This window comes from Vanacampus margaritifer, chromosome 2 (assembly GCF_051991255.1).
Source record: "Vanacampus margaritifer isolate UIUO_Vmar chromosome 2, RoL_Vmar_1.0, whole genome shotgun sequence".
NCBI classification, from domain to species: domain Eukaryota; kingdom Metazoa; phylum Chordata; class Actinopteri; order Syngnathiformes; family Syngnathidae; genus Vanacampus; species Vanacampus margaritifer.
In genome coordinates, this window is record NC_135433.1 from 15,868,846 (window position 1) to 15,940,934 (window position 72,089).

Sequence of the window (72,089 nt, forward strand, 5' to 3'; positions counted from 1 at the left end):
CTATTTTAATGCTGGTCACGATGGTGGTACGTGGAGAAACAAATATTTTTTAAGTGACACTTGGTATAAAAAGTTGACTAGGACATGCACACTCCATTCATTATTTGTAGATTAGGACAGCAGTATAGGAATGCACATTTCATTTCCAGTAATTAGTGTGTGCCTTTTAAGCATTAGCGTTAATGACGTCATGCGCATGTGTGGCGCGCTAATAAAGAAACAGCAGCCAGCAATTAAATTCGCCATCTGCAGTCAAGCTGGCGCTTTATTTTGCAACGTGAGCGACGAAGAGTAGCACAAAATAACATGAAACACAATAGTGTTGCAAACATAAGCAAAATGTGTCAATAGAAAGCACTTGTGGTAGCGACGCGTGTGCACGGCTCAGAAACAAACCACCCACTCGCCTCATGGCTCCAATCCTTGCAGTTTTTTTTTTTTTTAATTTTTTTTACAATCATCATCCTGCATGAACGTGCTCATCCGCTTCACTCGCCACACTTCCACTAGACCAGCGTCCTTGCGTGTGGTGCGTTCCTTAATTCTCAACACAAAATGACACCAAAAAATAAGCGCATTTCCACAGTGCAACTTGGTTTTTCATCTCCTGCAGTGCAACAAAAACAATAAATAGGCGTCCTCTGGTATATATTTCTATACACGTTCTGGTTTCTACATGAGCACGCAGCTCTTGGCCCGGTCCTTCCTCAAGACGGGCGCTTGGTCCGCGGGCTCAGTCCGACCCGGCAGCGGCGGGAGGGCCAGCTGCGACGCGCGCTTCAGCCCCCGGCGGGAGGCGCTACGCTTGAGCGGCGGCTTGTGCGGCCGGCGCACGGACGCCAGCGTGGTGACGTGGAACACGTCCCGCACGCTGTTCTCCGACACCTTGGACGTGCACTCGGCGTAGGCCACGGCGGCCATCTGCCGGGCGATGGTGCTGCCCTGCAAACACGTCAAAAGGCAGTTAGTTTGTTTTTCATGTCAGATATTCCGTGTATGATCGAACCACTAAGGTGCAACAAAGGAGCGTAAGGGCCGCACAGACAAAAATCTTACGAGTACGTATATAGTACATTCAACAAGTGAAATTACAAGTATTTTTCAAGAGAAGCTGCTGATCTAATATTAAGAGAAAAGGTAGTATTTTTTGAGAAGTCACAATGTAATGATAAAAACAAACATTTTGGAAAGAAGATGTATTATCTTAACTTGTAAGGAAAAAGTCACAATGTTATGAGAAAGAAGTTGTGTTGTATTTTATTTATTTTTAAAGTCCAAATGTTTTGAAGATTTAAAAAACATTTTTTTTTTAAATAAAGTTAGAAAGAAGTCAGAATTGGTGAGAAGTTGCATTTTTGAGGAAAAAAGTTGTAATATTTTAAGAAAAAATAAATAAATATTTTTTTTAAAGTAAAAGTGGTAAAAAATAGTGGTTATTTTGCAATGCTATGAGAATTTTTTTTTCCAAGGAGTTACAATGTTTTTTTTTAAATGTTGCACTTCAAATAATGTAGTATTTTTTTTTTTTTTAAATTTAGAAACTTGTTATAACGGTTATTTACTTATTTTAAAATTCTGGCTTTCTATTATTATCTTAAATTGAGCATAAACATGTCTAGGTTGTCTCAATTAGTCTGGATATCTTAAGATAAAGCAAATTACCCTTAAAATAAGTTACACTGGTTCTTTCAGCAAAGGTCTCATCAAAAATAATCTTATTTCAAGATTTAATACCAAACACAAGTAAAGCAAACTCTGTACTTGGAGATTTCAAAGTCACTAATGTCCGCAATGTACATTCAACATAGTATTAGACAATATATTATTATATTATTTTATAGCTAATGTATAATGCCTCTAGTTGAAATACAATTTGTCAAATTTGCATTTTTCAAATTACTATGGCTACTTTTTGGCCAGTGACTGTAATGATCCCAGAAACATCACATTCAGGGTTCGACTGTCACATTTCAAACTTTGACTCTTGCAATTTTGAAACAACTACAGTTAAATCATAGTACAGTACTTAACATACATGCTAAAAATATATTAAATAAGTTTAAATGTGTCCCATTCCTTTTTAGCTCCTGAAAAATAAAGAAATAAAATAAAACGTTTTTTAGCATGTAGCTTGAATAAAGTTTAACACATAAAAGAACAAAATTTTGCTTATGGTCCCATTTGTTTATTTACCTGACTCAAAGTGAGTCGAAATGCTGTGATATGTTTTTAACAGTTAATTAATTAATACATTTATTTTTAAAAAGAGTGTAGTACTAAAATACTGCTGTACTTCTCTCAATTTTAGCTGACAAGGATAGTCTTCATCCAGAAGCAAAGCTTGACGTGTCCAGTCTTCGTTTTCAATGGCAGCAAGTGTGTCATTGCTGTTGGTAATTTGCCAGGTACATTTGACAAAGAAAAGTTAAAGGTGCACTGTGGAACTTGTCACTTACTCGCCACTGTCATCTCTCGCCAAAAGCGTAATCACAGCCTCTGAGTCAAGTTAGTGTTGAGGCCAAATGTGACCGACGCCTCCCCCTGTGGCGTCAGCCTCGCCGTCGACATGTCACGTTGGAAAAATTATGGAAGTACAACCCGCAACAAACGGGCACCGACGCTAATTATTAAGTACCTTCTGCACATGTGTGAGAACTAATTCCCCTCCATACCATCAGCGGCAGTAGTCATTATTTTCCTCATTGTTTGAAAAAGGTAACTGGAAAGCTCTTCAGGCGGCGGGATATAAAACAAAAACAAAGATGATGTATTCCCACGCGAAGCACACTCTTTACAGTTGCATGATATATCATATAGTGCTGAATTCATCTTTTCTTGTTTATGTCCAACTACAAAGTGTGATAATGTGCAAAACGAGCGATATAGTAACACTGACTTGCATATGAAAGGCCGTGTATTGGAAAGGTTTACACTGATTATCTGCATTGGTCACGTCCCCATGCGCTGATTTGCTAGCTAACAGCCAATCAACGCGATCGAATGTCACAACGGGCTGAAACATCCTCCAAACGCTAACCAATGGGATCCGACGTCTTATACGTTAATCAGACGGCGCACACCGACGGTTACGCCTGGACGCTTTCCGACTCATGACGTCGGATTGGTGTGTCCTGGCCTTTTGGCGCCACTCCCCCCCCCCCCCACCCCATCCCCAAGAAACTGTAGTGTGGAGTGTTGGTCTCGAACACTCCACACTGAAGGTAAGTCAGAATGACATTCATTTATTGGAAAGCAGTTTGGGATTAGTGTCGTGCAATGGTTAGATTGTTGGTCAAGGTTGTAAAAGGGCCCTCATTGGCCTTTTGATAAAGGACACCCTTATAAAACCATACTGGGCTTTTTTTCATTCATTCATGTTTCAGTATGTCATGTATATTTACTTTCGTTTCCTCCGTACAAATTAAAGTTGAGTTGGAATAGCTTGAAGAAAGGACTGTGACATGTCAGAGCACGTTATAATTGTATTACGTGATCGTGTTCTAGTCAAGTTGTACATAAAGTACAAATAAAGATTGACACTTCATACTCCGTTTCAGTATTTTTTTTTCCATGAATAAAACAAAAAATATTTTAAGAATGTTTGCCTTGATTTGATGCTTAGAATAGGTATTTTCAGCTTATTCTAAGCAACAATAAAAGCCATTTAACCTTTTAAAATATGTGTTTAAGGCTTATTTTAAGATTTAATTCACTTTTTTTGTTGCTTAGAATTAGTGTTTAAAGCTTTTTTTTAACATTTTTTTTTTTAAATTCCTTGACTTGTTACTTAAAATAAGTCTTTTTCGCTTATTCTAAGCAACAAATAAGGGCATTTAACTTTTAAAATAAGTGTTCAAGGCTTATTTTGAGATTTAATTCACTTGTTTTGTTGCATATAATTAGTTTGTAAATCTTATTTTAAGATAAATATAGATCTATACATTTGTCTTATTTCAAGAAATCCAAATTAGTAAAATTATCTTGCTGCATGAACAGATAATTTCACTAGTTTCAAGTAATTTTCCTTTTAAATAAACGTTTACATCTAATATTTAGACCCTGCGTTTTTGCAGTGTGAATTTTCAAATTGAAATAAAAAAATTGGGGGGGGGGGGGGGGTAAAAGTAACAATGTTACAAGGAAAAGTCATAATATTTTCAAGAAATAAAGCTTTACTTAAAAAAAAAAAATCACAAAAAAGTCAATGTTTTACAGAAAGTTCGAGAAGTTTACTTTTTTGTGGAAATGTCGTAATTTTGTAAGAGAAAAATCACCTTGGTTTAAGAAAAGTCATAATAATTTGAGAAAAAAAACTTTAAAGGTGTATTCAAGGATCTTCTCAAAAAGTAGAAGCCAAAGTCATTTTGTTTTTTTAATGCACATGCTCAGCTGGGGGAAATACCTACACTAAAAATTTCGGAGTGATATTTACTTGAAAAAAACTAGTAAAGGTTGATGCACTCCGAAATTCTAAGTAAATTTTAACGATCCTTAAACGATCCTTCAATACACCTTTAACATTTTTTAGAACAAAGTCAGAATTGAAGATTAAGTTGCAATGTTATGAAGATTTTAAAAAAAAAAAAAAATTTTTTTAGAAGTCACTGTTTTGAAAACCGGCATAATATTTTAAACAATGTAATATGTAGCATGTAAACAAAAAGTTAATTTTGAAGAAAAAATCATCAAGAGGAAAGTCCAAGTAAGCAGCGCCAATTCCAAATGATCCCACAAGGCAGCCTGAGACCCGTGTGACAGTTTCCACTGGCATGTTTGATTTCTTAATGCACCTGTTTTTGTTCCTGTGCCGAATGTTATAATAGCACAATCCTGAAACGAGCTTTTAGCGGTTGTCATTAAAGGTCGGCGCATCAAGAGCGGAGGACGCAATGTTCTCCAAGACGACCACATGTTGACAACAAAGTGCAAACACGTCAGTGTGTTGAAGCCATTTATAGAGTCCACCAAGGTTACCTCACTCATTTGTTGTAATTCAATTGAAAACTGCTGTACAGAGTGACCTCTTCCTCCTCCTCCTCCTCTTCTTTTTCGTCCTTTGTTCCGCTTTCTGTGACCATCAAGAGCGTTTCCCATGATTCCTCCGTTCACACGCTCAAGCTTTTCATCTGCACACTTTGATTTTTCCATTCCGGCAGCACGCAACGGTCCGCATGTGAGACGCATCCGTGTCCTCGAAAAAAGGTGGTGTGAAACGGGCGCGATCAGAGGCAGATTATGGAAGAAACATGTCGGGTTCAGGCAGCGGCCAGTCCTACTGGCGACGCCTACGCTGTGCTCAGAACTCAATTTGAGATCAACAAAGGGTGAGAACGATTGGATTACGCTGCACGGCTTTTGCAATGTGACAGTCACGGGGGGACACTTTACTAGGTACACCTGAAGGACAGTGGTGGGAAGTCCATTTTCAGGTCATCTGTGCCTTCGGATACGAGTATCCTGACAGGAACCGTTGAGCAGACGATTTGTTGCTTTGACTTGAATGCAAAAATTTGAGATACAAGCGCCATTTGGACAGTGGACAAGCAGCAGTTTGGAAGAGAGTGAACAATTCTTTAAAAAAGAGGCTTTAAGCTGAGTTTGACAGAAAGTAAACAAAAACAATTACATGTTGCATGTTGCATATTTAACAAGCACACAAGCTCGCTAGGGTGTGCTCAACAAAGAACAAAATAAACTCGTATCTCAAGGCAACAATTTACTTTTGGATTCATTGTTTTCATGACTACTTACTTTGAACTTTTTTACTTCCCATGGGCACACTACCTGTGGGAGGGGCCAAAGGGGAGGGGTGCATAGAGAGCTGGGCGGCGACCAAATGCGGTTAACTTGGCGTACCGATCCCCGGTTACAGAAGCTAGCACTTGGGACATGGGATGTCACCTCTCTGGCGGGGAAGGAGCCTGAGCTGGTGTGTGAGGCAGACAACTTCCGATTAGACTTAGTCGGATTCGCCTCCACATACAGCTTGGGTTCTGATACCAATCCTCTTGAGAGGGGTTGGATTTTTTTCCACTCTGGAGTTGCCCACGGTGAGTGGCGCAGGGCAGGTGTGGGCATATTGTTTCTGTCGGTAACGGCTAGCCAAGAGGAATGCGGCTTGGGCGGTCGCTGAGGCATGAGTTCAGCATGGCCATGGAAAAAAACTTCCGGATGACTTCGAGGAAATTCTGGTCCACCATCCGGCATCTCAGGAAGGGGAAGCAGTGCACCATTAACACTGTGTATAGTGGAGATCGGGCACTGCTGACCTCGACGTGGGACGTCGTGAGTCAGTGGGGAGAATACTTCGAAGACCTCCTCAATTCCACCGACACACCTTCCTTTGATGAAGCAGAGTCTGGGAACTCTGAGGTGGGCTCTCCTATCTCTGGGGTCGAGGTCACTGAGGTGGTTTAAAAGCTTCCTGGTAGCAAAGCCCCGGGGGTGGATGAGAACCGCCCGGAGTTCCTAAAGGCTCTGGATGTTGTGGGGCTTGTGTGGTTGACATCTGGGACAGTGACTCTGGATTTTTAAGAAGGGGAATCGAAGGGTGTGTTCCACCTATCAAGGGATCACACTCTTCGAGGGTGCATGGGAGCTCACTCAATGTCAACGAGTGCTTTGTGGACTTGGAGAAGGCGTTCAACCGTGTCCCTCGGGGAGTCCTGTGGGGAGTCCTGTGGGGAGTGCTTCGGGAGTACGGAGTACCGAGCCCCCGGTACGGCCTGTTCGGTCCCTGTATGACCAATGTCAGAGTTTGGTCCATTTTGCCGCAAGTAAGTATTCGTTTCCAGCGAGGGTTAGACTCCGCCAAGGCTGCCTTTTGTCACCGATTTTGTTTATAACCTTTATGGACAGAATTTCTAGGCGGAGCCGAGGCGTTGAGGGGATCCGGTTTGGTGGCCTCAGCATTGTATCTCTGCTTTTTGCAAATGATGTGGTGACGTTTGCTTCTTCAAGCCACGCTCTCCAACTCTCACTGGAGCGGTTCGCAGCTGAGTGTGAAGCGGTTGGGATGAGGATCAGCACCTCCAAATCCCAGACCATGGTCCTCAGTCGGAAAGGGGTGGAGTGCCCTCTCCAGGTTGGGGATGAATTCCTGCCCCAGGTGGAGGAGTTCAAGTATTTTAGGGTCTTGTTTACAAGTGAGGGCAAGATAGAGCGGGGGATCGACAGGCGGATTGGTGCAGCATCTGCTGTAATGCGGACTCTGTATCGGTCCGTTGTGGTGAAGAAGGAGCTGAGCCGAAAGCCAAAGTTCTTGATCTACGTTCCTACCTTGACCTATGATCACGAGCTCTGGGTCATGACCGAAAGAACAAGATCCCGGATGCAAGCGGCCGAAATGAGTTTCCTGCGCAGGGTATCCAGGCCCTCCCTTAGAGATTGGGTGAGAAGCTCAGTCATCTGGGAGGGACTCAGAGTTGAGCCGCTGCTCCTCCGCGTTGAGAGGAACCAGTTGAGGTGGCTCGGGCATCTGGTTCGGATGCCTCATTGATGCCTCCCTGGAGAGGTGTTCTGGGCATGTCCCTCCGGCAGGAGGCCCCGGGGACGAGCCAGGACACGCTTGGAGAGACTGTCTCTCAGGCTGCCTGGGAACACCTTGTGATCCCGCCAGAGGAGCTGGTTGAAGTGGTTGGGGAGAGGGCTATTGTTTTACTGTATTTTTAAGAACAAGCTAAAAATTAAGTAATGACAATGTTTTTTTGTTTTTTTTTAGGAACAAATGTTATAATATCAGAAGTTATAATTTTGAGAACAAAGTTGGAATATCGTGACAAAAAAGTTCTAATATGATGAAAATCACAATGTGACAACATAAAAGTTATATTATGAGAAAGTCACAATATTTAGAGGATTTGGAGTCATTTTGTGAGGAAATATAAAAAAAAATTAAGAGATAATTTTCGGTTTAAAAAAAAAAGGTTTAATTTTAAGAAAAGCCTCAATTGTATACAAGTAATGACAAAAAAGTTATATTTGAATAAAAAACAAAAAGTTAGAGAACTTGGTCATAATTTTGTACGAAAAAGTCATAGTTAAGAAACAAAAAAGCTGACTTTTTCCAAGAACAAATTTGTGACTTGTGAAGGCAGAAGTTTTGATCCTGCTCTTGTAATGTTGTGCCACTGATGCCGCAGATGATTGTTGTTCTCCTCCGTCCTGTTAGACACTCCCAAGCATGTAACACCATCTTTTGTTTACGTGTCTTATTTACGCGAGTGCTCTGTTTCCCAGCTGCTGACGTTTTTTGTTGAAAAACGCATCAACTTGGACAGCGCGGCAGACAGCTTTTTGTTGTGTGACAGCTTTTGTGCGGCGCCCAACAAACGGAACAAGCTGATTAAAATTCACAGACTGGCCGAGCGGTTTATCAGGCCTGCCTCGGCCTGGCGCGGAGGTCGAAGAGGCCGGACTCGCTCGTTTGTCAACGTCTGTTTTCTAGCGTTGAAACATGCAAATATGCGTGCGTATCCACAGTCACGAGGTCAGCGAAAAATCCAACTAAAGTGCCGAGTCCAGCGATCTGTCAGACATTCTCACATTCTGCTGAGAACAAATAAAGAACAGCTGATTTTATTTTTCAGCTTTTAGAATGATTTTTCCAGGTTTCTTTTTTTTCCAGGTTTTGCCATATTCAATTTTCTTTAGAAGGCTTTTAGTTTGAGTCATCGTTTTTTTGCAAGACTTCTGACCTGCCACTGAAACTAAACTGGGTGACACCGGGAAGCACATTTCTCTTCATAGTCTTGAGATTTGATTGTACTCTTCAGAGATCCAAGACCTCCTGTGCCAGATGTAGTAAAGCAGACCCAGAACATGACAGAACCACCTCCATATGTTGCTTGTCAGTTTGGCGACACATTGTTTATTAAAATAATTCACAATTCAAAAGAAATGGCTAATTTTCATTGGTTGATGTTCATACAATGTTTACTTATTATTCCTTTTGTCAGATTCAAGTTACATCTGTGGCCACTTTCAGTTTTTCTTTCATTAATTGAGGCTGTACCAACAATTTTTGTGCATGTGCGTACATGCACTTTCACCATTGAGGTCCCCAAAACGAGGGCGACCTGGGAGGTCATGCGGCCTTGTTACCTGCTCGTGGGTGACAGGGATGAGGCGCTGCTTGGAGAGTTCCCTCAGCGTGTTGACGTCCGTCCTCATGTCCAGCTTGCAGCCCACCAGCACCACTTTGGCATTGGGACAAAACTCTTGCGTCTCCCCCTGCCACTGTGCACACAAACAACAACACAGACCTTTTACTATTGGACTCTTGGTTGTTTTTGTTTTGTTTTGTCCTCGATTCTGTCCAGCAATCAAAGGAGTAGGCTACAGTTAGTACCCAAATGGAGAGGGTGCCAAATAGTAGGGCTGAACTATTCTGAAAAATATCTAATTGCGATTTTTTGGGGGGCGGCCCTCAATATTGTGACTGACATTTAATAAGCAAAAAAAAAAAGTGCTATTCACTAAATTGTGATTTACAGTTTTTCGCCATAGGTTTGGCACATTTCTTGAAACTGAGATGGCATTTTCAAAACGGCAAGCTCATTCGGCCAAACAGACTTACGTTTGTGTTCAGTTCATTAGCAAAAGCACATATCCATCCTAAAACTGCACACATATGCTTCACTCCAAGTTCCTTTCTCAAACAAAGAGTCGGTACTTTCACAACTGCAAAGATTCTTCTCAATTGCTTTGGCTCATCTGCATTCACTTACTTCTTTTAACAAAAGTAACTTGGATGATTTTGCACAACACCATGGATCATCTGCAAAAACTCACATCTCTCCCAAAACAGCTTACCTATGTGTCAAATTTCTACGTCATACAAGTAGTCAGTGCCCCCAATATGCATCGTCCCTTTGGCATTGTGTGAGCACTGCAAGTCAAAATCCTTTCAAATTCCTTTCAATTCAAAGTTTGCGGTTTGACAAGGAAATTGCAACACTTTTTATTCACACAAAGTTACTTACACATTAGAGTGTAACAAAGAAAGTGTAAGCCGAAATCTGTATATTCATGAAAAATTAATAACTACAATTGTACCTAGCGCACAGCGTAAATGAAGAACCAACTTCTGCAACACTTTCACTCCACAGTAAATTGAGGAACGAACTTACGACCTTCAGCTTGGGAGACAGCCGATCGACTTCCTGAGCCACAGATCTCCTGCTGTGTGCTAGTATGTCTCTCGTGTCAGCTGGAATCTTCATAACTCCAAGACCAAAAACATCTTGGGGCTAAGCAAACAGTAGAAGTGGCGCAGCTCAGGTGGTCCTGCCGCCGTCTCCCAACCTGAAGGTTCCTCAACCCTTGAGTGACTTTTATTTTATTTTATTTATTTCAATTCCTTATTTTACTCTCTTCCAAGTGTAAATATTACTCTAAAACTGAGTCTATTTGGTCCAACTCAAAATACAGTCACATTTACTCTAAATCGTCAAATCTACTCTACAGAATTGACTGTGCAGTCATTATCGTCACCTTCCCCCTCTTGGCCATCCATACGCTGCTCTTTGTTTGGCCAAAGGTTTTCATCCACGTCGCAACCGATATTTTCCCTTGCAATGCTGCGAGGAAAAAAATGGTGTGAATGTCTCAACCATCCAATGATCCCCTGTGATATGCTGGACTAATTTTGACAATTGAACAGAGGATTTTGCATATTAGACTGAAAAACCACTCATCCAGTTTGATCATCAAGATCTATTGATTTGGAAAATGTGCTAAATGTGGGCACATTGTGCTAACTGTAGGCTAAATGTACACAACCATTTGCACAGATCCACTGAGGCAATTGAGACATGTACTAAGACATTGGCAATTTGATGAAAGCAATGAGAAATGCCATTCAGTTCGCACCAATTGTAAGGTGGTTTTGGGATTTGTCCATGGTAGTTTGAAAATGTCATCTCAGTTTCAAGAAATGTGCCAAACCTATGGAGAAAAACTGTAATGAATATAAGTATGACCGTATCTCATACGATCTCTATTGGTCAAAGCAAATAGGCATTAAAGTGGGCCAAAAAGAGCCAATGCCTGTTCCATTTGCTAGCACATCTGTCCTTGGCAGAGGTTTGTGCGTCATCCAAGCGCACAGCAAAATCAAATTAGCTTGAACAGAAATGCCATATGTCCGATAAATAATTGCCAATTCTACCACAAGTGCAGTAATCAATCAATATTTTCCTCATAAACAAATTCATTGAGGTGAGTGGCTAGCATGTCTGTCTTGCAGGTCAGAGTTTGGGGATTGGAACGCAAGGTCTGGCATTCCTGTGTAGCGTTGACATGTTCTCTCCTTGCTCGTGTGGGTTTCCTCTCAGATTCCAAACATATACGTTTGGTTCTTTGAATACAGTGGTGAGATTTTGAGATTTACCACATTCATATGTCAAATCATATTTTTACATTGAAATGAATGGAAATAATCTATTCCAGACTATCTCCCATAAAACAATAACAAATGTTGATTGGAATTTGTGTGTGAGTGTAGTCTTGTTTTTGTTACGTAGTGGGGCCAACGTTTCAGGATTTTACAGAGTTGTAGGGTCCACCCGTCCATGTGGGGCTATCTTGCTGGGCCCCACAAGTTAAGACCTCTTTTTGTGGGTAAAGACTTGGTTTTAGAGTTTAGGTTTGAATTGGGTTATGGTTGAGGTTAGGGTAAGGAATAGGGGTAGGCAATAATTTTTGATGGTTGGGGTTAGGGGGAGCGGCTAGGAAATGCATTATGTCAATGAGATGGCACCACAAAGATAGTAAAACAAACCTGTGTGTGCGTGTGTGTGCGTGTGTGTGTGTGTGTGTGTGTGTGTGTGTGTGTGTGCGTGTGTGTGCGTGTGTGCGTGCGTGCGTGTGTCAAATGGGGCTAGTGATGCTCAGCTGAAACAACAGTTTCCTGAGTGTGTGTCACAAAATGTTTTGCATGATGTGACCATCGTCAGACCTTCCGCTCAACCTTTCAAAAAAAAAAAAAAAAACTAACAAAAAAATACCTCTGACTTCTGGAGTCCCGCCCCTGGCCTGAAAACCAGCACCAATCAAATTCTTTGATTGTTTAACCCTTGTTCCTCAGCAGCGGCCTTGCTTGTCAATGCAAGTCAAAAGTCTAATTTGGGACGGCCGTTGTCGCAACAGGTTTTGAACGCGGCCCTGAGATGAGATTAACAGGGCGACGGCTAGGGGTTAGGGGTCACGGCAACCCCCTTACCTACCCCTCCCCTGTGTCGAGGGGATTCATGGGAAAACTAAAAGCTTGACCTTGGATCTGTTTGGCCTGTTGACAGGCTCCACTGAGGCTTGGCCAGATATCTGAGGGTGTCCCGGGTTCGATCTACAAAGTCTGCAGAGGGGCAGACAATCTGAAGCTCACCAATAGCCCATTAAACATCTGTGAGCCCATAGACACAAATAGATATTCATGTATACTGTACAACTATCTGATTATTTACTGTAATTCAAAGCACACTATTGATTTGGAATCGCTGCTTTTTGTCTGACTTTTCAGGCATTTTGTCAGTCTGATTTTTAATGACTAGCACAACCTTAGCCTGGGCAAGTTTCTCCAAAAGCAAGATGATTTACTATGTGTGTGACCAATCCTACCTTCCGGGCCGCCGCCTCCATGTCCACTCCTCAGTAGGAATTTTGCCCTTTTCTTAGACTTATTAAGCGTGACGCTTGTGTGCAGCCTCGCTTTGATACGCATTCTCAAAGCTGATTTGCGTATTGTCATACCTCCCCGACCTTCCATTCTGCAGGGGATTGAAGGTCAAGTGGATATTTTGATGAGATAAAAAGGAGCAGTGAGGCTGCCGTTGGTTACTACGCTACCAAGCCGCATGTGCGGGGATTGGATCACAACAAGCCACTGACCTTTTTAATGACGCTGTCCAGAGTCTCGGGGCGGCTGATGTCGAAGCAGATGAGGACGGCGTCGGAGTCGGGGTACGCCAGTGGCCTCACATTGTCATAATAGGAGGAGCCTGCGGACACACGCACACACATGGTGAGAAAAAGGTCGGGACAGGCAGCGAGAAATAAAGCGGTGCGTTCATCCTCTGACCATATGAAGAATTATGTCCAATAGGAGGTTATGTGAAAGTCAACATAACCCTTTCCAAGTTGTTTTCTTTTATCAATCTAGAACTGAATGAATCCATACCAAGCTTATCCTAAAAAAAAAAACTTATTTCAGGCCGTTTTTACGGCAGATTTTACAGGAAAAGTGAAGCCCTGAAATAAAACTAAAATAAATTAAACTACTCATACTACAGAGGGAACAAGAAGACGTCGTGGTGGATGACCTGCATTTACAATCAAACAATTGTCCCATAAATGTGTTACTTTTTATTTTTATTTTTTGGTCCAATCAGATTTCAGCCTTAAAGTGTTGCCATGTCAATCTTATCTACCCAGGGTAGAATCAGAATCAATAGTGCTGGTCGATGTAACTTCAACAATATTAGCAATGAGACTGCAATCAGATTTCAAATTCATCCGCATTTTTCCATCCTCTGACTAGTTGGTCAGATGAAAACTTGTTACAGACGACTTCCACTGTCAAAACATATAAGATAATAGATATTGCTGGTATAAATTGCTGATCTTACACTGAGCAGCCAGACCCTTTTGTATTTCCAGGTCCCACTTAAATAAGAAGCCAAAGAAAAAGCAAAATGCACAAATAGCAGTAATCCTTCAGATGAAGCTTTTAAAGCCACAATATCAAAGGTCACACTGGGTAGTAGGTAATGTCTGGTTGGTACTAGATTTCACTTTCCTTTCTTTTCTTTGATCCTTCCTCGGGTCTCCTGACAACGTCACGACTCTAGCTGGATTCTGAAGTATTCGGTTTAGGTGAAAGGTATGGGATTTTTAATAGGTTTTAGGTGAACTAATGAGTACAGACTCACACGCATGCACACACGCACACACAAACACACACACACATACTCACCCATATACAAAACAAAAAACAAGAGCAATGATGATGACATGTCAAATCGGTAAAATTACCGAATGAACAATACTGAGCTTTCTCTCGAAAAAAAACCACACACTTTCTCTACCTCACACTATGATCCCCTGCCCCAAATACACAAACAAATCATGTTTATTGTTTAGCATTTACAAAAGCTACGGCGATTACATGTATAGAGCAGTCGTTTCCAAACTATATGCCTTCTACACACCACCAATTAAAAAAAAAAAAGAAAAGATGTCGCCCTCCCACAAGTCGCACACCTCAAAACGGCAAGACAGACATTTGCACACTTACTCCCTGATTGTTGCAGCATGTACCCACAGTGCTTTGCGTTTCAGCATATTACAGGAGACTGAACAACACAATAAATAGTACATAACGGGGGGTCTTTGGGAATTTAAATAACACAGCTGTTCAGTTTTGGGGTGTAGGCATAGCTAGCTAGCTAACTGCACGCTTTATGGGTACAAATGGGCCAAGTAATTGTAACTAACTACGTAAGTTTGTTGCAGTTAAACTGGACAGTCACTGATATGAAGACGAGACCAAAATGCACTTCACTTAATAAATACTGGTCTAAAATCTACTGTATGGACATTTTCGTTCATGAACAAAAACGAGATGAAAATTATATGATTTTGTAAAATCTTGTCAAATGCAACACTGTCATGTGACACACAGTGCCCCCCCCCCCCCCCTTTTTTTTTTAAATCCGCAGCTACATGCACAAACCCCATGGAACAGACAGGAGAGATTCATGGTGAAAGGTCCAAAAAATGTATTAATTATAGTTATAACGTAACAATTCAATGGCTGTAACGTTCCAACTATAATGTTAATCCAACCACTAACTAATGCTAGCTAATTTACTAGCTCATAGCATGGAGGCATAATAGCCACATGTTGATATACTGTAATTGTGTATTAAGTTGTCAAAAAGATGAGATAAAATTTAATGTGAAATAGTTTTACATCCGAAATGTCCAACATTATCGGCTAAGGGGTAAAATGATTGTCCTCACTCAAATGTTAGATTTATAGTCGACTAAAAGTTGACCAAATAAAACTAGGATGAGGTTGACTGACTATGTTAAAAACTAACAAGCGTGATTGAAACTGGACTAAAACTAAGACTAAATTTCAAAATGGCGGATTAAAGGAACACCAGCGGAGACTCTTGCCTGAACCAAAATGTGTCACTAAGTACTGTTTTAGCCAACTAAAATGGTGAATAACATCTTTAACAAAGTCTATATCGCCATAATTGAGTACGGTTCTCAGTCTTTGCTCCTTTTCAGCAATTATCTTTAAACTAATCAGTCTCGTCAGAGTTACCAATTATTTGCCACATGGGATGAAATTTGAAGCATATTTCTACAGAACATTTGGCTTTAAGTCCTAATTGAACCACTGCATCTCGTTCTCAGGGTATGGACAGGCACGAGGGTGGTCTCCTATTATCAAAGGAATGTGGAGTGGTTTGACAAAGTGAGGCTGTAGTGGTGCGAAGGCCGCCCAGCCTTTGTTCCTCATCATCTCGAGAACAGCGGCACAAAGGTTGAAGCCTTGAGAGGCGTTGCTCAAACTGTCTCTGAATCTTGCCTACTTCTCAGAAATACTGACACTTGGCTCCCATTCACGCTCATTTTGGCACCTGGCTCTAGTCAGAAGAATCGGAGTTTCTCGAATTGGACGCAACAGAGAAGAAAAGCAAGATCTTTTTCATTTATGGCCTTATTTAAGAGAATTATTTGATGTTGACAGCTATACGAATGCGTCGTAAAACCCACAACCTTCAGGCCTAGTGAAGTTTTTTAATTGTATTTATTTTTTTATCAGTTCATATAATTAGCTAATCATTTCACAACATTTGCAAAGCAATGGGAAGCTTGGTTTCAAAATCATATGTAACGTGATTCTTTTTGTTAGTATGAGCACTAAGTAAGGAAACTATTTTGTTTGATGGCAGTGAACAGTTGGATTCTTGTTGACAAATATACTGTAAACGTTCACATTCTGCTTTTACCCCAAAATCTTTTAACTCATTTGAATTCATTTGAACTATTTCTATTAGTTAAAAAATGTTTCCGACTTTTGTTAACAAGAGTATGAAAACCTAGATTTTTTAAATTGTACATTAAGAATAGATGTAAAATTTCTGATAAATAGTGAGTTAACTAGAGAAGTCATGCAATTAATTACAAAAAAATAAAAATAATCGCCTGACTCCCCTAATTTTTTAATAATCTTTTCTTTTTTTTCTAATTGCATCAGGGGATTAACATTTTTAATTGTAATTAATCACATGACTTTAATAGTTCTAGGTTTTCATACTCTTGTTAACAAAAGTGGAAAAAATGTTAAACTAATAGAAATGGTTCAAATGAGTTTCTGACGTCTACAGCCGTCAACGGCAGTGAATGAGTTAATACTTCTACCATCTCTACTTAAGTACAGAGTTTACTTCCACCTCCTCTGTTCTCTTCCTCTCCCTCCCGGAAGCCAGTGGCCAACCGGCCTCCTTCTTTTTGGAGCGCAACAGCATCAATATTGTGAGCGAACGCCGCATGCGTCACTGCTCACTAGTCGACTCGTTAAAGCATACTTCAGTCGGAAATGCACAAAGGCAAGCGCAGCCTGTTTTTAGCCTCCCTCTGTTCTCTTTTTGCGAGTGACAGAATAAGACGACAACAATGGCGAGCATGCGGCAACGTCACTCAGAGCGCCGTATGCCCCCCGAGGGTGACCTGCTATCGCGCCCCGCTGAGAACAATGCAGCAAACAGCCTGGAACGTGCTCACAGGCTGCACGTTACACATGGATGCCTTTCAGCCTCGGGGCTGAGTGGAGGTGGTGAGTTTGTAAAGCAAAGTAACGTCGGAAAATGTTGCTTTTCAGCAGCAATTAAAAACGGAACTCAATATTTGGTTCAAAACAACACCAATAGGAGATTTTGCATCAGAAGCATACAGTATATCTACGTGTGATTTTAGGTTGTATATATTGATTGGCCTTTGGATGTTGACATTGTAGCTATAGACTTGCTTTGAATGAAGTGATTACGTTTAAGACAGCTTGATTCCGGTGTTTGTTGCCATTGAGGAGGACCAGTCAAGGACACGGTGGACATCAGTCTGCATGCGAAGGAGGCCGGGCAGCGAGTGATGACAGAAGCAAGTAGGGAATTAGGCAAAATCATGCAAATGAAGCAGGGGGACACTTTAAAAAGCTGTTTATATGTTTAAATTTAGAGGCTGTTAACGAGGCCGTCGGGACGGATGCATCAGCCCCAGATATCAAAATGATTGGCAGGTCACGGTCACAACGGGCCTTCGTCTCAGCAAGAAAACCACGCATGCTATTTCCCCTACGGGTGACCCGGGAGCCGCCTCAGCACTTCTGGCAAAGTCAGACACAAAGTCCTCGGAGAGGGGAAAAAGTGCATGGCGGCTTTGACCAAATAAAAGCCAATCATCAGAAGCGTGGGGGGAAAAGAAAGAAAGAAAATTCTTTAAAAAGACTTAAACATTTTTTTATTTATTAATTAAATATGTATTTATATTTGTTTCTTAATATTCCGTATACTCTCAAGTGGTGATAATCTTTTTTCTTGTCCCAAAAAAAAAAATCCTCTATATGAAGTTGTACACACATTAAATTAGGAAGTTCCTTCAAAAAAAGAAGAAATAAAATGTTTTGCCTGATCGGTCAGTTTAAGATGGAGCGTAATCTCGTATTCACCAACTCTGTCGACATTTTCCACAAAGTGTGTGAGTGTGTCGTCTTGTGTGTTTTCTTATCACCTCACAGAAGCCCGTTGACAGAAGATAAAAGAAAAAGACGGTTGTCGGGGTCGAGCTGAGATGACCGCTTTCGGCCGGGCAGATCAAATAAAGCACCACCAGCGCTCTGACCTTGTTGACGGACAAAAGGTTAAGTGAATCTGGTGTAACCGGGATAAAAAAATAAAATGAAATAAAACATCAGGCCAAACGAGAACAAGACAAGGACAGACATAAAGCACAATGAGGGGTCCGTGTTGGGTCTTACAAACTATGAAGGTCATAGTTAGTCAAACTATCCATCCATCCATAGTAAGGGTCCCCAACCACCGGTTCGTGGCCCAATTTGGTACCAGGGCAACACACAGACAGATTTTTTTTCTTTCTGAACAGACCATACATTACTGCATTTGTCAGCACCAACAAACATTAACCCCGTCCACATCTACAATAACTTTCTCAAAGTGAATATGCGGCTGTCCACTAAAAGTGTTGCTCTACTGTTTATGTTCCACTATTAAGCGTTTAAAAAAGAGCTAACTGTTAGCATGTCAATGGCACTTCCCATTGTTTGTTAGCATTAAGCTAAGATGACTTGTTCATAAGGGTATGTTGATTTAAATACACATGTAGTTGTTTCTGTTGGATGTTTAGTTGAACAGTAATTTTCACCTGGGAATGGTGTAAAACAGACTCTTTTTTTTTAATGAATTGTTTTGAATGAATTTGCCAAACTGCTTCTTCCTGTGAAGTAAGTTGAATTAAGTTCACTGACACCATAAAGTGATTGTTTCACAAGTTTGTGCTTGTGAGTCAAAGCAAGACAAAAAAAGAAGAAGAAAAAAAGCCAAATGACAGCTCGCATCACTGTATATAATCATATTTAAAATTTCATGTGTACCGGGGATTGAAAAAGCAAGGAGAGTGTCTGTCGTATAAATATACAAGCACAGTCAATTAAATGGTCAAAGATCGACACGCTAAAATTGACAAACGCACTATGTTGTTTGTGGTTAAAAACAAAACAAAAAAAACAGTATTTATACAGTTATTAGTTTTTCAGCAAGGTGGGCTACATGACGGCCAGAGTTGCTGTTTTTCTCATGATTGTCGCATTCTTCCGCGTCGCTCAGTGTGCGGGGGACCTTGGACACTACTGCTGTACACCTTTCAAAGTGAAATTAATTTCTGAATGAAAGTCCAATGGTAGCCTACGGTGGTGAAATTGTTAGCACATCTGCTTCATTGTTCTGATTTAAGGGGTTTGAATCCAGCCTCCAGCTTTCCTGTGTGGAGTTGTGCATGTTATAACCTAAATGCTATGCCAAAAGGGCAAAAACATATATCTTTTGACCCTGCATACTCAGCTGATTTTTTTCAAATCATGTCAACAGATGCATGTTTTGCCCTTTTTCGAGTCTGAATGGTAACCTGACACGAATTCATCAAGACTCAATAACTGTAGACAAAAAGCTGGGCTGGGCAATAAATCGAATTAATTCCATACATTGTCATTTTAAAAATCCAATCGTTAAAAATTTGCTAAATTGTGAAATCAAATTTTGTCTTCTGGATTATTAAAAGCTTTTGTTATGTTGTGTTACATTCAAATGTTTTTGTGAGATGTAATTTTGCACAAGTGGCGGAATGCTGGATGGGTGCTTTACAAGACATTTTTACAATAGCTACCAACTACTTCATTGTGGCATTTAAGCACAAATTATGAATGTTAAATTTATGTTAAAACTAATTTAGAATTAGTATACATTATTGTTGTCTGAACATTTTTGCACAGGAATTATTTTTGAATAAATGAAACCTTTTAAATAAATGTTTGTTGGGTTTATTAGATTAAAATCGATTAAAATTGTAATCGTCCTGTAATCGCGATTTTATTTTTGGGCCATATCGCCCAGCCCTATGTACAAGTAAAGTCAACATATTCAATAATGACCACAGAGTACAACAATAGCCACAAGGCACCCTACTGGGCATCCTTGAATTGTTTATGCTATGTTAAGATGTTCAGCAAAACAACCCACTTCCAATTAAACTGTTGAACTGAACCAAACTGTTAAACTCAATTTTAAAGCGATCCAATAAAACTCTGACCTGTGTTGAAAACATCTTGACTCCATAACAATAAAGCTTCTTTGGCTGAGGCTGAACAACTTTTAGATGCTTTTAGGCTTTCAATGTGTTCATCATCTGCGGAATATTCACCTTCTTGTTGTTTGCTCATTGCTAAAAAGCCAATGAAAAAAAAAAGCCTTTCGCCTGAAGGTTCTCTGATGTGTCGGCGCGCATATGGCAGAGAATCAACGGCAAGCAAACAGCCTCATTAGGCTGCCGAGACACCGGGTGCACACACAAACAAAAGCGGTTTTAATACGCTCTCAAATGTCGGCAAAGCGCAACCCGAGAAAACACAGCCGCTCCTCTCCTGCAGCTGTTTCTCCTCCCCGAGCTACCACCTTTGCTGCCGGGGCGGACGAGTATCGTAGCAACCCCAGTTGGGGGTGGGGGGGAGTGACGGGGGAACGTCTTCTTTGAGGGGGAAGTGAAGATTGTTAGAGGCTAATAACTCTGGCGCATAAATGATTAGTGGCCATTGAATGAAAGAGGAGAAGAAGAAGAAAAAGGGGATTGGCAAGGAGACTTTTTATTGCTGGAGGTACACCCAAACAATAATAAACAATGTGAAGCAGTCCTAAAATGACTCTAGTGGGACTGCAGCTATCAAACGTATTTATAATTGTGTACTCAGATGAATTGATTAATAATTGATTTGCATTACTAACACAATAACGTGCATGCGAAGTGTCTATCATTTTTGTCCACTGTAACATCTGTCACTTTGAGTGTATATGGCTATAAAAGGCATGGTCTGGTGAGTGACGTGGGTGTCAACGAATGAGTGTTTCGTTAGTCTGCCAGGTGTTAGTTGTGGCCATCAGTAGCTCATGTAAGAATTTTATTATGCGCTAGTTTTCTTATCATCTGTTAAAAAAATATATTGAGTGAACTAGCTGTGGTAGGCTATAACTACATTAGCTAACGTTACCTTCTGTTGGCGATCACGGTAGTGACTGTTGTGGTGAAAACTGCACTTTACCAACCAGGACCTTCTCTGTCTTTTACAGACTCTTTCCTCCCGCCTCTAATTATTTTTATATGGAGTTGGACTTGCGATTGCAGTAACATGAGTCCATGTGGGAAACTTTGCCGTGAGAAGCTTGAAGGCAGACATTTTGCTTTAGCTTTTTTTGCAATCATATTATTCGAGTAACCGTTACACTTCTACACTTTGCAGTCATACTCAGAAAATTTGAATACATACAGTACAGTATGTATTATTCTTTTTTTAGTATGACTGTGCACTATGCATTGCCTAACACTGATATTCATACACAAAAGTTTGAATATGTTCAACATTTTCAAGTATGACTGTTGGTATTATTTTATAACACAGCAAGATAATTATACGTTTGTGAAACAAAAGCCTCTGTGTTGTTAGTCGACCCAGCAATATTTCACCTTTGGAGGCATTATCAGAGGGCGACCAAAGGTGGTATTTGGAACAACAAGACTAACAACAGATGTTTTCTGTATTTCGTTAGCCTATTGGAACAAATTGTTTTTAAATGACTGTCACAAATATCAATAAAAGATACCAATGTGCTTGCTAATATTTGCCTTTCTCCTTTTTGTCTGTGTTGCTTCTCAGTCATCCATGAGGTAATTTGACACTTCATGTTTGTTGATTTTGTTATTCCCCCACCCCCCGTTGTTTTATGAAAAAAACACTCTGACAATTATGCTAATAAGCTAACAATTTAGTTTTCCACCTGTGGCTTGTGTGGTTTTATTTCTTGCCATGTACCCTCAAATGTTACATTGACTAATCTGCTTGACCAATGAGTGACCAGTAGTGAGCCACAGGTGGATGGTACAAGTCCTGTTGTGGATCAAAACTGTGGACAATTTAATGTAAATGTGTTGCCATAGCTAAGGCGTGAAATTTTTGCTGGAATTAATTATTGTTTGACCAGTGAACCATTTAACGCATTAAGGCCGGGAGCCTGAGAACGCATTTGTACTGTTAAAGCCGGGAGCACTCCAGGGCTCTTCTCCCTTTAAATTCGGGAGACCAATTTTTGGGTAAAACTTTCATTTTAATGGTGGCTATTCGTCCTATTAGAGAAATAGGAAGATTATTCCAGCATTGCAGGTCACTGTGAATGCTATCCAGAAGTGGAGTAAAGTTTAAATGAATTAAATCAGTTAATTTAGGTGAGATTTTTATGCCTAAGTATTTTAAATTACCTATAGGAAAAGAGAAATGTGGGTCCTGGCTTGCAGGGTTCCATGAATTTTCTGTAATAGGTAGTAGTGTTGATTTTGTCCAGTTAATAGAATAATCTGATAAATGTGAGAATTTAGTTATTAAGTTAGATACTCCCCCTAACGAGATAGCAGGTTTTTCTAAATAAAGTAAGATATCATCGGCATATAGATTCATTTTGTGTTCTGTTACCCCAGAGTGAATTCCTTGAATCCTTCTTTCCTGGCATATGGCTAATGCAAGTGGCTCAATAAATATTGCAAATGATAGGGGACAGTGGGCATCCCTGTCTTCTCTCTACGCCTCTCTGTAGAGTAAAGCTCTGAGATATAATCCCATTAGTAGTAACTGTAGTTTTAGGAGAATCATATAATACTGAGGAATGAATAAATGACTTCCCAAAGCCAAATTTATTTAGAACAGCAAAGAGGAAGGACCAGTTAACTTAGTCGTAGGCTTTTTCTACATCCAGCAATATAATAACTGCCTTTTTATCATGCCGCTGTGACAGGCTAATAAGGTTAAAGAGCCTCCTAATATTATTAGAAGAGTGACGACCTTTAATAAAGCCTGTTTGGTCGCTATGAATGATTGTCGAGATTACGGTTTCTAGTCTAGATGCGAAAGCCTTAGTGATAATTTTAATATCAGTGTTAATTAGTGAAATCGGACGGTAACTTGATGGAAGGGCGGGGTCTTTTTCTGGCTTAAATAAAAGTTTATTTGCTGCTGTAATCATGTGTGGACGTATGTAACCATTAGTTTTAATTTCTGTTTCTACGCTTAAGAATAATGGAGCAAGCATTAACCAAAAGTGCTTAAAAAAATATAGCCGGATAACCATCCGGGCCAGGTGCTCTGCCATTAGGCATACTATCTAGAGCACTGTACAACTCGTTTATAGTCAGTGGCGCATCTAAGATATCTTTATATTCAGTAGATTACAGAGGCGTATTTAAGCTACTGAGGAATGCCTCAATATGCTCAGGGTTAGGCTTGTTAGTTTCTGAGTATAGGTTGCGATAATAGTTATAAAAATTGTAATTAATTTTTTCTGGTGACTGTGTGCATTCACACTTGAAAAAGACCGGTGCACCGCAAAAAAGAAGGTAAATTCCTTCTTAGTCAGGTTTTTAAGTCTTTAAGCTGTCGACGAGGCCAAAATCATCCATATATTCCCTTATTACTTTAGCGGATTGTAATCGCCTTATACATGTCGTATGAGAACGATCATTTAATGGATTTACTACTGTGTTAAAGTCTCCTCCAATAATAATAGTGGAATTCGCTGCTAAATCACACAGCTGAGAGAAAAAATCGTGAAAAAGACCGGATCATCATTATTTGGGGCATATAAATTACCAAATGTATATACTTTATTAAATATAGTTACCTGAATAATAATGTATCAGACCTCTGGGTCTGTTACTGTATTATTTAAAGTAAAGAATAAATTCTTATGTATGAGTATGCAGACTCCTCTTTCAATATCAATTAGTTTTAATATTGTAAAATTTCCAAGAAAACTTTAGGTTTTGGGGCGGTGACTCAAAAGTCACCCATAAGTTTTAGAGATATGGTTTGCCAGGCGCTTTGGGCCTTAATGGGTTAATTTCCGAGTGTCTGAATACATAATTTGCCCTCAGGGGACTTGTAAAAGCTTGTTGTTCTTTATTTTTGTCTTTACCATCATTTTCAGTGCAAATGCAAACATTGAGGAAGCGATAACACTGCCACCAACAACCAAGAGTATTTTTGTTGGACCTGTTAAGAATTTTTTTGTTGTTGTTATTGTTGTTGTTGCAATCTCTGGCAATTAAGGCTTGGCATGGCAGTAAATGATTATGGAATATCACACACACTCGCTGAAATCCAATCATTGTTTCTGCAACAAGTGCACTCTTACGTGTCAAAGCAGCTCTCACAGCCGCAGGTAATCCAGAATTCCACCCGAGTCCGAATAGATGTCCACGTGTAATCACTTCAACTTTGGCTCAACTGTCTCAAGGGGGTGTGGTAGAACTCAAAATTATTGAATGATTGGCGCTTTCCAAACGTAACCATCAACAATTTTGGTTGACAATAGCGTATACAGCTGCAATACAGACTTGTGTAAAAAAGAGAGATTCTTCCTCATCAGAGGTGGCAAATCCAGGTCCAGAACGTAAAAACCCTGCCCCAGGTGCTAGCTTGCTAGCTCCCTAGCTAGCTCCCATGGTGCTCGTTTACCATTTAGGAATGCTAGCTAGCGAGCTAGCATCAATGACTAAAGCCAAATTGTGGCAGGGTTTTTACATTCTGGACCGGGATTTGCCACCTCTGTTCCTCATGACTTTTGTTCAGACAAGTTGCTGCCAAAATGTTCTGTGATAGAAACTAAAAATAAAAAGCATCCCAGAGAAGCATGACTGTTAACCTCCCGCCGGCATGCAGAGAGATGGAGATAGAGGTTAGTCTGCCCGCCTGCAGCCTCTCAAGCCCACTGAGCCCTGCTTGTGATCGTACTCAAGCCTCGCATCTCATCCTCAGCCTTCTGGCCGAGTTCTGCCTTCAATCCATCTGTCGCCTGGAAGCGTGCCCATACAGATCAAAAGTTGCAGTACAATTGGAAACAGTAGGGACCGTCTATTCAAAACAGGTTGATTTCAACAAGACTTGGAATTAGAGATGAGCACGAATGGGTGGCAACTCAAACGGAGAGGAGAGTTGGCCGTTGAAAACGAACACTGGATTAGAATATTCCCCATTCGAGTCAGAATGCGTCATAGCATATTGTTATCAGAAAGGAATGTTTGGATGAGATGTCCCGTTTCCCTTCTTTGTGGGGATTGCACGTGTGTAAGCTACGTACATGGGACATTTGAGAGGATGCCCAGAAATAGTTGTGTGTTTGGGAATATTGGGCAAGCTAACAACCAGGGTTGGGAGGGTTACTTTTAAAATGTAATCTGTTACAAGTTACCTGCTATAAAATTTAGTTAGTAACATAATCCAAGTACCATAATATTAAAGTAATGTAACTTGATTAATTTTGATTACTTTTGGATTACTCCAATATTGAGTTTACTTATGAAGGCAAAATAAAAATAAATATCACCACAATATATATTCTATACAATGTGCCCCTGCTATTTGCGGGTGATAGGGACCCGGGCAGCCTACAAATAGCAAAAATCCTAGTGTAATTAAAAAGCATGTAGGCTATTGATTGATTGATTGATTGATTGATTGAAGGCCATATGCTGTTTTCGAACTGTCACTGAAAGCAACCACACCTCACAGTTTGATAGATAGATAGATAGATAGATAGATAGATAGATAGATAGATAGATAGATAGATAGATAGATAGATAGATAGATAGATAGATAGATAGATAGATAGATAGATAGATCTAATGAAGATGACGATGCGTGACATCAACTGCAAAATGAACTTTTATCCCAGTCACAAGTTTAGCCGTGTATATGTTGTGTATGATAGTGAATTGGTGGGAGGAAGATTTGTTTGGAAGGTGTAATTCACATTATGGTTGTAGGCTAAAGGCTAGCTAGCAAGAAGCTACAGCGCGTAGCATGCTGCTGGACTCTCAGCTCAAACTTTCGCTCCGAGTAAGTTCCAGTGAATATCGGTCGCCATTTCCTCCTCCCGCTCGTGAAACTTTTTCAAACTGCCCGCGTGGAGGACACGACTAGTCAGTTCGTGTAGAAATTGTAATCCCTCGAAGTATTCCCCATTTTTAATAAATGTACATGTAATCGGATTGCATGTTTTTTCCTGTAACTGTAATGGAATACAGTTAAAAAAAAATTGTAATCTGATCACGTAACGGCGGTAAATGTATTCCGTTACTCCCCAAGCCTGCTAACAACATCGTAGCAACGGGAATATTTTGCTGCCTAAAAACCTCGCCAGTGTTGATACTTGGGCGGGCCACCCAAGTAAATTGGCCACCACCCAATAAGTTTTCCAGAAAATCTTTAAAAAATATATTTAACAAGAAAAAAAAAAATGTCGCGACAGGATATACCGCATGTAACGTTAATTCGCTGTCACTCACTAGTGGATCGTAAGGCTAGAGGAGACGTAGTAACAGGACTGAGATCCACCTCCCGTCCAACCCCCCTCCTCTCCCCCCCGCTGGAGTCCACCCACCCAAGTAGATTTAAAATCTGTGGGAAACGCTGCTCACTATTGGCCTCTCACGACTTCTTAGTAACAGACAAAAAATAATTTTGCAAATGTGGACACTGGCCAGGTCTGAGCGACAACTAGCTTAGTGCTAGCTAGGACTCAACAACAGGCTAGTACAAAACAACGGGGATGAATTTAAAAAGAGACCAAAGAGCAAACAAGATTCTGGTTCTTCCATTGACCAGGGTATGGTGCATCTAAAAAACCTGACATAAATGAATATCACTCGTCTATTACAATTTCATAATGTACGGATCATTCAAGCCATCTCATTTATTACTCAAATACACAAAATTCACACATTTTCTAAAGCTCCAAATTTCAAATATTGACATATTCACCTCCAGTTTCCACATGCATTGAGCAATTAAAACCATTTCAAGTTCAATATATTCAGCTCATGCAATGTCATTCAGTATAATTCCATGTCATTCCAAATCATTCCACATGCTTCAGTGTTTTTTAATTCAGCCTTTCAGCCTTCACAAACACAATTTCTCCAGAATATATTAAAAACATAAAAATATTAAAAACTTTACTGTTCTTCGAACATTTGGTTTAATTGCAGTAATTACATTCCATCCAAATGACGGCTGAGTGGATCGTAAGAGCAGTGGCGTTCTTCCTTCAATATTTTCTATTCAGCATGCTGCCACACATGAGAATCGCTACAACCCCCCGACCCCCAACCCCCCCTAAACGCCCCCACCCCACCCCTGGAGACGCTGCAGGACGTCGAGAAGACAAAACACACACACAACCACACTGCACTTATTTGCACTTATTGAGGCGTGCAGGGAGCATGTTTTCATCCACTTGTGCGTTTCCTTGAGCTCCGAGAAACAGCCGACTCTCATCAAATCAAAGCTCAGAGACAGCAGGCAGGAAAAAAAAAAACTAAGCAAAACCAAAAAAAACACACAAATATATTGAATGTTTTTTTTTTTGCACACTTCACATATTGTACCTCTTTTCCATTCAGATCTGGCCACTTAGTGCTAAAGCCATGATTCAATATGATCAATCTAGAACTTGAAGATGTTTCATTCAAGGGTACCACAGTGCATTTCAATTAATTACAAAAAATAAAAAATAGTTAAATGCATAGTATTAAATAATATAAAATAGCTTATTTTAATATTATATTATTTTATTTATAATTTCGAAATTGACAAATAAGAATAAATGAAAACAAAAGAATACAAAAAAACAGACTAAATTACTAATAAATAATACAGGGTTGCCTACCCATTTGCAGCACTAAACACAATCTCTTTACTGCCTATAAACCAAGCTTTATGTTTGATGGGTTTTTTTGTGTGTCGTGCTTCTATTGGCATGATGAACATGCTGCCATTAAAATGACGTTATAATAGGTGTGTACGGGGATGGGGGGGGGGGTGGGTTGCGCCAACGCTTAAAACGTCTGGGAAAAGCTGGCCGAAATGCATTGCCATTAATCTGTCTTTACCCTCGTGCGCTGTGAACCTCCCCCAGGGGGACCTGAAGCTACTTTCCCAGAGCAATTTCGCTTCCACAAAAGCAGCAAGCGAGCGAGGGGGAGGCGAGCGTCTATTGGATCTTGTTTATATATAACGTTATCCATAAATGATGGGAGCTGTGGTGCGTGTGAGTGAGGTCAGGCTGAAGGATGAAATGTGGAGGATGAAGGTGAAGGATGGTCTTGAAGAATGGCGTGATGCCTATGCTGAAGCCACAGGTGGGTATTTCTTCCTGTCTGCAGGATTTACCAATTCATTACTGCGGCTTTATTGCTTACGATATTGTATTAGCGGATGTTAGTCAGCATCTTAACAAGGTTGGCAATTTTCTATTGTCAAAAATATTTTTTTTTTGGATTGTGTTTGTTTAAAAATACAAGGGAAGAAAACCTTCAAAAAATAATCACATATTAATTTGCAATCGCCATATTGTGTGTGTGTGTGTGTGGGGGGGGGGGATTACAATTATATATATTTTTTATAAATTGTATTTTTTTTATACATTTTTCAGCCGTAATTTAATTAATTAAGTTATTTCTTACAAAACTAATTTGAAAACATTTATACACACCAGATAGCAGATTTGAGAGTGTTTGGGATTCCTGAACTGTGGTGGGGGGCACCCTTTGACATCAGGACTGGGGTCACACCCACCCAAAAAAAGTTAGAGTGGTGCCTTCATGTGCTGCTCCACTGTTTGTGTTCAAGTTATAGCTGTCAAACGATTACATTTTTAATCATATTAATCACATATTAGAATTGTGATTAATCACTTAAAAAGGCTTTTTATCAACATTTTTTGCCAGACAAATTTAAGGAGCACCTGTTGTGTGTTCATTCTTTTGACATTTAATATTGTGAGGACATCTTTAACCTTTTTGATCCACAACACACGCTCATCCTACTCTTTTTCTACTCCGTTAATCACTTGCAAAATTTAAAATGAAAAAACAAATGACCCCAATAGTTTGACATGAACAAATATTCCGAAAGTCATACGGAAACATTTATTAAATGTTTTACTTTAAAGCATGTATTTGTGTTCATTGCTCAAACATAACCTGTGCTACATTTAACGTAACCATCCGCTGTCAGCTAAAGGTTCATCTGCGGTCAAAATTAATAGTGTGAGTAATCTGCGTTAATACATGATTAATGTGATCATTTCTTTGTGACTAATCAATGAGTTAACGCTTTAACTTTGACAGCTCTAGTTCAAATATAGGTTGCTTCTAAAACCACAAATATCAATGCCACCTGTCGGTATATCAATGCCGTGTGGTATTGTTTGTTAGCATTAAACTATGCACAAAAAGCTATGTTGTTTTAAATACACATTCTTTTTGCTTTAGGTTAAATTTGACAGTATACTTGAACTGGGAGTGGCATTAAACAGTTTGAAGCCTCTTTTTTGATCAATTGTTCAATATTTGCCAAATTCAAGTTCACTGCTACGATACAGTGCGACTATCTTAAGTTTGCGCTTGTAAGTCAATGTAAAAAAAAAAAAATTGTCCGAATGACACCTTGCATCTTGAAAAACTCGGTCACCCATACTATATTTAATCATTTCACGTAATAATTAAAACAACAGCTACCACACTTTTTCTAGTCGATGTTATGGATTGCAGTCAATTTAAAGGCTTCATGTTAACAGAAAATGGAAAGACATCATTACAAAATATTTTCTGCCTTAACAACCCAATCATTTCATTTTCTGTTAACTCCGAGTGTTTCTGTAATCAGATTCCTTTTAAAAGCTTCCAGACAGTCCTGGAGGTTGTGTTATTACATGCATTTAAAACACTTAGACGCATGACACATATCCACAGGCAGGCCCAGATTGAGAAGGTGAGACAAGCGGGATTTTCCCGGTTGGCCTCTAGGGGGCGCTGTGTATATCGGCCCGCAATTTTGTTTCAAAAGCAGCAATTAAAGTGCTTTTGGTAGATACTTAGCCAGAACCAGCGTTACTAACTTGGAGTGGTCTTCATTTCCCCGCATGGTCGGCCTGAATTATGAACCTTTTAGCCACTATTTTGCGCAGAATGGATAATACGCATTTTTGAAGGCTTTCTCTCACTCTCTCTCGCTCTCTCTCGCTCTCTCTCGCTCTCTCTCGCTCTCTCTCCCCTCCCCCCACCCTAGCCAGGCTGCTGGCCGACACACAGCCAAACTAATCAAACAATACACTGAGTGTCCGGACTCTCAATAGTAAAGAAAGTCAGATAGCAGAAAAGTGTGGCGCAGAAAAGCGTCACTTTGTCTCTCTCTCTCTCCTCCTCTCATTACTTCCCCACCCTCGTCAGCGCCCGCTGACACTACAGCCAAACAAGACACTCGTAAACAAGTCAAGTCAAACAGGATAACGTGTAAATAATAGTCCAATAGCATGTTTGGCTGATCATTTTTCTACGAGTCATTTAATGTTGTGGTATTTGTACCTGTTGGGAACAGTAGGTTACATTGAGGGAGGAAAAAAATATTCTGCCCCACTAGAAGGAAGAGATAAATAGTATGGCTTAACCTGCTTTTTGGGATTTAAAAAATATATATAGTAATTAATTACATTGAAAACAAATGACTAGTTTTTAAATGTGACTGAAACTAACTTTTGCATTTTGTACCTCATTTTGTAAACTCTGCCCTTCTAATAGTAATTCTAGCAATATTCCAGCACAATAAAGTTAAAGTGTGATTGCAGTTTATTATTTTAGCTCTTAAAAATATCACATTTGTCTTGTATACCTAGCCTTATTGTCTCCTTATTTAGGCTTTATGTTTAGAGAATATGACAGGTGGTCAAATGAATTTCTTAAGCACACTTGACTTACGTTTTCATAATTGTTCAGATATACTGATTGCGGTCTAGTAAGTTATTTAAATTTTTGATCATATACAACATAACTATTGACGTTGGTTACTTATTCGAATGTTTAATCTATTTTAGATTGCTACTTTAATGCATATGAAATATACATCTTCATTAAAACACTGTAAACTTAAGTGGGCCGGTCTGAGCCTTGAAACTCCAGGGCTGAAAATGAGTCCCAGTCCGGCCCTGTTCACAGGATCTAAAAGGTTGGCAGACAAATTGGGCTTCCATTTGAACATCTTTAAGCGAAATGACGCAGTCAGGATCCCGGCACTGATTGACAACCGCTTTGATGGGTTGGAACGGATTAAATGCAAAAGTTTTACCTTAAATTAGCCGCTTCAAAAGCACTTGAACAGGCGGAAACAGGAGCGAGTGGGCAGTAAACCTGAGTGACGGCGGGAGCAGATAGCTCGGAATTCTCGTTACAGCGGCGAGAAAAGTCTGATAAGAAAAGGCCAGAGGCGAGGGGAAGTTTGAAAATGGAAGCTGTGCATGCGTATGACCATTACTCTACCCGAGTGCGGCCGTGAGGCAATTCCGTTTAGGATCACTGATGGATTCCTTCGCACGGCGCCACGGGGTGGCGTTATTCCAGGTCATTGACGGCTCTTCATCGGAAGCGTTGGCCGTCCCCAAGGCGGCAACAGTCAGTATGTGTGTGTGAAGAGAGCGCTGCTGGAGTAAATGTGTCTTTTATTTCCTACGGGACAAGAGAGGGTCATAGCCCGAAGGTGACCACAAGATAATGCCTCCAGAGCATCATTTCTAGTGATGCATCAAATATTCAGCCACCGAAAATGTTATTAAAAAATAAATAAAATTCAAGCCGAAAGAGGATGTAGTGACGCAAGCTTGGTAAACTATGTCAAAAAAGAGAGCGCTGCCCAGTACTGCATTACAGGTGAGCCACTCTTTCTCCTGCAACGCCTTCCCTTTTTTTCTTTGATGAGAGTCCCTCGAGTATGGAGGACCAAAAGTGCCAAAATTAAATAAATGAATACATCATTAAATAACAAAATAAATGTGTCATGACATAATTAAATGTGTCATTTATTAATTAAATATGGAATTACATAAACCAATAATTAAATAAATGTGTCATGAAATAATTAAATGAGTCATTTATTAATTAAATATGGAATTAAACAAACCAATAAATAAATAAATGTGTCATTAATTAAATTACCTACATATATAAATATATATATAATTATTTCTGTATTTATTTATTTCATGTTCCTGTGTTGCAGCGTTTCATGAATTTATTTTATCTGTCAAACTCGCCCGTCAAAGTTAGTGGGCGGGGCTGATTCACTCAAATCTTGTCAAATCGACTGCTTCGGCCTGAAGAGGTTAGAAACATGGCAGCTAAGGTGATGGATTTATTTTTTTTGTTGCTGAAATAGAGTGATCGAGGCTTGTTATTGTGCAAAGCCAACATAAAAATAAAAGCGAGATTTCCACTATTTCGCTACAGTACAGTTTGAGAGTGATTTGCTTCTGAGGCGTAGCTCTCGTAACGTCCCGCCTCGACTCTCGCGAGATCTCGCAGTTCTTGTAGGCGGTCACGTCACGCTATCGGCTCCTCATGAACGTTACGAGAAAAAATAGAATGTGTGTTAATAAGACTTGTGGTCCCCTTTTTTTTCTTCTTGCTTCTTCTCAAGAAAAAAAAAGAAAAAAGAAAAAGACTTGTTGTCCCCTCAGGAAGCAATTCCGACACAAAAGCGAGTGGCCCTGTACTTCTAACTTCCCTTTCTTCATTTCACTGGGCGTGGTCACATGACTACAGGAAATGCGAAAAAAGTGACTTCCATTTCAACACCTCTCAAAAAGCACATTATGAGAGCGTAAATCTGAGTCTAATGGTAACGCACCCATTGAGGTCAATAGCGCCACCTAGCCTATTGAATTGTGTTTACTAGCTACTCACTCTGCATCAATTCATTATTCTGACATGGATTTGCCTTGACTTGGTGAGCAGGGTGACCAATCAGGTGTTAGGACCTGCCCACCAAACTTTGATGGGTGAGTTTGACAGATAAAATAAATTCATGAAACACCGCAACGCAGTGACTATGAAATAATTAATTAAATAGACAAATAATTAATAATTAATTAAACAGACAAATAATTTTATATATATATATATATTTACAAATAATCATAAGTAATTTCATTAATGAACACATTGATTTGTTTAATTTCATATTTAATTTCATATTTAATTAATAAATGAAACATTTAATTAATTGATGACACCTTTATTATTTATTTAATGGTGTATTCATTTATTTAATTTAGGCACTTTTGGTCCTCCATACTCGAGCGCCGTGCAAAATACTTTAGCTAAAGTTAGCACTATTGCTATCAACAGTTTTAAACATATAAACACTTAGCACTATCTCCGGGTGACTACAGATCTGTACAGGACGCCGTGTGTGACTTTGCAATCTGTTCCCAGAGCCGATTGGCTGGTGCGAAGAAATGTATTTATTTTTGGACGTTGGTGAATGTGTCGATTTTAAGTGTGCCGCACCGTGTCCCGCTCTGTGCTAAATAGGCCTAAATATTTTATAATAATATTATAATTTTAAATAAATATAATAAATGCAATAATAATTTTAAAAAATTCAAAATTTGGCATAATTTTTTTTCAGCGTTTCGGTTTTCGGCCAAGCATTTCTCATTTTCCGTTTTCGGTTTCGGCCCAAAAATTTCATTTCAGCGCATCCCTATTCATTTCCTTTCTGTTCCAAAAAACTTACAAAGTAACCATAAATAAGATTTTCTTTATAATAAGGATTAATGTAAGAAATGGAAAAGTCATATTACAAGAGCCACTCCTTAAAAAAAGGCACATTGCAGCCCACCTGGAGGCGTGAATGCCAAGCGTCAAGTTTGGAAGAAACCAGACACCGCCTGACCAATAACATCCCTCCAGTGAAGCCTGTTTTTGTTTTTTTTACCAGAGTGGATAGTGCAAAGAAGTACACAGAGAGATAAACCACAAAAGTGTTGTGGACTAATGAAATGAAGATTAACCTCTACCAAAATGATGGGAAGGCCAAGTATGGCGAAAGGAAGGGTGCATTTTTTATTTTATTTTTTTAACACACAAGCTCATGTGTGAAGCGTGGTCATGGCTTGGGCTTGCATGGCTGCTTCTGCAACAGGCTCACGGGTCTTTCATGAATTAAAATGAACTAGTCGCAGGCTTGATGCAGTTACTGCAAGTAAACTCTTAGGCCACCAAATATTAAATATTATTCACTTGAAATTCATTTAATAATGTCCGTTCCAATACTTTTGCGCACTTGAGAAATGAGTGGGTTCAAACAAAAGATGCTCTTCCTGAAAGGAAGTGTTACGGTGCTGTCGCGGAGCGGCGTGGTGTCTGTCGGCGTGTGAGGTGGAGGACCCAAAATGCAGGGAGGCAGGAGAACCACGGCAGGAGTGCGGGTTGAACTGACGTACTTTATTTTACAAAAGCACTAACCAGGGTACTGGTTAATATTAAATAAACAAAGAACTGAAAGATACAAAATCAAAGTAACAGCCAGAACTCCGACCGTGACAAGCGACAATGATCACACGCTGACTGATCACCACCCGGGAATTAAATACACCCACACTAATTAGGTAACTAGTCACACCTGGGGCCAGGCACAAGTGGCTGAGGGCCCGGATTGGTCAACCCGCGGAAGGGCGGGAACCCACTCAGGGCCCTCAACCAAAGCCAGATCTTCCCAGACATGACAGGAAGTCAACCCACCCAAGAAATCCAAACCTTGGGAATCATTTTTCTTTTTCCTTTTCCATGGCAACAGTCCTCATTGAGCGAGTGCGTCCGTCTGCTACAATGGCCGTGTGGTGCACACGTGGCCAACATGGTTCTGGGCAACACAAATTTGGTTTTTAAAATATTTCTCAACCTTTTGAGGCACACATTTTGGTGTCGATCTATTTTTGTGGTTGACTTAATAGCTGGCTTATCCAAGATTTGTTTTCATTCCCAGCCCTTCTGTGAACGACTTCCATGAGTCAAATAAACGCAAATGCCAATCTTCGTAGTTTGTGTACCAATTTACAAATACAGGTTTGAATGATGTGATCCTTATGAAACATTTATAATATGCTCCAATGTGTGTGTGTGTATTAATGCAGTTATAACTATATAACTGGGTTGCACAGTGACCGACTGGTTAGCCTGTCTGTCACACAATGCCGAGGTCAAGGGTTCAAATCCGGGCTGCGGCCTTCCTGTGTGGAGTTTTTCACATGCCTGCGTGAGATTTCTTCGGGTACTCTGGCAACTAACGATTAGTTTAATAATCAATTCATCTGTTCCTTATATTCAATTGATGAATCCAATTTAAAGGTCCCATAGTATGAAAATGCACTTTAGTGGTGTTTTCTATCAAAAATATGCATCCCCGGCCTGTCTACAATCCAACCAGGCATGAAAAAAGTCCGTCCGCAACTTCTTTAGCGTTCTCCTCCTTTCTAAAATGTGTGCTTTTTAGAAAGGAGGAGATTAAACTTCCGTGACTTAGTGACGTCAAAAAGACACGGACGTGCACTCGACCCGGCCCCCTCGGGTTAGTGGCACCACCTCTGTTAAATGTTTGTCACGACCACTGAAATTCGAGAAACTGGCTGCTCCTTTCTTTTTCTCTCCCTGCTCACAAATGCTCCATGGAGAGGGGAAACAATGATCAGGGAAAAGTGATTGCTTCCTTTGTCCCAAGTCTTTGAGAAGACAGTGGATTCATTTTATTTTTGAAGGCCGTGTACCGACATCATTTCTCAAAGGACTGTTTTGTTAGTGAAAGCCTGTTCAGAGTTGAATTTGCAACACGTTTAAACATAATGGATCGGTCCCAACAGTGTGACACGACTGCAAACGGGAAAGATGTAAGTTTAATATTTTTGATTTAGAGATGTGCACCTTCAAACATATTACTGGTGTATTTTTAGTGCCTAAAGTGGGAGCTACATTTGTCGTGTGGAGGTTGTTTGGTTATGGATATGATAAGGTGGTGATTGGATAATATGAAGCGGTTGCGTGTTGCTTTGTCAAGATACAATCCGCGGTGGTTAATTTGCCATGACTGGCAACTCGCCACCTAGTTGACATGACTTTGTGATGCTAACCGGCCGCTAAGTGGTCTCGGCGAGACGGCTTGCACGTTGCGACCGCGCAGTGACCTAAATGTGCACATTTGTGTTATTCAGAACCGCTTGTGAATGTCTACAAGCATTCCCGGCAATCGAGCTACCTACTCCAAGGTCTAAATAATTACTCGATTACCCCCCAAAAAATCAATTAGTTGTTGATAAATGGACTGCTTTTTATTTAGCACTTTATCTACACCATTTGGTGCCCAAAGCACTTTACAACGCACACACATTCATACACCAGTGATCAGCCGCTGCCAGGTCCACTGGGAGCAAATCAGGATTGAGCGTCTTGCTCAAGGACACTTCGACATGGTTACCAGGGGTGAGGATCGAACCCACAACCTCACGGATGTGAGACGGCCACCCTACCACTGAATGATTGATTAATTTGTTGATGCACCTCTAGTTGCCTATAATAGCCCAGTCATCCCCAACTACAGCAGATGAAATTTCAAATGAGTTGTCACTATTACAGTTTATTTGAAGAGCTTTGAGATGTCAAAACAGTAAATTCTTTGAAGAAATGATGTTAAACAGCCATTCTCGCTCATTTTAGCGCTGCTGCTGCTGTCCAACGATGCGTTTAATTACGCCGACAAAGCCTTCACATCCACCTCGCCCTTTTGTTTGTCTGGGACTTTGCCAAAAGCTCAAAGCAGCCTCACTGTAAACCCGGGGCTTAGCAGGTGTCGGGGGGCTTTACATTCATCTTACATTGCCCCCAAATGACCGCAAAGATAATTCTACTAAGTTTTTCTTCACAACATTGTTTTCAAGATCATGATGAAAATGTGTGAAACAAGATCTGAAAAGCATAAAGAGATATACAGTACAGGGAGAAACATGTAATAAGATCCTGATCCGACACAAGAGTCTAGACTTGCGAATGGAATTTTCCAGTCCGGATTAAACATGCTTTTAGATGACAGTTGTTGAGCCTCCATACATTTTGCAAATCAGATGAGATTTCACAGACATTTTGATATGTTTTAGTCATTTGTTGATTTGAATATTTCATATTGAGTGCATCCCTCCAAACATAGTGGCAACATTAAAAGTATATGTAACCCACAACTCAATAGAAATGTTTTGAAAGAGAGGCAGAATATTGTAAAACTGGTTTTAACAATCATTATATTAACTTTGATTAAAATTACAAATAAATAAAAAAATACAATCAAACATAAAAAAAGTATTACAATCTATTAAAACTTAGAATTACAATAAAATATAGTAAAATATAATTAAAAAAAGAACATAAACAAATAAACATTTCAAATATAAATATAAATTTTAAGTAAATCAAATCATTACATACATTAAATTAAAGTTAGTAAATTGATTAAATAAAAACAATATCAACATTAATATAAAACATTGATGGATCCAAATGAATGTATCCTTGACAAACAAAATGATCAAATTTAAATTTAAACTTTTTTTTATTATTATTATTTACTCCTCAAATGTTTTCGGTTCCTTTTTGTGGTGAGCACGTCTGCATGTCAATCTCGTCAAGGTTAACATGCTGCCTCAAAACATCCTCGCTCACAACAAGCAAACTTCCCTTCAAACAAAGTTAAAAATTAATTACCGGCAAATGCACCTTGCATAGTTTTATTTCTTTTTGTTTGTTAATGGATCAATAAAACAACAATAACAAAGCTAACGATGCATTAAGGGCTACTGTGGAGGTTTAATTCCAAACTTTACTATTGTCTTATTCTCTCATTTCTGTTCGGGGCCAAATGGCACAACAGCTTCAATTCGTTTGTTTAGTTGAATAACATAAATTCCAGCCAAGCGTGTCAATTGGGGAATTAAATGTTGAATTATTTTACAGCTTGGTTAACAAGTAAAGCTTGAAATAACCTTCTACTGGTGAGCAAAAAGCGCTAACAACCGCACTGCGCTGACAACAAAAATGTCAGAAAAATTAAGATACATACAGTGATGCCTTGAGATATGAGTTTTATCTGTTCTGTGACCAGGCTTGCAACTCAGAATACTCGAATCGCAAAACATATTTTCTCATTCAATTGAAATAAATGAAAACCAGACTAAGTACACAATTATAAAGAATTAAACCTTTTTTATCACAGTGCACTGAAGGGTCATGTGCTGATCTTTCTGCTGTAACCACCTTGACCACCTGGGGACAGTATGAGGCAGACAGATGGATATACTTTATATCCAATGAAACGTCTGAACTCGTCTCTCCTGTATGACACTAATATTAGCCGCTCTTTCCAGAGGATAAAGAATATATGACTGTGTGAGCACTGTGATGTTGTCCTTCTATGTGTGTTGCTGCACCTTTTCTGTTCAATTTATTGTTTAAGGGTTTGTAGCACCCATTTTTATAGATGCTAATTAGTATTAGCATTAAGCTAATTGACTGAATGGGTTTGCTATGTGGTTGTTTTAAATATACAAAGTGTAATTCACTTTGTTTTATTTTTACAGTGAACTCTTACATACTCCTAGTTTGGCACCCGTGGATTAATCTTTTTTACCCCCATATTCTCTATTTAAAGATATGTTTAAAAAAATATATATTTATTAGTTTGAATTTCTTTTGGTGGGGGGGGGGGGGGGGGGGAGCCAACTCATGTTTGTGGAAAATGCTTATCTGAGGGTTTTTTTCCCAATATTTTTTCTGGGTTAAAAAACATTTCTTCCATTTAGAATGGGCACCAATTATATGCTGATTTTCGTGATTTGCTATTTCATCTAAATGACAAGTATAAACAAATAAGCCATTTGTTTAAAATGCAGTAATTAAAAAAAAATTCTGTCTTTCATCTTGTCATGATAAATGTTTTATTGTCTGGATTGTTTACTTTTTTTCATGTTATGCCTTGTTTTCTAGTGGTTTGTGTCCTGTCTTGCTCATTTGTTGTTATTTCTTTGTACCCGTTCTCGTCAACCTGGTCCCTTCTGTCGACCAATCAGCTCCCTCAGCCATCGCATCTTGTCCAGGTATTTTGTGTCGTCATTTGGCTTGTATTTAGTTCCTTGCTATGTATTACTTTAAGTCTCGCATTTGTTTTTTGACTTTGACTTTGTTAACTGAGTACTTTTGAATTTTCCACATGCCTGGTTTTCAATGTTTTTGTTCTTTTGAAAATACATTTTCATTGGCACTCTTGCTTCCCCACTTCCCCACATTAAGCTCCCCATCCATGCCAAACCGTAAGACCACCTTTAAGTTCAAAAACATGAATCCCAGTAAAGCATGCCAAGTGGGGAATTATTTTGGAACTTTGTTAACGAGCAAAAGCTCGTCACACGCCTTTTATTGGTGAACACTCCCGCCCCTAGTCGTCAAAACACGTGTCATTAGGCGCTCATTGCCTCGGGCGGCCTCCAGGCTCAGACGCGTCCCAAACTCACGCTTGAAAAATGTGGATTTTTATCCTCCACCTGAACCCAAACATCCTCATCTGCTGCTCCCAAAAAGTCAAAAGAAAAAGTAAACGATGAGGTCACAGTGTGTCTGCTCACATTGCATCAAGCCACGTGGTAGCACCCTGGGGTGCTCCGCTGAGATGAAGCTTGTTTGAGCGTCCGCTCTGCTCGTTGTTTGCACTGGCTTGCGAATGCCTGAAACGCTCGAATGCGTCGGGAATGCCAGTGTGAAGACAGCAGGAATGTCACAGGGAAATGGCCAGCTGCTGATGCGCACTACCGGTGGCAGTGAAAACAAGCGCACCACAGACGGACATGCACCTGGATAGACTAATGAGAGTCAATACGAGAGCAGTCTGTAGACACTAATCCAGGGGCAGCAAACTACGGTCCTCGGGGGCCGCAGCCCTGCAGGTTTTAGAGGTTTCCCTACTCAAACTGCAGCAGATTCCAATGAACAGGATCGTTATCAGGCTGATGCAGAGCTTGCTGATAAGCTGATCATGAATCATCAAGGGAAATATCCAAAACCTGCAGGACTCCGGCCCTCGAGGACCGGATCTCGCCATCCCTGCATATATACTCCTGTCCTCTAGGTGGCATTAATGTGCGTTCTAAAATGGGTGTAAGAGCAATTGCCACATGTAGTCGAAGTAAGTTGTTGTTCTTTCACCTGCTGGATCGAGGGCTTTACTTGGCCTCAATGCAAGCGAAATGTAACAGGCATTTTTTTCCTAGTTGCTAGGAAAATAATTAATTAAATGACATTTTTAAATGCTAAAATGCTTTTGTGACTAATATGTGACCCTTATGTGAGATCTTGAATATACGTGAAAAATCAAGTAAAATATAACAAAGCTTTTTAAAAAATAAAATATACATTTCAATGAAAATATAAATATTACATCAACTTAAAAGAAATGATTACAAAAATGAAACAAACATTAAAGCTTCTTTTTAGATGCTGAAGTAAAAAAATATATATATTGAAAAATATATTGAAATTAAATTCTCAAACTTTGTTATGGATACAAATATACACGAATATGGTGTGGGGGAGGAAAATGGGCAAAAATATTAAAGTATCCTTTAGGCTTTGGAGAATTTGTAAGTGATCTTTGCAAAAATCACTAAGTTAGATTTATTGAAACAGTCATTATGACGTGACAGCATTACATTATTTCTGGCGACATCTTGTGCCGCTAAGAAATCACCAAGTTAGAGAAAAAACAACCTGAAACAGAAGAAATATATGGATACCTACATATATCTGAAATGACAACGATGTTTAAGCTCCTTCTTGATGTCCGGAAAAAAAAACAGTTAAGAATATTTCTAATCTTGCTAACTCAAAAATGGCGGCTGTACCAAAACAATAAACTCACATTTTTGTTGTATCGTTTTATCATACCGAAAGGGAATAACAGATGTGACAATCGTTTGAAGATAAAGGAAGTTCTGACATGGCCGTTTAAAGATGCAGCGAGCATGGGCGATAAGCCAGACGCTTTCCCAGGCAGCGCTGCTATATTGAGAAGAGAGACAGAACGCAATTATGCCTCGGGCTCCTTACAACCTCTCAGACTGGCTGACTACCAATGGACCCCCTCCTCCTCCCTCCCCGGCATCCACAGTAAGAAGCTGTAATGACCCTCAGGGAAGTTCTCGCCAAGACACATTGACATTTGGTCCACTTGACCGCTAGGGTTACTCGAAAAATCAATTAAGAAGCGGATACAAGCTGGAAGAGCTTGTCAGAGTAAATAGCAGCAGAGTCGTGCGGCGCACAGACAAACATTTGAATTCTCTCCAGTCACTTTTCGAATTGACTTCATTCTCCAGATGGTCTCAACATACAGAAGAGAGACAAAGTTGCTGTCTGGCTTTTGCCCGAAGCCATAACAGCCTTCTGTTTCTGTTCAATTTATCTCAAAATAACCTGAAGGACAGCAGCGCAAATGTACGCAATTAGTTTTGATTCTGGGGGAACAGTAGAAAAATGATCAAAACACTCAGCACTCACTCCATTCGGTGATATAGGCTACTGGAGGGCATCTAAATGTGCTAACTTGGCTAAATCTAAATTGAGTAGCAAATCTGGATGCAGTTTACAGTGGAGTGAGTGAGTGAGTGAGTGAGTGAGTGAGTGAGTGAGTGAGTGAGTGAGTGAGTGAGTGAGAGTGAGTTTTTTTTAGGACACTTCGGAAATATTTAAAGAGGTACATCCTTGGAAAGAAAAGGCACTCAGCTTGTAATCAATCCCAAATTTTCAGACTGGAGGTTCACACAAAAGCGTCAAGACGCCACAATAAAGCTCACAAATCAATTCCATAAACACCTCTGAATGCTTTGCTCTCAACCGAGAAGAGGAATTAACGAGATGCAGCTAATCGATGGCCGATGACGGAAGCACATTAATGACGCGCGATTACGAAAGGGATGAAAGCCAGACGATCGGTAACGCTTTGTGATCACAACCAAAGCCCAGCAGGGAGGGGGGTGAAGCGAACCTGATATTAAGGATCCAATCTTCTTCAAACTTTTGTGGATTTATGTCAAAGCAAGTAGCCTATTGATTTTTAAAGCGAGCGAATATACAATATGTGGTTGCAACTCCACAAGGTTCCTGAAAAACACACTCTTCTTGTCAAGTCACATTTTGACATCTGATCAGGGTTAACCCTAACCCTAATCCATCTGATCAGGGGTGTATGTAATAGCTCCATTACAATAAAAACCCATCCATCCATTTTCTCAACCGCTTGTCCTCACAAGGGTCGCGGGGGGGGGGGGGGGTGCTGGAGCCCATCCCAGCTGGCTTCGGGCAGTAGGCGGGGTACATCCTTAACTGGTTGCCAGCCAATCGCAGGCCACACAGAGACGAACAACCATACTCACAATCACACTTATGGACAATTTGGAGTGTTCAATTAACCTGCCATGCATGTCTTTGGAATGTGGGAGGAAACCGAAGCACCCGGAGAAAACCCACGCAAGCACCGGGAGAACGTGCAAACTCCACCCAGGAAGGCCGAAGCCCGGACTTGATCTCACGTCCTCTGCACTGGGAGGCGGACGTGCTAAGCAGTCAGCCACCGTGCCGCAATAAAAACCCTACCTTTTTTTTTTTTAAAGATAACTAATGCACAATTTTACAAATCACCTAGTCATGCACTTTTTACAAAAATAAACAAGTTATGAAGCTAGCATTATTTTCTGTAATACTGAAGATAGTTATTTTCTCCGGGAGTCTGTGTCCATTGGACATAAGTTCATGCCATTTGTTAAGTTACTGAAGTTTTCTTTGTCATACCTACCTGTTATGTCAGCGGTGTCCAAACTCGGCCCTCGAAGGCCGGAGTCCTGCAGGTTTTGGATGTTTCCCTGCTCCAATGCACCTGTTCCAATGAACAGGATCATTATCAGGCTTATGTAGAGCTTGCTGATGAGATTCAGGTGTGTTGGAGAAGAGAAACATCCAAAAACCGCAGGACTGAGTTTGGACACCACTGTTATGTACCAAGTCGGCATGCTATGCAAAATTCGGTACTACGTTCAGCGCTCCAGGGTAGATTTTTTTTTGTTTTGTTTTTTTTGGGTGCAAATAGGAAATTTAGGGGCGCACACTGTAAATCAACTTATGAAATACAGTGTCCCCTCGTTTTCCGCTGGGGTTAAGTTCCAAAAAATACCAGCAACAAATTAAATCTACAAAGTAGTTAGCTTTATGTTTTCCATTTATTATAAATGTTTTAAGGCTCTAAAACCCCTCACCACACAGTTTATACACTTTTCTCATTGAGGTATTTACATCTCACATTTCTCTCTTGTTTAAACATTCTCGATGTTCAAACCTTAAGAATTTTTTTTTAAAATAGGTTCATTACTGTAAAAAAATGCATGCAAAATTGCACCAAAACAAATCTGCAAAACAGCAAGACCGCGAAAAGTGAACCACGTCATGGCGAGGGAACACTGTACTCACATTTCCATTCATTTTCATTATATTACTGATAAATGGGCTGAAGTGTGGAGCAAAAGTTTTCCAGCAACAAAAACTATACAAGAATATTAACAACAACAAAGTCTGCATATTTACTGGTCGCACATGTGTGAAGGGATGAAAAATGTACTCGCACTGCCTCAAATTTTAAAGGCAATTTATCTTAGTGAGTGCTATCAGTACTGTATGTCCAAAAGTGGGGGTTATTGTATATTGTGTTATTGCATCCACCTTTAAGTAAGGAATAAAGTAACATTTAATCTATTTTAGCAATCAGTAAAGTAACACCATAAACACATTACTTTTTAAAGGTGTAATCAGATTACTTTTTCAAGGTAACTGTGGCAACACGGGTCACCTTTCAACTAACTGATTCAGTCGTTCCGAGGGAAGGACCCTATTGATTTTGAAAAATTCATAAAAAGGCCAAAAACTAGAGAAATCAAAATGGCAGAAACCAAAAGTGGAGGTAACTTAGTTGCCAGTATTCTCCGATGAAAGCTGTTTTCCATCTGTGAGCCAATTAATTTTCTTGCTGAGAAAACACATGAACATCTGCGTGAATAATGGCCCACACACACACACACACACACACACACACACACACACACACACACACACACACACACACACACACACACACACACACACACACACGTTTGTTTTACTATCTTTGTGGTGCCATCTCATTGACATAATGCATTTCCTAGCCCCTCCTCCTAACCCCAACCATAAAAAATTATTGCCTACCCCTATTCCTTACCCTAACCTCAACCATAACCCATTTCAAACCTAAACTCTAAATTCAAGTCTTCACCCTCAAAAAGAGGTTTAAACTAATGGGGCCCAGCAAAATGGCCCCACATGGACGGGTGGGCCCCACAACTCTGTGAAATCCCGAAATGTAAGCCCCACTTGGTAACAAAAACAAGACCAAACACACACACACACACACACATATATTTGTCTTTGTATCTCAATAGGGACATGTCATTGACAATGCATTTCCTAGCCCCTTACCCTAACTTTAACCATCACAACTGATTGCCTAACCCTAACCCTTACCCTACCCTCAACTAAAATCCAATTCAAACATAAACTCTAAAACCAAGTTTTGACCCTCAAAAAGAAGTCTGAACTTCTGGGGCCCAGCAAAATGTCCCCACAAGGACACTGGTAGTTAAACCGGGGGGGGGGGGGTGTATGGGCTCCATAATGCAGCAAAGGCACACACACAAATGGATGTGTGTGTGGCTCATACTATACAGTATGTGCCTTGTGGAGAGGCGACATGTTTGTGGTGGCAAAGAAGATTAAAGACCAACGGCGCTAAAGGTGGTTCACAGTTTTGAGGACACACAGAAGCACAAAATTCCCAAAGCGTCATTAGCGGTGGTGATAAGGAGCCACTCCTAAGTTAAGTTACGGCCCCTGGGGGATGCAGGCGGGGCTGCCACTGAGTGGCGGACTCAAGGAGATTTACTCTCAGGGGCCAATGCAAAAACAACAACATTCTTTCCCTGGCTGACCATGAGGCAGCGTCTAAAGATCTAAAGATAGCTTAGGGGTTGGGAATGTTTATGGTAGATGTTCCCCCTCGTGGGGGTCTTGGATTATCTCGGAAATTGTCATGAGGTGGCAGAGAACTTCCGTTCTGAAAGTCAAGAACAGACAAATGAAACACTCGTGGCAGTCGCGGACTTGTCCAGTCTGTCCAGTCCAGTGTCAAAAAAGACCCCAGAAAGATGTCCGAAGTCATTTAGCCAATCAGAAACACTTTGAATACTGATGAAACGTCGATCTACCCACATTAGATGGTGTAGGCAAAAACGCTTGGAAATGTAGCTTCACCCATTTATTTCATCTGATGGGCAAATTCTTGAGTAAGTGCTCAAACGGCTGCTTTAAAACCAAAATGGTCAACTTCCTGTTCAATTCCAGAGCATGGCCTCTTGAGTCTTGTGTCCAGTTCTGATCGACATGTCCATTTTGGGGGTTTGCCATGAAAGAAAAAACACTCGAAAGTACCCCCTGGAAACCATTTTGGCCTTGGCACTAAATTGTGTGGAAATATCTCAAAGATCCATGACTGAAATAGAAAAGAAAGTCAGCCATTTTTGTTTGGATCATCCATTTTGGGCTAAATTCCAGGACTTGTACTTTGGCCAAGGAAACAAAGGAATTAAACAAAATGAGCCCCAACTGGAAGCCGGTGTCCTAGACTGGAGGTCCCCAACCACCGGTCCGCAGTGTAGATGCCGATAGAGGAGACATAAGTCTTGAGTTTCTCCAAAGTCCATTTTCAGTGGAAAGATGGCCAAGAAACACAGAAGAGCCAACATACTGACATGGAAATAAGCATGAGTTAGCCACCATTACATCAACCCCCAACTATCCCGGCACCCGACAGTCGCACGACCCTGAAGCCAGAGCATGAGAAGACGTGAAAATGGTCTTCACAGGAAAGGAAAACAAACAGAGAAAAAGTAGACTGGCACTCCAGAAAAGACCATAATCGTCAAATCATCTGTCTGGGTCAAAACCATACATCAAACAGGAGTCATCTTCAGAGGGAAGGGTGCAAGCAAAACTTACCTGACGTGTCCCACATGTTCAGCTCAATGCGGTGCTTGTCGATTTCGAAGCTGGCCGTGTAGTTCTCGAACACGGTGGGCACGTACGTCTAAACAAAGCGGAAAATCACATTTGATGCAGGGACTAAATTAGCAATTAAGTAGACCTGCCAATTCAAACAAAAAGCTGAATCAGAAATGAGACTTGACACTGTAGCTTTGTGGGTATCGATCACGTTCTCATGCATGTGCATTCATGTTGAATGAAAGCACAATTAACATTGGTGAAAAAGTTTCTCTTCAGTTTCATCACTTTCTAAAATAAATCATAATAACTGGTCAAACTTAAAGCCAACAATGTATCTAATCTATACACACAAAACAACTATCTATTTTTTCAATTATTAGAATATAAGGAACTATTTCACATATTTAATGTACAAATTTGCACTTTATTTTTTTTAACTGAACTACAAATACCTACAGTAATCATGTGTCCAGTGAGAGCACATTTAAAGTAACGTATCAATAGCACCACATTTGGAACAAATAGCTATTCAAAACAATGAAACTTTGCTGGCTGGAGACCCCTGAGGGTCCATGAGCTGAAACACAGGCGTCCATAAAATACTGTAACTTGCAATCAATTATTTTGTCCTATCTTAAAAACAAAAAAAACAACAACAACATTCCTACAGTACATCGGGATTGGTACGCAATGATAACAGATGTATATGTACGATGTCGTCTGTGAGATCTGATGATGATCCGGTCCTCGGCCGTGGCAGAGGCGCCACGGGAGAACTTCTGAGCAAATAACCACTGAGGCTCTTTCAGCTCAATGTCAAAATGTCAAAAGTTGCCAGGCTGCACAGCTGTAGCTCTGGGCCAATCAAAAAAGAAAAAAGGAAAAAAAAAGCTCTGATATGATTGTGGCACCTCACAAAAATCTGACATCCCAGCATGCCTGCAGCATTTGTAGATTTGTCATGTTTTTTTTGTACAGGTGAGGCAATGTGTAAAAATGGACGCACATATCTTGGGTCAAAAGTTCCCAACGTGGATAAATCACTACATTTGATTGTAAAATGTTATTCGTACAGTCAGAAACGTTAAGTTGGCAACTATCATTGCGTTTGTAAATTAGCTCCTCTTTGTACGTAGCCATCTTGTTAGTGAAAGCGGTGTACATATTGCATTTAATTCAATTCAACTTGGTTAAGTTCCATTCAGTTGGAAAGTTGATGAGTATTTAGGGGAAACATTGGGGGAAAAATGGGGTAAGGGTGTTTCACTGCATTTGAGTTATTTTACTAACCACCATACACAATACTGATGATGTGATGATGTAGAACACAATTTCTAGGTTAGTCACAATTTCGAAATGTTTGTACACTTATTACAAATTGCACACATTTACAGTTAACAAACAACTGCAATAATAACAATAACAATAATAATAATAATAATAATATATTTTTTAAATCAAAGGTTTGTAAAATATTCTTTGAAATCCTAACAGTCTGAATAATATGGGTCATTTTCAAATAATTTGGTTAATAAATGTAATGGCAAATCCCCACTAAATTTCATTTTGAAAATCAATTAATTTTACTGATATGAATATTTGAATTGTTAGTCGTTGTTATTATTCAAAATGTATTAATTGTTTTCAATGAAAATAATGTTTTAATGGCAAAAATGTATTTCCCATTATGTGTTCCAAATGAAATTTCATAATTCATTTACATCATGATGTTTTCTGAAGTTCCATTTTTGGATATATTATGATTGCTCTCTTATTGCTTAATGTGGGCTCTCGCCACTCGGTGAAAACTAACACACATACATCTTAGTGCTCTGTGTATTGCATCTTCAAGTTCATTGTTCCAAGTTTTCAGTTTCTTTGTGTAGCAAGCTTTCCGATGATGCCAGCCTTTTGAATTTAGGATTAACAATGAACAAAGTTTTAAAAGTTTGAAACTTGGATTTAACAAAAAAAATGTCAAGACCAAAATAAACCCTTACTTGCTTTCGGTATTAAGATGTTGGCCGGAAATTGGTGCATTTACACCAGTTTTACAGATTCATAACTTTCTTATAGGCTATTCATTGCAGGAAAATGATACTATCTTAAAAAGATTAGTCTGATAATGCTGATCCCACAAAGCAATAAAATAAATAAATCATTTATCTTTTAGGATTTGCAAACGTCCCTACAGTGGTCCCAAAACATTTGAAGAACCCCAGATTTAAAAACAGCGTTACTTTACTATTAAGTTCCGCGGCAGGTCCAGATAGATGTCGTCATTCATTGATAAAAAAGGTTAAGTTGGTCCTCACCTCCGGGTAGCAGTCTTTAGCGAAAACGTGCAGCAGCGCTGTCTTGCCACACTGCGCGTCGCCCACCACCACAATCTTACAGCGGCTGCCCTGACTCTCCATGCCAGTCAGAGGTACGGTCGGTGGTCGCCAACATCCGTGAACACTAAACAAACAAACAGCGAAGACTTCTTCCCACGGAGCTCCCGTAGCTCCAGCACAGCTTTAGCGGGCGTGCTGCTGCTCTGGTGCGACTGACAGACTGACTGAGTGCCGCAAGAAGTGCCCGTGGCCGGTGACCGGAGTGATGAGCCACCAGGCAGGCAAAGCAGGTAGGGAGGGTGCACACGCTCGCCCTCGCTGAGACGCGCGTGCGCGATTATGGACAAGACTTGAGGTGACAGGCCGCGCCCACTAGTGCACGCGGAAGATGGAGGTTCACAGGCTCATTTTGACCTTTCCATTCAAATGTTTAATTATCGTTTGTTTAAAAAAATATATAGTGACGTTATTCCTTGCAGTCAAATGGAATAAATCTCTCTCTTTTGTAGCAACCGATCCAGCATTGAGTCACTGCTCTCTTTTGAGGGAAAAAAAACACAAATGTATAAAACGAATCCCCCTTTCAGCCGGCCCTTCATAAAAATGTGTGCACGTTATGTCTGTTGAATACTTGCCAGTAATGGAGACACATTAAACGCGGCGTATGTTTATGAAGCAGGCCGTTAAACGGGAATGGTTTAGGGTGATTGCTCTGTGTTTATAGTTCGTCATGCTTTGAGTTAGGTCAGGAACTGAATGATTGGTTTAGAACAATGAATGAATGCGCTCATTAAACTGGAGCTACCACGTGCAGTGCAATTTGGCATACTTTTAAGCCTCTCTGAAGAGTCACACTGCACTCTTGTGGCCAAAATGGAACTGCATTGGTAAATTGGCTCAACTTTTAATGACTGTATTTCTATTACAATACAGCGGACAGACAAACTGAAAATAGAGACTTTTACAGAGGACATCGCTGGCGTCAGACTAAATTTTTTTGCTTGGTTTCAAATCTTATTCATTCATTTATTTGTTTGTTTTTATGGTCTCAACTGAGCAGGCATGGAATCATGAATGATAGCTGCACAAAAGTACTTTAGAACCTTGTATGAAACAAACAACGTATGAAACTCAATACTGTAATTATATACACCATATTCATGTGATTGTCATAATAAGAATTGCAGAATAAGAATTGATGGTCCGTGTACTTTTCAGCCATTCGTATGGATATTGCCGTGATCTGCAACTCCTGTGTTGCGGTGAATCGTACAACAACCAAAAACACTGGCGTGCACAGGTAGACCCCTAGTAGGGCTCACACCCTTGCCCCTCTACCCCCTCTCAAAAAAAGGGCCCTTTGGAAAGTTTTTTTTTTTTTAATAAATACTTTACTTAGAAAAGCTGCATGATTAATAGTGTGTGGAAAAAGACAAACTATATGTGTCCCCTGCGCACGCGCACCCGACCTAGCTCGCTCGCTCGCTTCCTTTGTCACGTGAACGCTAATTACCCACGGTCGTGGTGTGGGATAGACACGCACGCACGCACGCACGCACGCACACACACACGCACACGCACACACACACACACACACACACACACACGCACACACACGCACACACACACGCACACACACGCACACACACACACACACACACACACACACACACACACACACACACACACGCTTCTCCTTCCCCTGCTGCTTCACTCCAGCCAGGTAACTGTGTTGTGAATCCAGTGAAATTGTATTGTTTGTTTGCCCTCTATTCCCTACCTATAATCATTTTGTTGTGAAGAAACATCAGCACAAACAACTGAGCATAAATTAGCCGACATTAGCCACCTAGTTTAAAATGCTACATGCTAATTCAATAATAGATAACGTGATAACCACCACATAGTAAGACTAATGACGGTGAAAGGAAGCTCTCTGTGCATTGAAAAGCATTGGACTTTGGATCATTGTAATTTCATTTGTGGGGATTATTTTGATTTCAAATGTGATGAACTGTTGTTTGTGTCTGGTTTGTATTATGCTAGTAGTCACAGGCAAAAACAAACCAATACGTCATTGGTGATCGAAGCATTTGCATTGAGTTGCATTGTGGAAAAATCTGAAATGCCCGGATGTTTGGAATTGTCAATTGCTTGTGAAAAATACCCTTTTGCCTTCTTGTAATGACAACAGTCAGTCTTATTCATTCTCATGCCATTGGTCTGTTTGGTTTCAATTGGTCCATTCATTTAGTAATTGTATCATAATGCCTAGAAAGGAGAGGCTAACAGGGGGGGGGGGGGGGGGGGGAGCTACAGCAAGCAGTCAAGGAAAGCATCTCTCTGCTCTCTTGGATGAAATCAAAGACGCATGAAGATGAAAGGTCAGACTCAGAGTCAAGGCCAGAGAGAGTCATGTTAACTAGAGTTTAGCACTTTTTTTTTTGAATATCTCTTTATAATATTGATTTGCTCCTTAAGGTTTATTGTATTGAAAAATCTTCTTTTAAGTAGTTTATACTAAATCAGCAGGCATGAAGCTAATATTAGCTAAATTATTAGCTATTATTTAGGACAAACCATAACTGTAAGTTACTTCTATGCTACAAGTCTTGCAGTCATGTTGCCTTTATAGGCTGTTATTAAAACTAGCTGTGGGGTATTATTAATGAATATTATGTGTGTGTAATGTTTATTTGAAAACTTTTATTGACATTTCTGAACATCCGGGCATGTCTGATATGTCCCCAATGCAATACAATGCAAATGCTTCCTTTATACGGTGAAAACAAACAGCAGATTGTAATGCTTTTTCCTGTGATGATCATACAAACGACATCTCATCACATTTTAAAATCAAAAATCAAATTACAACAATCCAAAGTCCAACGCTTTTCAATGAGCTTACCAAATTGACGGCCATCTTGACTTGTGACGTCATCTGGGAATTGTCAGTAAGGCATAATATTCCTTGTGCACAAACGTGCCTTTTTTTCCCACCGGAGCACTTGCCCCCTAAAATCTCTTCGCACGCCACTGACCAAAAGGATAAATTCTGCTTAACTGAGCGTTCAGCGTTGTGAAGCTTGAGTACATTAAGCATCTTGATCATGTGGTTACCATGGAATGGGAAGTTGTCGGTTTGGCTGGGTTCTACGTCTGCTTTAAAGGGACAGTGCGCAATAAGTGACCACTTTATGTCATTATCATGGAATGCAGCCAAAGTGCGTGCATTTCGAAGCACGCACACTACGGTGACTCACACACTTTGCAAGCTTAATGCCAATTCTTATTTTGCGTGAGCAAACGAGCATCTCAGCGAGCGACGGCGACTTGGCAGCTGGTGTGAACCCCGGCGAGAGATGCCGAAAGACCGAGCAAGAACAAGAGCAACTATTGCTCTATCACTCTTGTCAAAACTATAAACACATGTATATAAACCATCTTATGTTACCATATGACATACACATGTGTCATAAGATTTAACTCTGTTTGAACCAGTTACACACTGCAAATGCTTAATTTAAAAAACTTTTTGCGGTTACTGTAAGTGAAGAATACAGAAAAAGTATAAATACACAAACACAAGATCAATGCTACACACTATTGGCCATAAGGTAGATGCCACGGACTTCCGACTTCCAAAAGTCACACACCAACGCCGTTTCCGGCCACTGCTGCGACACACACTCAACACTCGCACCCCCACCCTTGCGCCCCACAACCGCGCGCGCACAACGCGCAGGGCGTCTCAGCTCTCTGAAATGCTTCGGAGAACTGAGACAGACACTACACACCCATCAACGGGAATGCGTAACCGAGGGGCACAAGGGCCGAAGCGCAAGCAATGGGACGCGACCCACTCGTCGCAAACAGCAACTCCGCGGAAACAGTGCTGGTGTGTAAAATCTGGAAGTCGGAAGTCCCGCCTCCTCCGTGGCATATATCACATAGGATTTATTTCTCTTCATAACCGAAATCAGTCAATATTGACAATCACAACAAAACGTGTCCCAACAATAGACATATACTGTACTACCAGTAAAGGTTAAATTTACTGTAAAGTTAAAAAAGAAGAAGAAGAAGAAAATTAATTAAATAAATTGCCTGCAAAAAGTGTTTAGCTGATTGTGTTTAGAGTGGTGAAAATCTGGTCCATGGTTTTGCTCCTTCAGTGGAGGTGTTGATAATGATATAATTATTTTGTTTTTAGTGTTTATTCAATTGTAAAAAAATAAAAATAAAATAAACTGTATTATTATCCGTCGTAGTACCACGATTGGCCTGTGAGAGGCAGCATGGTAACATAATTAAGCATCCAGACTGCCAGAAAATACAAAGAAGGGCAGCAGCAGAAGAAGGTAGGCTAACTGTTGAATGTTTACAACTGTCCGCTCTCACTGCTTAACAACATTGGCAAGGAAAAATCCTTCATAACACCCCCAACAACATCGGCACAGGACCCACCGCCACTCTAGTCTACTAATCTACGTGCAGCACTGACGCCCACGTCATGTTGCAAATATGTGTCAACCAGGACAGCCCCCACAACATCCAGAGATTTTAGGAACTCTGGTGGATCTCACCCACCCTCGGGGTCGCAGCCACCAAGGTGTGTTTTTAGCACCTTGGCGATCTCGACCCCAGAAATGAGTGAACCCGCCTCAGACTCATCAAACTTTAGGGGCTTTCAAACCACAGGAACCAATGATGGAACTTTCCTATGTACCCTGGGAGTTTGTCCAAGGTTTGCATTCATACACAAAACTGGTTCTGGGTCCGGAACGGTACTACCTAAGCTCCTAAGCCTGAGGAGGGTATTTTGTTATGTACCCCGAACCGCAATGGGGGAAGGGGGCGACGGGGGCGTGCTGTGTAGTGTCTTATGATTGGTTGGCTGAACGACAAGGCGTTTTGTTTTGGGTAGGTGCTTTTTTGCGCAGTACAGTCGCCATTTCTGTACGATACTCGGCTATTGTGTGCGCAGTTTTCTTTCCACATCTTTTGTTCAAACGTTTTAGCAATGGAAGGAGTAAAAAAAAAAAAAGATAGGTGGACTGATGAAGAAGTGCAGGCTTTCATGAGCATTTACGGGGACGGGGAGACCCAACGCCACTTCGAAAGTGCCACAAGAAATGATAAAGTGTACCAATTAATAACCGCGAAGCCACAAAAACTGGTGAAAGAAAAACTAAAGAAGCTCAAATAGGACTATAAAAAAAACTCAAGGACCACTACAGTCACAGTGGAAATGACCGCGGTGGTACGACAGACTCAACACCATTCTTGACCACCGGGATGGTGTGTACCATTGGTAGGACAAAAGACACTGCAATCGCCATGCCAGAAGCGATATGCGAGGAGTCGATGGAAGTGTGTGAGGTTTCATCGCCAACAGACTCGCTAACACACCAAGGTAACACAATAGCCTCATGAACACTTTCTATTTATATATTCGTTTAGGTCAAAATGTGGCGTACACCGCGCTAGCACTTAGCTGTTAGCATGGCATGTTAGCTTGGCAAAGTCACGCACCACAGCAACTCTGGGCCTCTCCAATGTTGTGAAATCTTTCCTAAATAAATTAACCTAGTAAACGAAAAGTATTTGTTTCCTCTTCGGAAGGCGTGTCGGTGGAGTCGAGGATGTCTTCAAAGTATTCTCCCCAATGACTCCCAATGTCACTGGTCGATATCAGCAGTACCCAATCCCCACTATATACAGTGCTTATGGTGCACTGCTCAGTGCTTACCCTCTTCCCTCCAGAGACACCAGATGGTAGACCAGAATTTCCTTCCATTTTTACAATAACAGTACAGTTCTTATTGCTGTATCCTTTCCCCCCCTTTTCTTCCTTCCACAAGACTTCTAAATCCCATACGTGTTTTATAGTCCACACGCATCCTCAGAGAGTGCCCAGACTCTCTGCAGGCTCACTCTGTGTCACAGAGTAACATTAACCTACCTTAGATGAAAGGAGAAATCAGGCGTCTGGGGTTCCAAACTTTGTGCTTGTGTCTTTCTTTGGCTGCAGACTTGTTTTGGAGACATTCAGGAGCATTTTCTGGACTTTTCCGACTTACTATGAAACTACAGCATGTTTGTTCCTCTTCTAATCCTCTCTGCAATGATTCCAGGAATATTCCTTGCTGTGGTCACAATGATACTCTTATGATGAGTCTTTTTTTTTTTTAAGCGACACGATCACTGTAACGTGCTTGACAGCGACCATCAATCAATCAATCTAATCAATCATCATGAGTCCAACTCGGGTCAGAGCCTTTGCGCTATATCGATTGGGACTCTGCTGACGTTGGCTTCAAGAAGAAATGCTGAGTGGTACTTTGCAGCCACAAGGTGTCTCCGCCTCACCACTGGGAAGAAAGAAAGGGGGGAAACACATAGGACGTGTAGATTTCATTACAAAATGGTTTGCATCTGTCTGTCACAAGCCAATTAAGAGTGTTTCACATACACAGAAAGAAAAGGCACATCCATCTGTTATTGCCCAATAATGCTGCCTGCAAAGGGGAATTACAACAATGAGCATGCATTGTTTGTGTGGGGATTGTGCATTTCCTTCTGTGCCTGTTTCTATCAGCACCATGCTGCTTGTTTGAGTTCCACAATTGCCCTCCTGTTAACATTTAATAGATTATCAAGTGTTGATTTTGTCTTTATCAAACTCTTTTGTGTATTATTTTGAAGTCCCAGTAAAGTGAAATATATTTGTTTACAGCCTCCAGTGGCAGGACTATACACCTTCCTCCGGATCGTCGCTGGGCTTTTCCCCAGGCGACGAGGCACTCTAAATTAGCCACGCCAGCCGAAGCCCTTTACTCCACATGCTTGCTGCAAGTCAGACTTATTTTTCCCGTGCTCATGAGCTTTTCTCCTACATTTCAAAACCATGCATATTTGATTCATTGAAGAATATAAATTGTCCATGGGTGTGAATGCTCTTCTGTCTTTATGTGCCCTGCATGTGACTTGAACATGGAGGATAATTTGAAGTTGCCAAGACTGTGACCCAATGTAGACTAGTTTTCCATCTCATCTGAGCATTAAGGCAAAAATGTGGCATCTCAACAGAATGTGTCCTTAACTGGCATTTTTCGCAAGCCATGAGTCTGTTACAATGGCTTACAGATTGACGTTCAAGCCCTACCCATTGCAAGCCCAAATCCACCCAATCACGCACGCAGGAATCCGCGAGTTTCATCAGCGCTCCGTGTTTTCCAGTCTGCCTCCGTTTCGTCCCACTCACTCTCACTGCCTGAGCCCGGCGTTGACAGCCACCACTCCTCTCCACCGGTCTGCACACTGTGTCGTTTATATTTTATTTTTTGTGATTGCTGCAAGAAAAGACTCCACGCAAACCCTTTTTATTTTGCAAGACCATCCCGCATCCGCGCGCATCTTAAAAACAAAAACAAACAAACAAAAAGTCACTGTCTTACCTTTCTAAAGCTCCTTTGCAAACATGTCTGGAGAAGACGCACCTGTCCAGCAACAGAACGCCGTGGACCAGAAGCAGGACTCCAAGCCCACCGAAGAGCCCAAGACGGATTCAGAGCCAGCGGCCGCCGCGGCTGCCGACGCGTCGGCGGCTGCAGCGGACGCAGTTCCCCCGGGTGCGGCGACCACCGAGAAGGTCCCCGAGGAAGACGCCTTCACGTACCGCGCCCTGGTGCTCACCGGCTACGGCGGCTACGACAAAGTCAAGCTGCAAGTCAAGAAGGGAAAGCCGGCCCTCAAGGCGGCCGAGGTCCAGGTGCGAGTCAAGGCGTGCGGGCTCAACTTTGCCGACCTAATGGCGCGCCAAGGGCTTTACGACCGGCTTCCGTCCCCGCCGGTGAGCCCAGGCATGGAGTGCTCCGGGGTGGTGGAGGCTGTCGGGGAGGAGGTGACGGAGAGAAAAGTAAGCACAAACGCATCTTTACCACCTTTGCAAATACTTCACTTAATCGTGCAAGTGAATTAAATGCTACTCGATAGCGCATGCATGGGCGTGTCCAGCTGCTCGGTACAGGACATTATGATGTTTGTGAATAATGGATTGACTCCGTGCAACTTATAATACTGAAATTTAAAAAAAAAAAGGACATTTATGTCTCCAAAATACAATTTTGGTGCGTAGCCTATTATTGTGCACAGTGAGAGGACATTTGTTCCATAAAATGTAAAGACGGAAGCTTTTGTGAGTTAGATTCTATAAATTAGCATGGAATTCGAATGCTTACTGAAATGAATGCTCCAATTTGCCTACAACGGGCAGGGGCTAACGTGCGCCCGCCCACACAACGCCGCGCCATTCATGCACACTGTCACTTGCCTTCGCGCATCTTTAATTAAGCGAACGTGACGGAAGCCCAATAAAGTTTTCTAATTCGGCGAATCCAAAGGGCAAATTAACGCATGTTTGTTTTAGAAGTCTAATTTGTATTGTTTGCACTGTATTTTATTTTGTATTGCGTTACGACGAGGTGTGCCAAGGCGTGGAAGAGAGCGACATCAAGTTACATGGGGCTTCCGGGATATAACCGGTAGTTATGTATTTTCCCTTCAAAATAGTCATGAGGTGTCAAACTGATTGAATGGCAAGCAATGCATTTATGGCAAAATGTGAAAAAGTAATAGCGATGATACGCGTACTTTCAAATGTTTCAACATGGGATAACTATAAACGACACTTTCAAAAGGCGTCTGACGTCGGATGAACTCAAAGAATTCCAAGTGGCGTTTTACTTTGTAAACGTTGGAGGCGAAGTGCCGTGGTTCAGTCGAGCTTGACAGCCATCGAGAAGCTATAGATATTGACGCCTTTTGTTGACAGAAACGGTGGCGCACTGAGCTTGGTAAGGTGCAGCAGAACGGAGCCCCACCTTTCTCTTCCTTTATTCATTAACACGTTGTTATTAAAATGGCAAATCACAAGTTAATTTCAACGACCCCATAGAGGAAAGAAGTTGGCAATTGACAGACAGGCCAATCCCTGTATCATGTTGTGCAAAAGCCTTATTTCTGCCTTTGAATGGGTAAAAAGCGTCATTTGTGGTGTTGAGCCATCACCGAACATTGGCCTAATTATTTTGAGAGGCTGAGAGCTGGCTGATGAAGAACAACTGGGGCGTGGTTAACCCATGTGGCTGCACGATGCTAATAAAACATTGTACTGTACTCGACATAATGGCTTTACTGTACTGTGCAAGGCTCAGATTATATACATTTTTTCTTTGCGGAGCATTTTCGCGAATCAATGACTTCATTGATCTTTTTTTCCTTTCTTCAGGTTAATCCCAGGAATCTGATGCAAGGGTTTTATTAAACAATATGACAATGCTACAAATGAACAACTAGTCTAAAAAAAATATACAAATAACAATTGAATAACTGTTTTTATTTTTTAAATTCACATCGTGTATTGCAGCAAACTGTATGCTCTTGAAGCAAAGCTGAATTTATTTATTTTCCAAAATAAGCCACAGTTACGTAATTATGAGAACATTTATTGTGCAGACCTCAAAAGTCAAAATCAAAACTCAGAACTCTATTGTGAAAACCAAAAAAAAATAACATGACTGATATACTATAAATATTCCATACTATATTAATGAGAATGCTACTTGATGATTAAGGTGATTGCTAGACAGATGCTGCAGTGCAAATAGGTTGCCTTGACCTCCAACTAACCGCGAGAGGTGAAGTGAGCTCAGTGAAGCTCGGAGGTTCTTCTTCTTCTACTTTCTTTTGGCGGTTGTCTCGATAGTTGACTCTCAGTTTTGCTATTTTGCCTCCTAAACTGCTATTCGAACCGCTTACTTCGAGCCTTGATACTTGTACAACCTTACAATCGTAAAGTTGCTGTCAGTTTGTATTAACAATTTTTAGGCAAACTGTGTGCCTTCATGATCAAATAAGTCCAATAGAAGCTCAGAGAGAGAAGTGTAGTTTCCGTTGTACTATGTTCTTAAACACTATTAGACCAGACAAATATCAACAAATATATTAACTTCTGTTATGTGTGCGTACGTTTAAGTTCTGATTTCACCATTTATTTATTTATTTGGTTGATGTTAAATCCAACTAAACCCAATAATGTAGCAGGGGCTACATTACCTTAGCTATTACCCTTGTTTGAATTTATATTAGCTTGTGTTAGCCATATGGTATCTATTTGTTTGAACCTTAAATGTAGCATTTGTTAGCTTTTGTAGACTACATGTTAGCAGAGGTGTCAAATCCAGGTCCAGAAAGTACAATGTAAAAATCCTGCCACTTTTGTATTTTTATTTATTTATTTAGTTTTAGCTTTAGGCTTTAGCCACATGTGCCGGCACTGGGAGCTTGTTTACCTGCCGGTTGAATTGAAGCAAGAATGTCTAAAGTCAAACTGTGGCAAGTATTTTACTATCTGGATTTGACACCTCAGGCCAGTTTAAAAAAAAACTGAAAGTGGTTCTGTTAGCCACACACTAAGCGCATTTGTTAGCCACTTTGTAGACGGATGTTATCCTAAAACTTTGGCATTAAACATAGCATATGTTAGCTCTAATAGCCTATTTTAGACATGTGTTAGTACCATGCGTTTAACCCGAACAGCACGCCGACTTCATTTAGCCTGGGTCCGTTAGTGTTCTACAGTGTTGTTTGGCACATTTTAGATACATTTGTTTGACTGTTATGCTTGGAAGATGGCATACATCTGCAAAGGGAGAAGGTGTTAGAGTAAAGCCTGATAAGTTATACATTCAATGGCATCATCATCATCATCAGTTTTAGTCGATTAACCATCAAGTAAATGGGCTACCATAGGCTGTCAATGACTCATTCATTTTGTCATCAGGGCCGTTTTTTCCCACATAACATTAACGTTGACCCCCTCGTTGATGTTTTAAGATGATAGTCCAAAAGGGCGTGGTGGGTTAATCCTACATGATGTATGGGGGCGTCCCTGGCGACTAATTGGATTACAATTGGGGACGGGTCAGCCGGACACCGCGGTAGGGCCGGCAACCTTTTGAGTGTGTGAAATACCCAATAGTTTTTTTCCACATTGTCAGTCATGTAGATTGGATTTAAAGGTCAACACGCAAACAACACGGCTTGTCATCGCCTACGCCCTCGCTTATAGAATCAAGAGGCAATCTGGCTAATGAAAAGAGATCCACGAGATCTTTTGGCACTTCGGCGAAGCAAATGTTGCTAAACCCTTGAAGGCAAAAGCCGAGCTTGCTTGGGTCTGAGCAGCTCTTTTGTTTTGTTTTTGTTTCTTCGCTGGCTTTGATTTTAGGTCCCCATAGAAACTTTGACAACGCTAACCACATGTTAGAAAGGCTTTCTGACAACGAACGGGCGAGCCTTTGAGGTAGGATGCAATTGAAAGCATGCTGTTGTGAAAGCGTGCCAGAAAGCAAAAGCTGTTTTAAGGCCTCACGTGTAATAAACAGCATCAAATTGGGTGTTTTACATAAGTATGAGTGTACGTATTCTAACAGTCCATGGTGGCACCTCTTTGTTTTATTGTATTGATGGGTTACTTCTTTGTTTGCCTTTCAGTATACTTTTTGCCATGGATCTCAACGGTCGTGTGTACAAGACCGCTTAGACTTTCCCGTGACATGTGCCTGCGCCAAATACTTTTTTTTTTTGTCTTTGCTCTATGCTTTGGCTATCTGCAATATCATTTGCTAAGCTAACTGATCTTAGGAGACTTACTCCCAAGTAACAGTTTCGCTCGTCATGAAAAGTGTGCAATTTCACAAAAACGTTGCGAAAAAACATTGAGAAACATTGCAAAGTGTACCGAAAATACTGAGTGTTGATGCCAAGAAGAAGACAGGACACTGAATGCTAAGATGTTCTGCATTGTTATCTATGCCAAAATAGGTAGCGATGCTAATCTAGGTAGCTACACTAAGATACCCGTAGTTAGTTAGTTAGCTCACAGGATTACAAAAAATTGTCGATTTCAGGAAAAATATACTAAGAAGCAGCCCAATTAAGTTAGGTAAAAATCTGGACTTTATTGTATTTTTTTAATTGTCAAGGCTAACCTACTACTTACGTAATTCTTTGTGAACCAGAAAGTAGCTTGCTAACAATCAAACAAATGGACAACCCCCCCAATCCTCGCCTCAAAATACAATGATAGGAGCTTGTGTGCCTTTTCCGAACATCCGAACAAACAGAGGGGCCAATTATTTTCATTTGACAAAAGCATTAATACCCTGCCAAATATGACTAATGGTATGCTTCGGACATATCCTTGGTGATGAAGAAGTGGCATATAAACAACCAACTAAAAAAAAAGATCCCTTCTTTTAATTTTTTTTTAAAGGAGCTTATTTTCTCTTTTTGCCTTTTAATGGAACCATCCCGTCTCACTGTCCAATAGCAAATGTGGTATGGTTATCATCCCTGAACCAGGAAGCGGCCTGCTGAGCTAACTAACAAAAAAAAACAAAAACACAATTGACACTCCACACTATTTTTCACTTCAGGCAACAGAATGTATTTTCTCTTTTTGGCGTTTGACGGTTTTCCCAATGCCAAGCGCCTTCACTGAATTGTCACGCTATGACACCAATATTGCTTTCCCCCTTTGGGATTTACTCTTCCAAACTGAACACAATTGACTCGTACTACTGATGGAAATGCGGCTTAATAATTAGTGACTGGAGTGCGGCCTCATGCTGAGGTTATGTGTACGAGTCCAGTGTGGGCCCAGCGCTGATTGCCTGCTAAAGTAATATAAAAAGTGTTTGATATCAGCAAAAAAAAAAAAAGGCCCAAAGCGCCACTCGCACTGATGTATGAGGAGATGTTGAATTAAAATTCCTCTTTACTTTGCAAAAGGTGATGAATGCAGCACTCTCTCTTGGCTCCCTGTTTGTTTGTCGTCTTGTATTGTATTTCACTAAGTGCAGCAACACTAAAAAGTGTCCTTTCCATTAGACGTTAGAGACGAGTCATCTACAATGACCTAAGGAGCCTTTTTTGGACTAGTGTGACAGTGAGTAAGAAAGGAAATAGGAAGAGGGAATCACAAATCACATCGAAACTTGTGACGCAGTGCATCAGCACTTTTTATTCTCCTTTTTTTCCATCCACACGCCAAGCCCTTTGCGAATATTGGTCGGATCTGACCCATATGTTTTCAGTTATCCCTGGCTCGCATTGTCATTCTGGTATTTCCTCCAGCCCTCCCTTTTATCTAAATCTCCATTCTTTTGCATAAAGACCTCTCCATCTTCCTCTCCTTGTCAGTTACAATATCTCTGCTCAGCTTTGTCCATGTGCTGTCCTGCTCGTATTTCCTTTGCATAATCCGAACATAAGTGTCTCGGTGCTTTATTTGCATAATCAAATCAGTCAAGTGCAAAAGAACAGCGCATAGGGGTTCCTTGTAGCGGCTGTTGCTGCTACATGCAAACAGGGCGTGGCCCTTTATTGTTACATCTAATGATGCAGGACTGCAACATTTTGGCTACAATACAGAAAGACATAGCCATCGCTGACATTCATATCGGTCTTTCAGCCATTTTTTTTTGGGGGGGTGGTATGCATGAAAACTCACTAATGGTTTCAAGCACATGAGCCCTGGTGAAAAATGCATGTAATATCTCAGTTTCCCCCCTGAAAAGCTATTCAAAGAAAATCAGCCCCTGACACCAGTTTGATCGATGGATTTGATCAAGGACCCATACCTGGACTTAAACAGGAAATCGGCCATTTTGACACACTGATGACCGACTATACAGTGTTGCTTTGTTTTCCGCTGGGGTTAGGTTCCAAAAAATACCCGCAATAAATGAAATCCGTGAATTAGTTAGCTTTATATTTTACATTTATTGTAAATGTTTTAAGGCCCTAAAACCCCTCCACAAACAGTTTATACACTTTTCTCATCGAGGCATTTACAATTTCTCACATTTCTCCCTTGTTAAACATTCTCAATGTTCAAACCTTCCTAAATGTTATCAAATAGGCACATTATTGTAAAAATAAATAAATATTGCACCCCAAAAAAATCTACGAAACAGCGAGACCGCGAAAAAGGAACCGCGTTATAGCGAGGGAACACCGTATTGTATGTTTTGGACTACTTAAATGTAATTGGTGGAATTAAGCTCTACCGATCAATGAACCAATGTCTTAGAGCTACTCATTAGCAACCATACTAATTTGACATATACACTGCATATTGGTTCCATAAAGAAGATAATGTGACAACAGAAGTGGGGCGGGGGGAAACAACAACTCCAACCCTGGCTTCACGTGGCCTTGGCCAAAAATCCTTGGTTTTCTGCTGAGCCTGTCAACCTACAAAGCCGCTGACCCGCATACCACCTCAAACTGAATCACCATTTGATTAACTCAGTGAATGCATATGCAGCTAACTGGAACCGTCTTTGTTGACTCCGACAGTGACTGTGCTGGATGCCCAGAAATGTGCTTATGCATGTATGTATAAATGTGTGTGTGTGTGTGTTTTGCAAGTGTCACAAGGCTGTCTCACTTGGCCTTGAGTGCTTCTCACGTGCTGTACGTGGGCACAGAAGAAGAAGTAGAATGGCTGCCTGAGTCATGTCGCACTCCCGTAAATGCCGTCACCGCCGCTGCCGCTGCCGCCACGATTACCGCTGTCCTTCATTGTTCTAGCAAGTGAACCAGCAGGCCTGATGTGTTGGAGCACCCCCCAGAGTCAGCATGACTAACAAAGGAATGAAAAACGGAAAGTGTCATTTGTAAAGAGAAGAAGAAAGAGGGGAGCTGTATCTAATTGGATCCGATAGACAGAAAGGCGCATGGCTCCCTCCGGACCATTAGAGGGGGCCGAGTGGAGCGGGTTTGTTCCCAGGAGGGGAGCGCTTGTCTTATGCTCAGCCATGGGGAAGAAATCTGGCAGGGCCGATGATGAGCAGAGGGGAGCCAGGGGGGAAAGATGGCCCCCATGGTCCTGTCTGCTTGACAAGGAGGACCAAGTCTTTTAGAACCAGACAGTCAGGTATTAAGAAATCGAAAGACAGGAGGAGGGACGTACTCGTGAAAGAGGAAGAAAAATGTTCTAAAGTTGTTCTGGTGTCGGGAAGTGAAAGAGAAAGAAGGGAAGAGAAAAAGTGAGGATTGCGGAGAGGAGGAGGGAGAGTCTTTTATTAAAGGAGGAAGAAAACAGGAAGAGGGCTAGAAGGCCGCAGTTGTCTCTGTTTCCTGTGTCCCTCGAGCGGGCCTTCCTGATTGGGCTGCGCGGTGGCGGCGCTACGGGAACGTTTACAGCAAAGGCTTGTTGTGCCGGCAGTGGAAGATCCTGCTTTGATAAGAACTCAATGACAAGACAATGTGCGTCTCTCAAAGAGGAAGTGTACAGAACATTTGACACATTTACACTCTTATGCACTAAAGCAGGGGTAGGCAAGTTCGGTCCTAGAAAGCCGCAGTCCTGCATGTTTTTGATGTCTCCCTCCTCGAACACAGCTGAGAGGCTCCTGCAGAACGTCATTATGAGCTGATGATTAGAAACACCTGGGTTGGAGGCAGGAGACACCGAAAACATGCAGGACTGCAAACTTGCCTACCCTTGCACTAAAGACTATCAATCCATCCATCATCTATAGATACCCTCACATGAGTTACACAAATCAAATAAATAAAAGAGTACAATGGTAAATGCAAATACAGGTTTGCTTATAGTTGCTGATGTAAGAATAGAATTAGGTAAAAATTCTGGATTGGATCGCAGATGTAAAAGCCAATGAGATTTCACGCATAAAAACATGTTTCCTGCCATACAATTACAGTTGACACAGTAGGTTATAGCCTACTGTGTTTGACTTAACTATGTCATTTTATATGTACCCGTGGATGGAATAGTGAAACAAGCAATCTCTGTCACCGCAATCATGCGTCATTTAAAGGGAAAGGCAACCTCTGATATCCACACTCTCTCCTTTATTCTTGCCTTCTTCCTCTCTTTCTGGCAACCACTTCTTCCTTGATAACCACACTATGTTTATATGGTTTAATAATAGAGGATGTGATACAGTACAATATATATGACGTGGAAACTCAAAACTCCATTCAAGTTTGCAGTTTGCCGTTGCAGATTAGCCTACTAGGTAGCAGCTCACTTGGCTATCAACAGGTGAGAATGGTTGTGTGACGTGTTGGAAACCCAAGAGCAGCTGTGGCATGGTCTTTAAAATCATGCTTGGATGAGCTTGTTTTGGAACCGTTGGGATAGACGAGAATGCCGATTGGGACACTTTCCACTTGTCTTAGATGATGTTTCACCTCTCTTCTGAGCAGATTTCCTCAGTTTATGCAACAAGGCTAGTTAGGTTTTGGCGAGGAAGCAACCATTTAGGCTCCATGCTCCAATCCACGCCATAAATCCAACAAAGTGAGGTCATAAATATTTGATTCTCAAAAAGGCAAACCAGTCTACACGACTGAAGCAATCTATGGAAGAGTTAAAACATGTTCTGTGCTACTTCATTCCGCTTCTTCTTTCCGACGCAAGACAGCAATCAAAAGTTTCAAAAGAGCTGTCTAGGAAGCCGACGGGCAGCTTTGTTGCACGTCTGCCCTTGTGTTGACCCAAAACCACCCACAGGGACATGATTCAGATCCCATCAAAAAACGCTTTTAAAAACAAACAAATTTCCCCATTTTTTATTTTTCCAGGTATAATCCCGATTCATGGCTCTGTTTCCATCTTAAGGCTGACACTGCTTCCAAATGAATCAATAGTGACTGTGTCACCCCGACACTGACGCGTTGCCGTGCCGATAAAGTATTTTTTGTGGTGGTCTTAATAATCAAAACACGCTGCACTGTCAGCGGTAGTAACGCTTGGCAGTCATCCTGCCAATAGTGCTGATTGCAACTGAAGCCAGGCAAGATTTGAGCCCTCTTCCTGCCAAAAATAAATAGGAACAGAAAGCAGAGTGGATGAAATGTGGCCCTTGTTACACCTCAACCATATAAACCACTGTTTCCCAACCTTTATTGAGCCAAGGCACATATTTTACATCAGGAAAATGTCATGGCACATAACAAAAACAAAAAAATGCCACAAAAAGTATATACAGTGTGATCCCGCCTATCCGCGGTTCGCTATTTGCAAATGTACCTTTTTTTTTTTTTAATTTTCTGTGGAACCCAAAGCCTTGGCTCGCAATAATTGGTGCCAAGGAAGTATGTTGAACAGGGATGGATATCGAGCCCCAGTTTTAAACTGCCCTCGGAGCAGATGGTATTCAGGCCATTTTTGAAGATGCTTCAGCACCCCCAAACTGAACAATAGCAGCCCCAATTTTTTAGAGTGAATAAATATATTTTTACTGTGTGTTCTTTTTAACAAGCTAGAAACTTATAGCTATAATATATATATATATATATATATATATATATATATATATATATATATATATATATGGAGAGAGAGATAGATAGATAGAGAGAGAGAGAGAGAGAGAGAAACATAGAGTTTAAAAGTAATATTTAAACAACAAAAATATAGTACACCCCCCATTTGATTGAAAATGGTTTGATCCACCTCGACACCTCCCCCTCCCCTGCTTACAAGCAGACGAGCGGAGCGAGTCGTCCTCCTCAGCCCAGTCACAGTGTTGATGGGCATCACAGTTCTTTTAAGTGAACTGAATCTTCAGAATCAGTTCATTATAAAGAACCGTTCAAAAGATTCGTTTATCGAATCGTTCGTCTATGCAACTTTTTATGTAATTCACTTTAGATAGTATAGTACTACATAACCCATGTTTCAAATATTGTTTAAGATTGTATTTCGATGCAGAAAAATAGCTTAATCCCATTTGGAATGGTAATTCTGGAATGTTCCGTTTTTTTCCGATTTAGGTACAGTGGAGTATTTTGCTCATAGCTCCTCTAATACTTCAGATAGAAAACTCATCATGGACTTAAATTAAAGGTTCCAAATGTGGGATGTTTTTAATATACATTTGGGGCAGTGAGATGTACAATAAAATGTTTGAAAAGGATCACTTTTGATAGTAATTGGTCAGGCGGAGAGACATTTTTTGATTTTTTAGTGATATTTGAGAATTGAAATACAGGAAGCCCATGATTATTTTCCTGCCAGTTTCACCATGTGTCAGAATACACCATGCAAATTTTTTTTAGAGTTTTCTGACCATTTATGCAGTTGCTTTACCTTGATATTTGCAATTACACAATTTTGCCTGAAGCTTTTTCCAAAAGGGGTGTTTTTTGGCCCCTGTGACCAAACGGCCCCAAGTTGGGGGTGTCCCCTATCAACTTGTGATGGCCCAAGGTATGAGATAACAAAAAACATCCTGAGTAGTGGACCTGGCTCCCGGCCTATTATGGTAATTTTTGGGTTTCTTCTTTTGTTTATGAACATTTTGTAGCTACTTTTTGAACGTTTTATTTGCTGTCTTTTTATTCAATTCGCTGACATTTATGGCAATTTCATAGACATTTTATGGTAATTTTCTGCTTTTACTCTTCCTTTTTGGACATTTTATGGTCACATTTTGGACATATGAAGGACATTTTTAAAAACGTTTTCATCTACCTTTCATCTCTTTTTCTGACAGCTTAAACATTTGGACTCTGACGATTTTTGAATATTTAATTATTATTTTTAATTATCTTATTTAAATAATATTTAATCTGAAAAAAAATATGTTAAAATATATATTAATTTTTTAAAAAAAAATTGCCGGAGGAGAGGGACTTAAGAGCTACATGTGGCTCCAGGGCCACAGGTTTGCAGACCCCTGTGCTACATGAACCTTATTTTGCAGCTTCTACCTCTCCGATCTTGTTTTTATCCAGCAATAAAATCATTATCAATACTGTATGTCCGTCTAAAACTCATTTTCACAACCGGAAGCGAGCCATCTGCAGTGTCATGCAAGAGCAGCACCTGCGACTCTTTCCAGTGCCAGTGTACTGCTGTGCGATCCTATAACGATATGATACAATTCACACCATTTCATTTTTTATTTAACATTTATTCTATTGTAGTTTCAAGACAATTTGATTTTTTTTTCCAAAACAAAAATAGCAGAGATAAGAATACCATTAAAATGTCAAATCGATAATTAAGCAGTATTGTTAAGAATAGTAGTATAGTAAAGTTGTACTGATTATCTCTCACGATGCCAATGTATTTTTGTTTTTTCCCCAAATTGGGAATCACTGCTGTCATCTTTTCATATACTTGTTGTTGTTTCCCAGGTGGGCGACAAGGTGATGGTGCTAAGTCGCTTTGGCCTGTGGCAGGAGGTAGTGGTGGTGCCGGCTAACCACACCTTCCTCATGCCGGACGGCATGAGCTTCGAGGAGGCCGCCTCCATACCGGTCAACTACATCACCGCCTACATGATGCTGTTTGACTTCGGCCACCTGCGGCCCAACCAGAGCATCCTCATCCACTCGGCTGCCGGTAGGAATGATGCGGAATGCACAGCATCCTCTTTGAAATCATTGAAGGCAAAGGGAAATCACACTTTCTCAAGAATGTACTTGATTTGGAATATTAGCATTCCATTGTCAATTACTTTGACCATTTTGTAGTCATTTAGAGGATGTTGGCCATCAGAAAATACAAAATCATGTATTTGTTTTCTATCACAAAACACAAACCAGATGAAATAAAGAAAATTGCATAACAGCGAAGCCTGAGGCTCCAAGCTGAACTAAATAGGTTGACAATTATGAGCCGTGCTGGCATGTGATAGCAGTCCTGTGACAATATTGCATTGACGTATTCATACTTAGTCATGAATACATCCCCAAAAACCTCACTCCACTTTCCAAGAATATTGCATTGCTTACCATCTTGTTTTGGGGGTTGGGTCAAGTTTGGTGTATTGCAGTTTTCATCTGCCTGTGTTGATTTCAAAGGACGCCAGTTTAAGCAGCAAACTAGTTGGGTAGTCAAATAGTGAATCTTACCGAGCCTCCATTGAGTCAAATTGTGGGATTTACGCACCATGACCTTGTCGATACAAATGTTTTAATCCACCAAATTACATGCATTCCATTAGGATCCCCCTTCGTGGAAGTTAAAGTTGGAGGTGGGGTTGGTGGGAGAAAACACAGTATTCACACCTGTTTTAGGGTGTAAAGCAGTAAGCCCGATGAGAACATCCAATTTTGCTGCTGCTTCAGGCAGCTGGAGAGCAGGAAAATGCATTAGCTAGCAGTGTGTAGAATTTTCGTCCTCTTACTGTGCTGAGGGAGTCAGAGCAGGAACAGGATCCAGAGGCTTTAGGGACAGCGTGTGGGTGTACATGGAACGAGAAGTGAGGCTGGGAATGAAATCGGAGCTGCGTTTCTGCTCAGGTGTATCCAGTTCAGCGTAGAAAGCAAGGCAACGTCGTTTCGTGGGAGATGAGCAACGGCCTGCAACCCAAATGTCTGCATGCAGCCGACGTCTCGCATCCCTGGGAAAGCCATACTGGGATCAGAGGCATTTCACGACAGGGCGTTGCGTGTACACTGTACAGTAGGAACAAAATCGTGGAAATGTGGTTTTCTCATGCAGGGAGGCTGGAAGACTGGATAGTTTAGAGGCAGTTACTCAGGGCAGGCTGCCAGCTGTCATTACAAACGTCAGTGACGTAGTCTACAGAAGAATCTCAATTTCAGATTGGAATGTAATTCACTAACCCCACCAAACCCCCGTCGGCCCCACCACCATCGAATCTCCGACCAAAGTCCAGTAGGCTGTTATCAAACATCGTTACCTGGCTTCCTGGCTTATGGCATGTGATTATGAAAGTGTGTAGTCGTGATAAATAGTCACAAAGAACGCATATCTATCTTAAACAAAATAGCAACACTAGCAATACTAAGCTAGCGTTGGCAATCTAAACAAGCCAACGTTAGCGCAGCTGCTACGTTGGTAGCATAACTTATTTGTAAATGAATGTTACCATAACGCTAAATATTAGTGGTTTGAAGTTTTATTTTATACGTACAATTAATTGAAAATTTGACAAGAGGTGGTAAACTTAGCTGTCGAGGAGATATGTTGCTAATTCCGCATCACTTCTGAATCCTGTATTAGGACTAGCTGCTTTTATGTCTCAAATTAACAGTGAGTAACGTTCGGTCTCTAAAGCTGCACTATTTCATAATCGACATGATGAAAATCAATATTCAGATTTCAGCAGTGCACGTCACCATAGTACTTCTCGCACAGTGAGAGAGTCACATAGCAGTGGGCTCACATGGTGCCTCAGGCTGCGAAGCTGTGGGAGGTCTTACCAGCTGAACCTGTCAAAAATTGTTCCTGATGTTCTGTGATTAGAGAGATTAAAGGTATCGGTGGTGACAGGCGGCACCACCAAAGGAGCGAGGCTTTTTTTTCTTGCTGCCTTTTTAACTCTCATATGTTTGCAATATCACAAGGAAATTACACCCTAGGTTTCATTTAGTTTATGGAATTTATTCATTCACGTGGGTATGGTGGCAATCATGCAAACACACACTGTCTTGATCTGTATCATTATTGGGTTGCTAAAATATTGTGTTAATAAACAATCATTTCATCATGAATAATCTGTCCTTGAGATGAGGTGTACCCATTGAGTGACAGGGTGTAAATATTACAAACAGCTCTCAGTACAATGCCATAATATGACATCACTGGAAGCATTATGACTTTAATTTATGAACCCAATTGGTCTTATTTTCTGCCCTTTTAACTCACATTACATTACATTAGAAATCCCCACGTTTTTTTATGTCACCGTTTCAAGATCCCTGTATATATTATTTTATTGCCAACTCAATCGGACGATTTGTGTGGGGGTCAGCGTCACAAGCCATCCGGTGACTGCTTGGAAGTGAAAGAAGCCAAATAAACAGCGGCGGCATGCCCGGACAACTCTGCATTCTTGCCCTATCAGTTTAGGTGGTGCCAGGATGCAAAATAATGAAGTCGTGGTGACACACACAGACTCACAATGCAACACTGAGGTCACAAAACTGAACCCCCACCCATCCCGACATTCAGATGTATGATCGGAATGACTATTATGAGAGATGTTCCATAAACATTAAAAAACAAAAATGCTTTACTGATTGCATAAATGTGCATGTAAGTTTATACTAAATACGGACACATTGTCACTGTGAATAGTTAAAATGATAAGAATGATAACCATGCATAGCTGATTGATGACCAACATGTTAGTTTTCTGTGTCGTACAGCTATGCTGGATTTTGTCCGTTATGGAGTTATTATAGCATTCGCATTACGAGCATTCAAATAGAACTGCTTATTTCATGATATGCTGTTTGAGCGTTAGCATAATGGAATTAGCATCAACCTAAAAACATTTAGTTCCAGGTTGAAGGCATTTAATATTTTCAATTTGATGTTTTACTGTTTTTGAATTTACTTATAGGCATAACAATGTGATATAATCATGAGTGTTTAAAAGAATACAGTGGGATGATGATTTTGTGAACTTTATTTTATCCTCTCACCCTCGTAGCTATTAAAGATAGGAATGTGCATGATGTTATCAGAGCCTTTTGTCCTTAGAGACTAAAAGTCTGGGGTAAGATCCTGACTGCATTTGTTCCCCCAGTCAAGAAGGGGAACTGTATGTAAATATCTGCTTGCTAATAACATTACACCTTTGTTAAACCTGGAGACGACATGTCTGTCCTTTCATCAACTTAGGAGGGGAAGAGGAACCTTTTATCTTTTGAGTATAAATGAGTCGATGTTCAGTAAATTGTCACACACTTGGGTCATCACGTTGCATTCAGAAGTGGTGTCCTAACGGTGTCTTTGGAAGCTTTTAAATAAATCCTTGCAAGGAACCTTGTTCATCAGATCTCGGATACAATCATTTTGAACACGCAAAGATTACACTTAAAATAGTAATCATACAATTCCTTCAAGGTATACCATGTTTGTAGCCACTGTTTGCAATTTTGTGTTAGCATTATTTGCGTTCACCTATGTACAGTTGTAATTAGATCCTGTAGAAAATTTGTAGCTACTAGGTATTTATTCTGTTTGTAGCCAATGTGTGTCAGCATTTTAGCATTAATAGAGCTTGGAAACTGGCCAAGATTCCACCAATTATTAAGTTGAAGATATGCCAGTGCTAGAATGGGTATTAGCAGCATTAGTGTTACAAGCGTTCTGCCCAAGATGTAGCTTCTGCGAAGAATGCTGTGTTTGTAACCACCGAGTGTTAGCTTCTAAATTAGCTTCTTCGGAGATATTATGTTCAAGATATTATGTTTGTAGCCGCTGAGCGTTTTATGCTTATAACATTACTAGCGCTAGCCTAAAAAAAATAAATGTTTAGCTTCTGTGAAGGCTTTACTTCAAAATATGACATAAATGGTGCGGTTTAATTACGTAATGCATCACTCGGTAATCTAAACTATGCCAACAATGCAGGCAATGAGTATTTGGACATGTTTGACAAGAAAAGTAGTAGCTAGTAGTTAAGTAGACGATTACGGCCACCATCTGCTACGATGTTTGTTAGTTTACTAATACATCAGTCAGCGAAGGACTGCCTCTATAAATATTTACAATATGAATGTGGTTTTCATTTATTTTTATAATTCCAAAGGTTGTGCCAAAAACACAGTGTTTGGAGCACTTGACGTAGGATGTTCGAACGCCTGCCAGACGCAAAAGCCGTGTCGCAGCATGTTGTGCTGCTCAGTGAATCAATGTTTTCTGCTGGAGATGGTAATGCTCATGTTCTTTTCACAACCTGTTGATCTTTAAAAAGGAAAACGGCGTAAGCAACTGGCATTTCACTAAGCCACACCGTGGAAGCCAGTTTTTAGATTTTTTAC

The 72,089-nt window shown here is 40.6% G+C and overlaps 2 protein-coding genes across 2 annotated transcripts in view; one reads left to right on the forward strand and one right to left on the reverse strand.

Annotated features, from left to right (window-relative positions):
• Window positions 1–239: 239 nt before the first annotated feature.
• rnd2 (Rho family GTPase 2) lies at window positions 240–48,527 on the reverse strand. Its single transcript, XM_077556245.1, has 5 exons — window positions 48,213–48,527; window positions 45,892–45,979; window positions 12,889–12,998; window positions 9,103–9,237; window positions 240–942 (listed from the first exon to the last, which is right to left on the reverse strand). Exons 1-5 carry the CDS (start codon window positions 48,312–48,314, stop codon window positions 673–675), a joined length of 705 nt encoding a protein of 234 aa, XP_077412371.1. The 5' UTR covers window positions 48,315–48,527; the 3' UTR covers window positions 240–672.
• Window positions 48,528–55,004: 6,477 nt separating this feature from the next.
• The window catches only part of vat1 (vesicle amine transport 1), a 39,159-nt gene continuing 22,074 nt past the window's right edge, over window positions 55,005–72,089 (forward strand). The window contains exons 1-2 of the mRNA XM_077556244.1: window positions 55,005–56,154; window positions 67,482–67,689. Of these exons, the coding sequence (XP_077412370.1) occupies window positions 55,717–56,154; window positions 67,482–67,689 (646 nt within the window). The 5' untranslated portion in view covers window positions 55,005–55,716. The remainder of the gene's footprint in view (window positions 56,155–67,481; window positions 67,690–72,089) is intronic.

Coding starts and splice junctions, on each gene's coding strand:
- rnd2 (XM_077556245.1), bottom strand. CDS start 48,314: ATGGAGAGTCAGGGCAGCCGCTGTAAGATTGTGGTGGTGGGCGACGCG. Junction 45,980..48,212: donor CTAAAGACTGCTACCCGGAG/GTGAGGACCAAC, acceptor CGCTTTGTTTAG/ACGTACGTGCCCACCGTGTT. Junction 12,999..45,891: donor GAACATGTGGGACACGTCAG/GTAAGTTTTGCT, acceptor GTGTGTCCGCAG/GCTCCTCCTATTATGACAAT.